Source organism: Vigna unguiculata, chromosome 4 (genome assembly GCF_004118075.2).
Source record: "Vigna unguiculata cultivar IT97K-499-35 chromosome 4, ASM411807v1, whole genome shotgun sequence".
NCBI lineage: Eukaryota > Viridiplantae > Streptophyta > Magnoliopsida > Fabales > Fabaceae > Vigna > Vigna unguiculata.
Window position 1 is genome coordinate 19,657,602 of NC_040282.1, and position 72,089 is coordinate 19,729,690.

General features: G+C 37.6%; 7 protein-coding genes across 7 annotated transcripts; 1 reads left to right on the top strand and 6 right to left on the bottom strand.

Annotated features, from left to right (window-relative positions):
- Positions 1-21,403: 21,403 nt before the first annotated feature.
- On the bottom strand, positions 21,404-22,033 carry LOC114180572 (sporozoite surface protein 2-like). The gene is made up of 2 exons (XM_028066880.1): positions 22,030-22,033; positions 21,404-21,813 (listed from the first exon to the last, which is right to left on the bottom strand). Exons 1-2 carry the CDS (start codon positions 22,031-22,033, stop codon positions 21,404-21,406), a joined length of 414 nt encoding a protein of 137 aa, XP_027922681.1.
- A 730-nt stretch (positions 22,034-22,763) lies between these two features.
- On the bottom strand, positions 22,764-27,563 carry LOC114182006 (proteasome subunit alpha type-3). Its single transcript, XM_028068746.1, has 10 exons — positions 27,337-27,563; positions 27,178-27,217; positions 27,005-27,088; positions 26,160-26,233; positions 25,608-25,694; positions 25,435-25,519; positions 25,273-25,319; positions 24,344-24,409; positions 24,080-24,170; positions 22,764-23,044 (listed from the first exon to the last, which is right to left on the bottom strand). The coding sequence occupies exons 1-10, from the start codon at positions 27,438-27,440 to the stop codon at positions 22,973-22,975; spliced, it is 750 nt and encodes a 249-aa protein (XP_027924547.1). The 5' UTR covers positions 27,441-27,563; the 3' UTR covers positions 22,764-22,972.
- A 15,285-nt stretch (positions 27,564-42,848) lies between these two features.
- On the bottom strand, positions 42,849-43,535 carry LOC114180573. The gene is made up of 2 exons (XM_028066881.1): positions 43,392-43,535; positions 42,849-43,259 (listed from the first exon to the last, which is right to left on the bottom strand). The coding sequence occupies exons 1-2, from the start codon at positions 43,533-43,535 to the stop codon at positions 42,849-42,851; spliced, it is 555 nt and encodes a 184-aa protein (XP_027922682.1).
- Positions 43,536-57,638: 14,103 nt separating this feature from the next.
- On the bottom strand, positions 57,639-58,217 carry LOC114180574. Its single transcript, XM_028066882.1, has 2 exons — positions 58,074-58,217; positions 57,639-57,971 (listed from the first exon to the last, which is right to left on the bottom strand). The coding sequence occupies exons 1-2, from the start codon at positions 58,215-58,217 to the stop codon at positions 57,639-57,641; spliced, it is 477 nt and encodes a 158-aa protein (XP_027922683.1).
- Positions 58,218-59,266: 1,049 nt separating this feature from the next.
- LOC114180575 lies at positions 59,267-59,818 on the bottom strand. The gene is made up of 2 exons (XM_028066883.1): positions 59,559-59,818; positions 59,267-59,465 (listed from the first exon to the last, which is right to left on the bottom strand). The coding sequence occupies exons 1-2, from the start codon at positions 59,816-59,818 to the stop codon at positions 59,267-59,269; spliced, it is 459 nt and encodes a 152-aa protein (XP_027922684.1).
- A 258-nt stretch (positions 59,819-60,076) lies between these two features.
- On the bottom strand, positions 60,077-60,820 carry LOC114180576. The gene is made up of 2 exons (XM_028066884.1): positions 60,375-60,820; positions 60,077-60,278 (listed from the first exon to the last, which is right to left on the bottom strand). Exons 1-2 carry the CDS (start codon positions 60,818-60,820, stop codon positions 60,077-60,079), a joined length of 648 nt encoding a protein of 215 aa, XP_027922685.1.
- Positions 60,821-66,333: 5,513 nt separating this feature from the next.
- LOC114180577 lies at positions 66,334-66,783 on the top strand. The gene has a single exon (XM_028066885.1). It carries the CDS (start codon positions 66,334-66,336, stop codon positions 66,781-66,783), a length of 450 nt encoding a protein of 149 aa, XP_027922686.1.
- The last annotated feature ends 5,306 nt before the right edge of the window (positions 66,784-72,089 follow it).

Sequence of the window (72,089 nt, forward strand, 5' to 3'; positions counted from 1 at the left end):
ATATATACCACCTGAAGACTCTTCAACTCAAAACATTTCTTGGTGCATGCAATCTTGAATAACTAGTTTTTCTTCTTCTTTTTTTTACAGTTGAAGACGTCTTAATAATAGTTTATATTTTGCTGCTCAACAAAGATAACAAAATCAAACTAATAGCATATTTAAAGATGACCCATCTAAATTAAAGGGTGGCTAAGCAAAGTTTTAAGAAAGAAGAAAGTGGAAATTAAGTTGAGGTGGTCTCTCAAATTTGAAAATGATTATTACAGAACCCTTGAAGGTTGAACCATGATGAATGAAATGCATTCTTAAACCACCATAAAAAGGGGATGAGTTAATTAAAGGGGGTGTAACACGACAAAGCTAGGTTGCCCAAAATAATCTTAATTAATATTTACTTCTGTTGTGTGTTTGTTCCATTTCGCAGTGATGATTTAACAGATATAGTAGCATAGGAGGATTTTTGGTGATACTTTGTAGTTGTCATCGACGGTATATATCAACTTCAAAACAAGGGAAGCCAACTTTGAGAATTGGCTTCATTCCAATTTACCCTGCAAAACTATTTATTTAATATCGTACACACTAATAATAATAATAATTAATCCGACAAGCATTCAATCAAATAAACTTTGTGGTTGAACATTGTAAATGTCATGTTAATAAGGTAGAACGTACTATCGTGCGACATGTTGTAAAAGTTAACTTTATTTTGTGCACCAGGTCTTTCACAGAAGCTGTTTATTAAAGGAATCATATAAGAAGGTAACATTGTTTTCATGAATTGTTTTATATTTATATTGTTGCTTGATTCAAAGCAAAATATGTGGCAGAAGAAGAGAGAAATAGACCGTTAAAATGATGGTAGCAGTTCTACATCTATCTATTTTCTCCATGCTTGGTGCGATTGTGGGGAGAAGCGGGAATAGAAGGGTTTGAAATAGCTTTCAAACAGTGAATGCAAACTTCCATTTCCTTCAACTGTCTCTATATGAAAACCATAACACCTTTTCTTTCTCACTCACCTTCCTACGTAACCTAAGCAACCCACATGTTTGATACCCATGTTTGATGTTTCAACAAAATACCAATTTCATGACAGGTGTATCTCTTCTATCATTAATGTTTTGGCATTTATCACACAATGCCCTCCTATACTATTCTTCTCTTCTCCTGCTACACTTGTTTTCCCCTCTTTTCTCTACCAGGAATATTCATCAAAAATACCCACCAATCCAAAACTATTTACATCTCTAGAATTAGAAATATCGAACACCTTGTCTTCATACCTCCTCTTCGTCTTTCCCTAATATAAAAATAACTTCGTCTCAACAATACCTAATTTCCTAATAAGTATGTGTATTTAAGTGTATAAATTACATTTTTGATACTTTAGATTGTGATATTATGTAATTATCAAATAATGAAAAGTTCATTTAAAAAAATGATATAAAAATTAGAAATGGAGAGTAGACAAATGAGATGGATGATTAAGATCGAGTATATACGTAAAGACAAAAAATGAGAATGCATTTTATATGTATACTTAATCCCGACACTGATTTAAGCTAGATGAGACATATCCAACTTACATCAGTAAACTCCAGAATAGTAAAGGATAGAGGCATAAAATATTTTACATTGTTTATTAAATCTATCCAATAAATTTAGAGTATTACCTGGCCTGCTGGCACATTCAGATGAGTAAAGCCCATGTGCACTAATATATAGACCTGATGAAAGTGAAAATATTTAATATTCAGTATACACTCAGATTAAAATCTTACAGTGAGCATATGTGTTTGTGGTGGTTTTGGGGAGGAGAGATGACTAAACAACGCTGGCACTTGTGTGTGTGAGTATATGAGCAGATTCAGACTTACACATTCATAATAATCAATTAAAAGTTGTTCAGGGAAATTGAAAGACTAGTTATTGATTCTCATAATTATTTCAGTAAACGAAAATATCTTGGAAAATAACAATTTTGCACAAGTGATTAATGTTGTCACATGTCAGCTATAGCAAGAAATATGTTGTATATATGTACGTAATATTTGGAAGCATACTTGTACAATCATGTTCAATCTATAATCAACAATATCCACTCTGAAAAATGGTCCAGGTTTTCTAGCCTAAATTTCTACTAGCCTTTGAAAAATAAACAACGGGTGCTAAATAAAATGGTCAAGAGGTTCTTTGATAGTGACTTATACAAGACTAACTATATATAACGGCTAAGAGACTCCACATTTCTACTTTTATTTGATCAAACTCTGGTTCCTACCCAAGAAATCCTCAAGCAACACCAGACCTATTAGTGACTGTACAAGTGTAGGGAACCTCGAAGCACAGTAACATAACAAATATGAAGCTGTGTTTTAAAAACTGGATATCTCTTCATGCGTGGTTCAGACGGGGATCTGCTTTAAGCGAACTGCTAGTGGCATGCTTCCATATCCAACCCCTAAGCAGAAGATCCATTGTACTAGACTGAGAGGTGTTGTGTTGGCAAAGGTTCCCAAGTACTCAACTATTACGATTTGAAAGAAAATAGTGCAACCGAGGACCGCTATGAACACATGATTTTCCCATATGCCTTTAAAAACATCTATTTCCTCCATCTCACGTGAGTTTACCTCATTGAAATACAGGAGACAGCTCAAGGTACCAGTCCCTGTGCTTTATTTCACCAATCATCATTGCCTTTTCAAAATCAGAATCCTTATAAAATATGCACACACACAACATTTTGAAGGTACACATGATGCATATGCACACACACGTTAATGATCTATAAGAGAAAACAATTAAAATTAAGATTAATGAGTATTCACAAAAATTATTCATTTGTTAGAAAGTTTGTCCATAACAGATGTTGAAGAGTAGAGTAAAAAACAAGCTAAAATACTCTTTTAAGTAAATCAACTTTGTAAGTACAAGTAAGCTAACTTACTTTAACATTTTAAGGCATTAACTTCATCACCAAGAAGTAAGCGACCTTTCCTATTGCAAGAAACTTAGTAATAAATTCATAAACATACACTAAGACCACACTCATTTTAGTAATAATCCTAAATTTGAGCCTGGCTCGTGCTACAATTAACCTAATTCAAACAAATTGACCCTAAATTCAAATAAATTAACCAAAACAAGACAAAACCCTAAATTATATTCATGAGAGAATAAACCTAATTTGCCAAACAAGAATTGCACTTGAGTATTGATGTAGACGAAGACGAAGACGCACCTGAAGGCACAATGAAAATCGAGAGATGTTGAGAGGAACGTCGTTGACAGGGATGCACAGAGAAGATGTTGAGATGTTGTTGAGAGGCACAAAAATATGGTGTTGAGATAAGGAGATGCAAGCGTTGGCAAAGGAAGAAGAGATGTTGAGAGGCACAAGAATATGGCAAGCGCTCGCAAACGAAGCAGATGAAGGACAGAACCACGTTTATTCAGAAACCAAACGAGGAGACAAAAACATAAAGGCAGAAGAAGGAGGCAAAACACAAAACAACATTGTTTATTTTTAATTTTAATGTAACTTGGAATGTTTTTTCTTTTTTTCAGTTTATACACTATTTAAATAATTACACTGCCTTTAAATCAAGAAATACATTTTTTGATTATCGTCACCGATAATATAAATAAATTAGATGTTAATTTAATAACTAAAATTAGTTATTATTTTGGTGATTGAATCTGGAGAATTCTATATTTTTTAAAACTAATTTTCATAATTTAACTATTTTATTAACAAAATAATATACTATAAAAGCTTCAAACCTTATAATCAAGTTTTATAAAGAAATTAAGATTATTTTTAAGTTTATACACTTCTAAAAATAGTCTAGTGTGTCTAAATAATAAATAATATTTTTATTATTATTAATTACAAAAAATATAAATAAATTAAAGACTAATTTAATGACTAAAACTAGTTACTAAGTGAGTATTAATAATGACTAAATTAGTAACCTATTTGAATAACTAAAGATTTTTTGTCACTAAATCAGTTGTTAAGTATTGAAAAAAATAATTGGTCACCAATTTAGTTATTAATAATGACTATATTTGTTAGTCGTTAAATTTGGTCACCATTTATTGATAATAGTGACCAATTTAATTACTGATTTTTTGTTATTGATAATTCAGTCACCAAAATAGTCATTAAATAAATAAATATGTTTGGTCACTAATTTAATCACTGACAGTAACTAATATTTTTTGTCACTAAAATTTAGTCACTATCTATTAATTTTTTAATAATTGTGACTGTTTTAGTTATTATTTTTTGTGACTAAGAATCGTGTCATTAAATTGGTCACTAATTTGAAAAAATAAAATTGGTCACTAATTAAGTAATTAATAGTGACTAATAATTTTAGTCATTAAAATTGGTCACCATTTACCCTTTTTCTTGTAGTGTTTAGATAACCGATGATGAATTTATTTTGAAAAAATAATGGCATTAATCTATTTTCTTTATTATTGTTTTTATATTTTCTATTTCTTTCTAGTTTATCTTAATACTCCTATATTTTTATTATTTTATATGACTAACTATTTTGTATAGATTTTATAAGAACTAATTTGTTAAAATTAATTATGTGCTCGTTCGGAGACGACTTTGGGTTACTTCACCCTTTTCTATTTCCTTAACTACTATCTTAGCAATACTGAACTTGCTATAGTTTAGTACTATTAATTTGATCGCGTCAACGACAACGTTATCAACAATTAAGGAGGGATCTCAATGTTTCTTAGTTCTGACTCAACTGTCTGTTGAGAATGGAGGAGGAAATATTGAGACATCTGTAGTAAGGGAGTTCTCTGATGTGTTCCCTGAGGATGTGCCTGGCCTACCCCCTCCTAGGGAGATAGAGTTCTCCATTGATCTGGTGCTAGGAGCAGGGCGAGTATCAATAGCATCCTACAGAATGGCTCCTGCAGAGCTAGTGGAGCTGAAGAAACATATAGAAGAACTCCTAGAGAAACAATTTAATGCTCAGATGCTTTTTTTTCTCCTTCCCTTTTTTTAGAGCATCATCAAGACTCATTGCATCTAGATGTATTTCATCTCTAAAACTAAAAAAATATGAGTAATTTTTTCTTGTAATATCAAGAGTCACAAATTCAAATTTTGTAAGGTTTGATTTGTTTAAAATTTTCTTATAAAATATTGATAATAATCAAAATTTATTTATGAAACTATAAAATTAATATAGACAATAATTAAAATAATCATCATAATAAAAATAATAATAATATAATAATAATAATAATAATAAGTGATGAAGGATTGACCCTAACCAAGGATGAAGGCACATGCTTAAGAAGACTAAGCATGTTTAAAAAGAAAGTTCACTAATCCTTCATCCCTTTCATTTGTGTTTTTTATTTTTGATTCCCTAAGTTGACTTAGTTGAATCAACTTTAGTTGACTTGTTTACCATTGACTAGGTTTGACTTGTTGACTATAGTTGACTTGACTTAAACCAACATGCTAATCTATGTTTATTTGCTTTGTAGGTTAATTAAGAGTAAGAAAGCAATGCTAGGTGGTGCATGGTGATTGGGGAGCATAAATGATGTGGAGGAGAGAGTAAAGCAAATGCATAAAACATAAAGAAAAAGGCATAAAGCAAGTGTACCTATGTACCTTTGGTCTCCTTTGTTTTTAGCACACTTTGGCCACTTTTAGAGACATATGAGACACCTTCTTGGTCTCCTTTAGTGCTAGAACGAAATTGGCCTTGCACACACCATAGTTAACTCTTTTGTCTCTCATTTTGTAACCTTATTTGACCTAGTTTCTAGAAGCTAGGGTTAGGTTTTTGTAGAGACATCCTTAGGTATCTTTTATTTTCTTAGAGGCCCATAAACTCTTCTATTTAAGGGGTGTTCTACCACTTGTACAAGGGTTGAGCATTTTGACGTAAAAACACTCTTGTGTCTCAACCATTTGTGAGAGTTTCCTCTCTAGGGAGTGAATACTTTTAAGCCTTATCTTGCATAGCAAGTGGCGGCACACATCCACTCATCTTCAAGGTTTCCATGGCTTCTAGCCTAGCCTTGTAGTGGCGTGCTTCTCACATTTTTACCATTTCTTTCCTTTCCATTTTATGTTTTCTTCTTCCTTTAATTGTTCTTGGTTTTCTATGATTTATGTGCTTTCCATTTCCTTTTCGTTTTGAATCAATCCATCATCTTCTTCTCTTGAGCTTTGTGAAAGGAACCTTCACATATAGATAGCTTGCTATCTTAATGTCCAGTGGGGATTTCACTTAGCTTTCTTAATCAACTCACACCATATTCAATAATCTTAAAACAAAACAACATAATCCTTCATCAGTAAGACAAATATTGAAACCTGATAAAGTCAAATAACTTTTTATCACAAAAAAAAATAAGAATATAAGACAAATTTGTCAATAAGGAATGGATTAGAAAGAGTCTAGATTGAGGTATGTAGAGCATTGTCTTTAAAGAGAAAACATCTCCACTAACTCAGTTGGATAGCCTTTGTGTTGATAACGCGTGTTATAAAATAAAAGAGAGAAAGAGAATAGAGCGTAGAGACTGATTTTCTGTGTGTCATTTTCAAGGGGAAAAGTCCTTATTTATAGGTACAGAAGACAACTCAAAGGGTACAACTCAAGGGTTACATACTTAATGTAAATAATGTAAACAGAATCAATAGTAGTCAAGCTGAGTAACGGTTAGCGACTTAATGGACAATCCATAAATTTGAAAAAAATATCTATTAAAAAGATAAAATGGTAATATAATTATAATAATTTATAAAGTAATTAAATTTAGATTATAAGTTACTTAAAGGATAAAAATGAGAATGTAATTATATTAGTAGTTTAAAATAATGTTTTCTAAAATGATAAAATTGTAGAAAAAAAAACCATGTTCACAAAAAGAACAAATTATCTTTCATAATATATATATATATATATATATATATATATATATATATATATATATATATATATATATATATATTATTGTATAAAGGGAATTCATCTTTTTTTATACATTTTTTTCAAATTTACCCTTTAAATGTTTTTTTAAAAATTTAACTATTTTTTTATGTAACTTTTTTTAAAATTTAATCATCATAAAATTAAATAAATAAAAATTATCTAAAAAATAAATAAAAACTATCTACAATCAAATTATTAAATTTATTTTTTTATCTTTATAATTATAATTTTGTTATTTTTATCATTATCCTCATACAGATAATTGATGATTTTGAGACTAGATTAACAAATCTTAATACTTATGAATAGATAAATATATTGTAACTTTGTAGATTTGTCTTTAAATAGTGTAGTTGCTTATTTATATTTTAAAATTTATTTATGAGTGTATTTCTTCTAAACGGTATAACTACATGTTTGAGATTGAAATTGTTATTTTATAGGTTGGAATTTTTTTTATTCAAGCATATTAGTGTTGTGTTCGCATGAATAGATTTATTAAATCCGTTGATTTAAAGCGACAGATTGTAATCTTAATTCGTGTTCCAATGCCACAATTTGAGAGTGAATGCGCAGATCGATTTGCGGGATACTATCGTAATCTCATCTCTTCAAAAGTGCAGAGATTTGCAAGGACAAGTGGTCATTTTATTATTATATCCTTATCATGTGCCATCCTCCATTGACGTGCTCGATTTGTGTGTTGGTGGAGTGCGATGGTCCTCAACCTTTGGAGATCAATAGTGGAAGTTCTCTTCATGTGAGGGTAGTGTTATATAAATGTTGTGTGTGTGACTATGCAACCATTTGTGTATGGGTGGGGGGAGGGGGTAGGGAAAATCGGTTCCATAACCGATTCTCGTGTGCTTAACACATGAGAATAATCTACATTTTCTTTCTATACAAGAAGACCCTGGACCAACTAGTATCAGTGAGAAAAGAGAAGGTTAGTTAACCCGATCCTATGGTGTCACTAGTGCAGAATTCTCATTTTACCTCGCCTTATATGCCTCGGTTGGTCAGGAACCGAAGCATATAATGGCGCGGTGGCATTTTTGTAATTTCAGCCAAGTTTTAGGCCTCGGTTCTCCAAATACCCGAAGCCAAAAAGGGGTATATGCCCCGGTTCGCCCAAAACCGATGCCAAATGGTGGTATAGGCCTCGATCCAGTAAGACCCGAAGCCAAAAAGTGGTTGGACGTTGGCTGTTTGGCCTCGGTCCAAGGAGACCCGGTGCCAAAAGGGGGTCTATGGCTTCGGTTCCCCTAACAACCGAAGCCATAGGGTTTATTTAGGGTTCGAATTTCGCGAACCATTCTTCTTCCCCTCTGCAACTCCTTCCCCTCGCTCTCTCTCGCGCACTCTCTCTCTCTCTTCGAAAAAATGGCTTAAGGTTAAGCCTGGAACTGTTCCTGTGTGCCACTTTCTTCCTGGTGGAGCCCGTGACGATGAAGTCGACGACGTCGTCAGGGGAGCAGAGATTGAGCGGCACGGCGGCAAACTGGGTTGTGGCGCCGCTCTGGAGGAAGAGGACAGAATACTCCGGCGGGATCTGGAGGAGGGTGCGAATACTCCGCTCATGTCAGATCCGCCCCAGTTGTAGAGCTCGGATTGGGCACGGAGGAGAACCTTTTCCGGGAGGGTGGCAGGGCCGGCGACAAAGTTGAAGACGCGATCTTGGGCGTGGGTGAGGGGTGGGGGTTGGGTGTGGAGTTGGGTGGCGCATTTGATTGATGTGGGTTTGAAGAAGGTGGGGCGAGGGGAGGAGAGGCGGAAATGGGTGGTGCGGTTTTGGAAGAAAGGTTGTCTTTCTATCAGTGATGACTGCGGGAGATGAAGTGGTGGAGAGTGGATCGACGCCGGAGAATGAAACTGGGAATATGGCACCAGTTTTGAAACAACCGAAGCATAAAAGTGGGTATATGGCTTCGGGTGATAACCGAGGCCAAAAGGGGTACATTTTGGCCTCGCCCCAATATGCCTCGGTTCGAGACCCGAGGCAAAATGTAAAAAATAACCGGGACAAAAAGCCCTTACTGCACTAGTGTGTGTGTGGAGTGTGGAGAATCTCGGTTACGTAATCGGTTCATAATATGAATGTTTAGGAAGATACTTGTTAGATATCACTGTACCTATGTTGCAACAATAATGCAGTTGTCATGACATATAGTGTAATGCTTTGAAAAAAAGAGAATTTGTTTGAGGTAGCTAGCAGAGGGTGAGAATTATGGTGTTCTATCACTTAGAATAGAAGCCCCCATTAGAGTGGGAAAGGTCCACCTATTTGATGCAGAGGTGGTAGGTTCTTTGTAGATGACAAGCAGAAAGGATAATATAAGAGTAATAAAGATGACGAACAGTTGCACCATTTTCATTAAACCCTGCATCTTAGTTCACAATTCGGTTTTTTTTCCAAAATGGTGCAATTTTAATCCCTATTTCCTAAATTGGTGCAGGCTTTTTTTTTTAAATTCCTGACAGAGGTAAGTCGTGCACGACTTCGTCTTGAAGAAGTCGTGCCAAAGTAAGACGAGTTTGATTAAGTTGTGCTGAAGTTGTCCTAAATCACATAGACTTCAATATCTTTCATGAAATCGTCACAAACAGAGACGACTTCACTTAAATTAATTACAAGAATAATCAAAGTCGTGCCATAATGGGACGACTTCATAACAAGGAAAGTCTTGCCATATTGGCACAACTTCAGTATTGGGTTATTAAGAAAGTCTTGCCATAATGGCACGACTTCAGTATTAGGTTATTATGAAAGTCTTGCCATAATGACACGACTTCAATGTTTTGCACTATAAAGGAAGTCTTTCCACAATGGCACGACTTCAGTGTGTTAAGCTATAAAGAAATTCTTACCATAATGGTACAACTTCATTGTTAATCATATGTGAATAAAGAAAAAAAAATAGAAGTTTAATAAAAAAGAGAAAAAATTATTGAATTATGATAATATTAAATTGAATAAAGAAGTTAAAATTTTTATTGTATATACAAGATATACAAAGGTAAAGAAAAAGAAAAGAGTTTTTTAATAACAAATATATGAGATCCAATAATTTTTTAGTTGATATGTATTAAAATAAAAGTGAACAACAAAGTCGGTAAACTGAAGTTACAAGACTGTTCCCCTAATAAGGAAAACCCTAGACCAGCTTAACACTAAACAGGTGAATAGCAAACACACAACTTTCATCGCTACTGATATATAGTTTTTTTAGTTCTTGTGGACACCGTACTCCAAGGTCGCTACACTAATTGATATTGAGGTCTCGCCAAAATATTCCAACTAACCCTTTGAATTTTGATCAGCTTCACAGAGAAGATATGAGAGGTAGAACAGAAAGAAATTGGCCTCAATACCATGCCACATGGATAGCAATGTGGAACGATCGCTATAATTGTCTAATTGAAGGTATTAACTTCACTGGCAATGGCCACTTGCGTGACACCACAACATATATGGAGTGGTACATTAACCATGTTATTTGTTATATTTTGCCTCCGCAATCATCATCCGACGACATGTAAGTCACCTCACTTGAACAATTTATTTGTAAGTTTTTATCATCTTAACTAAATATTTTCATTTTATATTACAGTACGATATGCCACAAGAGTCTACCCAACCTCCACCACACACTCCTTATCAGCATGTTGGGTCTTCTTCATATGTTCCACCATACTTGGATGAGTCACAACCAATGTCTTCACATACTCCATTCCAGCAAGTTCCATACACATACAACATGTTTCTTTAACAACCAGACACTTTTTCTAGTCTTACACAAAATGTCTTTGCAACTTCTTTGTCAACACCTCCATCCGCATATCCCACATCCTTCCAACAATATTATCGGCCTACAATGCCACCACAAATGGTGGAAGATATAAACCAAAGACAACAACATGAAGATAATGATGATGACGATCCAGTTCAGAGCCCTCAAATCAGACCTAGACGACACTGAAGAAGACCTCCTTGTGGCGTAGGCTCTCATAGAAAACTTTCATGCCCTATTATAAGAAACCAAAATCATCATGAAACTTTTAATTACTTATATGCATTATTATTTAACTAATTAATATGACTAAAAATATTTAATTTTTATTCGAACTAAAGTCGTCCCAATATGGTACGACTTCTTCATTATCAATATAACATTGAAGTCTCTCCAATATGGAACGACTTATTCATTAACATTTAATACTAAAGTCTTTCCATATTGGCACGACTTTGCTTAGATTGTTAATTAAAGTCGTCTCAATATGGCACGACTTCTCCACAACATAGAAGTCTCTCCATGTTGGCACGACTTCAGCTTATTTTAATTAAAATCGTCTGATTTTGGCATGACTTCTTCATATTGAAATCGCACCATCTTGGCACGACTTACCCTTCGCCGAAATTTAAAAAAAAAATTGCACCACTTTAGTAAATGCATAAATAAATTACACCATTGTGGGAAAAAAAACCTCACAATTCAATTATTTTAAAAGTTATAATCCTATATGTAAGTTATTAACTATTATGTGACTATTATGGGATTTGAATATATAAAAGTATAAAAGTTTAAAAAGTAAAAATAAAAGAATTATAAAAAAAGCAATAACAATTTTAATTTTTAGAACAAAAAATTCAATAACTTTTTCATTTATTTTTAAAAGCAAAGAAAAAAATTAAACATCTCAACGTATTTTTAACATCAATAATAAATAATAAATAAATATATTTTTTCTCATACAAAATAAATTGTATTAATTTATTTATTCTTTCTATTAATTTTTTATTATTTTATTGAATAACAATTTTTAAAGTTTAATATTTTTAACTTATTCAAAAATTATTTCATATTACATTTATCATTAAGGATAATTTAGTAATTTTAATATTCTATCTATTATAATTTTTCTTTATCTATCATATTGGTCTCATCACTCTAAGTTTTTCACAAATTTTACTCAAAATCCACTTACTTTTACTTCCAAATCTGATAGACTCATCCTCAAGCTAGGTTGGGTGATGAATTCAAATTTTTGCCTTCATTTAATTTTTAAATTTGGGGATTTAATAGAATTTTTGTGTTTAAGGATTGATTTAATTAGGATTTGTGATTATTGGAGTTTTTGAGTACGTAAGGTAAAAATGGCATAAAAATTGATTATAAGCCCAAAATCAGGAAATTCTGGAAAAGAATAATTCAGGAGCTAAATGCACCCCCAATTTTATTTTACACACTTCCCCTACAAGTGGACCACAAAAACCTGTTATGCACCCCTAGTTTCTACTAAGTTACACCCCCTCCTACTACTTAAACTCCACTCAACCAGATTATGCCAAGTGGCAATCCTCACCTTCTAAATTTGTCCAACCACATGATGACATGTGTCATAATCCTCCACTCACCAAATTGACCAATCAGAGCTTGCCACGTCACCATCTTCCAAAATGAAACCCTAACCCTTGTTTTCCTCCTCTCCCACCATCACCATGCCGAAAGCCGTGACAACCACTTTCACGAGTTCCTTCGACCACCACGAACCAGAACAACAACGGAAACCATCTTCGCGAGTTTCTGCAGTAATCACGGAGCCACCATGGCGCCCACCATCGTTCTCCACCACTTTCTTCACACAGCCGCTGCACGCAGTAACACCACGAACCAACGTTGTGGGAGAAGAAGAAGAAACAACAGTGTTTATGCACCTACAACAGCCTTCACGCACCAGTTGTAGTGCTGTTTTCAGCCACCACTGTTGCACCTCGCATCAATATTAACACAGATCTACACTACCAGGGAAGCAACAAGAATGAACCAGAAAAAGCAGCAATACATCAACAACACCTTCATCGTCGCACAGCGAAACAACAACCTTGCACCTTGCGGAAACCATCACTGCAGCGTGCCTCCACACCATGCTTGATGCGAGTCCTCCTTCGCCGAAGCAGCGTTGCTACCACCACGCATCGGCACCGTGCCGGAGTCAATCAGTCGCTGGAATCTGCACAGCAGCAACCGTCATCACGTAGCAGCTTCATTGGAGAAGAGTGTGAGAGTGAAACCCTAATTCTGGAAAGAGAGTGCACTCTGCTATTACACAATCAAACTGGTCAACAGGTCAACTAGTCAAAGCAGCAGTCAACTCTGGTCAAATTCTGGTCAAGATTGTAAAAATGGTTAAACAAGAGGGGCAGAATTGGAAATTGGACAGAAATTAAGTTGCTAATTAATTAAATAAAGATAAAAGATTTTAGCAACCGAACAAATAAAGTCCAAGTCCAATTGAAGCCTATATAAAGAGACCTAAGGGAGCAGAAGAGGGACACTTAGCAACTCTCTTGTTTTGGCAAATACCGTCATCCACCACATCTCTCATTCTTCCTTTTATTTTCTTTCCTTCATCATATTATTATCATGTATTCCATCCAAGCCATGGAGGGCTAAGCTTTTAGGGTTGATTCCACTGTAATTTCTTAACTAGATCCTGAGGTTAGATGAATTTATGTATTTGTTATTTTGATTATTGTTGTGGCTTTTGTTTATCTATGTCCTTTGCTTCTTAATAGAATAAAAATAATGATTTTAAATCTACACGCATGTTAACCACATGAGTTAAAAGGTTTTTAAATTCAATTGAGACTTTACTTTGAAATGGTGACTATGGTGATGGTGGATTCACAGAAGCTTGGTGTTGAGAGAAAATGGCTCTCGATTTTGGTGATTTAATGGTGGGATAAAGGTTTTTGTGAAGTTCTAAGAGAGGTTAGGCCAACTCTAGAGAAATGGTTGCTAGAGGGACCTCTGGAGATGCTCTAGCAAGTGACTAAGAGAAGAAGTATGGCTCAAAAATAATTTTGGCAGCATAACATTATCATTCTCAAAGTGAGAAATACATGGGGGAGACACCTCTATTTATAGAGTAAGGTGTCTCCAAAATGGTTAAAACCCTAGAATGCTAACATGCACATAAACCCTAAAAATGCTATCTTGTTGAAGGAGAGTTTGACATGTGGCAATCCTCACTCTCACAAAACAAACCACTCATGTGTTGCCATGTGAAAAGCTACTTTATGAAAATTCTCTCCAATAAGATAATGACAGATGGCCACTACCTATGTAAGATAACTCTCCATTAAAGAGCTTGCCATGTGGCACAGGTGGGATGCTCTTCCTAAGCTAGTTTGATTAACATAATTAAACATCAAAGAGTTTCTTAAGTAGACGCATATGATGCTCCCTACTTAAGCAAGATTGTTTTTAAAACCCTACACTACTTGACTCTTTATACAAGGCCTAGAAGAAACCTACACTACTTGGCCCTTAATACAAGGCCTAAATATTCATAATCTACTAAAGATACTCCATTGTGACCTAAAAGAAAAGAGTTTTGCTTCACCTTGCAAAGATACTCCATCTCTTCATGAAAGTGCTTGACCATGCTAAGGGGTATGCCATCAAAAACCCTTCAAAGGAACACTATAAATCCATCCAAATTCATTCACATACACCAGTGCAGTAAGGGCTTTTGGCCCCAGTTATTTTTAATATTCTGCCCCGGTTTTAGAACCGAGGCATATTGGGGCGAGACAAAAAGGGGGTGGTTTTTAGCCTCGGGAGTGAACCGAAGCCAAAACACCCATTTTCTACCTCGGTTCTGGTAAACCCAAAGCCGTATAGGGAACTTTTATGTCTCGGTTCTGGTCGAACTGAAGCCATACAATCAAAAAGTATTTAATTAAATTAAAATTTCTAAGACCTCTTGGCCTCGGTTGTGGTCTGAACCGAGGCCATAGACTACTTTTTTGCCTCAGTTATGGTAAGAATCGAGGCCTAATGTACTATTTTTTTAAAATACGTTTTTTATTTTATGGTTATTCCCACATTTAAACCTGCATATTTTTTTCAGAAATCAGCACAGACTAGAACAAAATATTTTATGAAACATCCACAATCCAAATACATTTTGAAAGACAATTGAAAATCATCCATAATCGAAATACTATCCTAATCAATAATATTATACATCTGAATTATAAATTTTGCACATGCTATCCTACCAAACTTTATGGACTTCGCCGGAATTGATGCAGGACTCTTGAATGTCTACAAAATAAGACATTAACTTAAGTTAGTATATAAAAATACAATATAAAAGTATTCGTTTTAATTCAAATATATATTACCGTTTCCCAATTAGTTGTAATACGAGCACGCATAATGGTTGTCATCCATTGCATTATATAATAACCACACTCATATGAGTCGGTTTGTCTATTACACTACATTATATCAACAACATTACAATTAATTAAGGAAGAAAATCAAATCAAACAATTCTAAATATATGGATAGAAATATCAAACCTGGAGGGAACAACATGCAAGACATTTTGCCTTAGCCATTGATCTCCCTAACAACATGTTATGTTCAACAATTGAACTATGATAAAGGGAATAAGTTAGGATACTTTTATATAACATGTCATATTCATAAGATTAACATTGAGGTTCTTATCAATCTATCACTTGTCTAAGATGGTTGGGGGGAGGGCGGTGCAAAGAGCAAAACCACACAACAAGGTTCTCCCTTAAGGAAACCACAAGTAACTACCAATGATGCCTGAGAAGAAATAAATTCATTGTTATGCATTAAAATGACATAATATATTCAGAAGTTAAAAAAAATGACTTACCCAACAACATAAGGGACAAAATAAATTTCTTTTCCGCATTGAAAGCATTTGGTCACATATGCTTGGGTGTCATCAAACTTGTTGCCTTCATGAGTGAGTTGGGGGTCTACAAACCCATATAAATCATTCAGCCCCATAGTTTCAGTGACATCAGACAAATACCTAAACATAAAATTGATTTGATATAAGTAAATAGATAAATATATCAAATAACTATATATAATGACTAAAAGACTTACATCATCCATGAATAATGGTAATATTCAGTTCCTCTTGTCTTCGTGCAAGCTCCAAGACATCTTGGGAATGCAAGTAAAGTGGGATCTCAAGGTCTCTCCAAAAAATGTTAGAATCTCAAGGAACTTGCATCGGCTTATTATCTATGATTTCAGCAAGTTGGAGTAATGCACCAAGAGCATCTTCTAAAGAGAGAGGAATCTTCTTTGGTTGAGGATTTCCCTATATAGATGCAATTTCAGTTAAAATGGAATATAATTTAAATTTGAATATAATAAACATGTAAACTTAAAATTTTAGTATATGGTAGGTTTAAGAGTCTATACTGGGGTCAGAATCAACCAAATTTCTAGGCCAAGCGAGGAAACATTAGAATGCCTGTGCCATAATATATACCAAATCTTTGCTGCTTGGGATCTGCCTTTTGACTATTGACCTACTAATTTAATTATTTTAAAAAACATACACATATTACAAGACCTAAACAGCTAAACCATTAAGTCTTCAATGTATCTCTTGAATCCAAGCATTCTATAAGTCTTTAACATTTTCCATGCATCATTATTAAGTCTTCCATACTTCTTCATAAGTCGTCATCATCATCATCATCATCATCATCAAAACTCCTTATTGAAGGAAGATGTTCATCTTCTTCATTTTGTAAAAATTTCCCCCTTTTTTATGACGATCAAAATTTGTTGAAGACTTATGATATGCCATATTCTTAATCAACAATTTAAGAGAAAAGAGTAGTTAATGCAAAAAAAAAAAAGATAAATAATTTTCTCCCCTTTTTAAAACGCAAGGTATTACAAGACATCAACATAAACATGTCTCCCCCTTTTATATCATAATAAAAAATGAATTTTTTAGACAGCTCCCCCTAAATCAGATAACTTAAGTTTCCCTTTTGATAGAAAAAAATAGTTTAAGAGATAAAACTCCCCTTATATGTAATATTTTCCTGTATTCATAAAAACAAACATTTCAAGAACAAATACTCCCCCTAAATCAAAGAGAAACTCTAAAGTTTAGAGAAAACGAAGATTAAAAAAAAAACTAATTTCTATTTATGAATGACAATAACTTAAATGTTTGAAAAACTCATACAATGTCAAAATTTTGAATTTTTGTATTCAACTACACAAGATAATCGATTATGACAAATGATAATCGCTTATTAGTTCATCAATTTTTCTCAAAAATTTCCAGAACATCAGATAGTCAATTATTTTTCGCAATGATCGATTATTTCATAATGATAATCGATTATGACTTAAAATAATCGATTATTTTCACGACGATTTTTGAAAAACAATAAAAATGGTCATTTTTTAAGTTTAAGACACATTAGTAACATTCAATGTGCCTAAATCTTTTCTCAGTACATAGAACTTACCAGGATACCATTGAAACATTCTTGGTTTTGAAATTAACCTGCAAAATTGAAAAAAAAAATGGTCCCCAAAGACTTATTTGGGTCCTTTAAGGTTAGAGACATGTTACTTTATAATAGGAATCCAAGCATATCTTCCATTATGAACATCAAAATTTTTAATTCTACATATATTTGAAGTGTGCCCCTTTTACATACAATAGAAGCATGTTACATAATTTATATTCCTAGAATTAGTTGTTCCTTTCTCTACCCATACCCTACGGGTTCTTTTACTTTTATTCTTGTGAGCTTGCTTATTTTTATGAAAATACTTTCTCTTAAACATTGGTTTTTCAAAACTTTTATTATTTGTTGCATCTTCAAGTTCTTTTTCAAGAGTGTTAATATCAAACATATAACTTTTGCAAGATGCACACTCAATATTTTCAGTCCCTTTATTTTCTAAAATTGAAATTTTATATTTCAAAATTTCTTCTTCTTCAGGATATTTTTTGAACTTACTTTGTAAATCCTTAAAATCAGGTTTTAATTTTTTATGAGTAGTATCTAATTTACTGGACTTATGAAGTAGTTGTTGAAATGCATCATATAAAGAATCATAATCATCCTTATTACTACAAGAGCTTACCTCATTGTCAGAAGAGTCATGGTCATCAATCAAACACAGATTTGCTTCCTCATCAAATTCACTAGAGTTGGATGATATTGAAGAAGAACTTCAATCGTTACCCTCCCATTTATTTTTCTTGAAAAACTATTTACCCTTCTTCTCTTTACCTTTTTTAACAGTTAGGCAGTATGCTTTTACGTGACCTGTCTCACCACATTCATAGCAATTGAAATTTGAAACAAAATTTTGGTTTTCATTTTTATGCCTTTTATGATGTCCTTTGTTTTTGCTCTTCATAAACTTTGTGAACTTTTTTATCATGAGACTCATGTTCCCATCGTCAGAGTCGTCATCTTTTTTGGGGCTTTTGCTTTTGACAACCTCAGACTTAAAGACAATATTTTTCTTTCTTCCTTGGTCTTCTTCGTTTAATCTGCCTAGTTCAAGCTCGTGCTCCCTTAACTTTCTGAAGAGAGATGCCATGGACATTGTTGCAAGGTTTTTGTGATTTTGTAATGGTTGTCACCTTTGGCTGCCAATTCATGTTCAAAGTTTTAAGAACTTTTATATTTAGCTCACTAGTGTCAAAATTTTTACTTAAACCGGAGAGATGATTGACGATATGAGTGAAATGCTTTTGCACATCATATATTGTTTCTCCTTGTAGCATTTGAAACATCTCGAACTCCTGGATGAGAGAATTTTTCCTTGCTCGTTTAACATCATATGTACCTTCATGTGTTACTCTTAAAATCTCTCACATTTCCTAGGCACTTGTACAAACTCATCAAGAATTAGCGTAGATGATATTATATTTCTAGCCCTAACATCATATTGAGCCCTTCTATTTTCTTTCGTAGTCCATTGCGAAAAGGGCTTAGGTTCCTGGAAATTATTAACAATAATAGTAGAAACAAAAGGACCATTTAAAATAGCATCCCAAATACCTTTATCAATAGACTCAAAAAAGATTTGCATCCTGACTTTTCAGAAAAGATAATTTTCACTAGTAAAAAGTGGAGGTTTGTCAATAGACGCACCCTCTACATAGGTTTGATTTTTCCTAACCATTTTCAAAAATTTTGAAAAATTATCAAACCAAGCTTTGATACCAATTGTTAGAATTCGCGTAGCGGAATGATTCACGTGTGGACAAAATCCAAGAGGGAGGGTGAATTGGGTTCTTAATAAAAATTGTACTTTTAATTTTTTTTCCCTTTTAATATCAAAGATCAATTTAAATTCTTTCATTTATTTTAATAACCACAATAAAATAAAAAAGAGTAGGGAAGAGAAATTGCACAATATATTTATACTGGTTCGGATCAAAAGACCCTACGTCTAGTTGTTAATCTCTAAAAAATGAGATTAACTCAATCACTAAAATAAATCACAAATACAATCACAAATAAGAAAGTTTAGGGTTTAGAAAACACCTCTCTTGAATCACTCAAGAGATGAAGAAACACCTTCCTTGAATCGCACGAGGAATGAACACCTCCTTTGAATCACACAAAGGATGACCAGCTTCTCCTAGCAATAGCACCAGCACTCAATCACTCAAAATCCTACTTGATGAAAGTTATCGCTCTACCCACACTAGGTTTTCCAAAGCCTTCCCATAGAGAGTTCTCAAGTACTCAAACTTCTCTTACTTTTGTCTGTCCAAATGAAAGCCTACCATTTTATTTATAGAAGCCTATTTAGAAGTTAGGCTAAGAATATGAAAAGTTAAGTTACAATTACCATAGATAATCGATTATCATAAGTGATAATCGATTATTCCATAACAGTTTCTGAAAAACATTGTTTCGCGCTGATAATCGATTATCCAGAGCAGTTTCTGAAAAAATAGAGAAATACTTAGGATAATCGATTATCATAAGTTTGTTTTATAAAAATAAAACATTCTCTAAGTGCTCTGCTACTTGGGTTCTTCCTTTTGACTCTTAACCTGCTAATTTAACTATTTTAAATAACATACACATATTACAAGACCTAAACAACTAAACCCTTAAGTCTTTAATGTATCTCTTGAATCCAAGCATTCTTTAAGTCTTCAATATTTTCATGCATCGTTATTAAGTCTACCATACTTCTTCATAAGTCATCATCATCATTAAAACTCCTTATTAAAGGAAGTCCATCTTTTTTTGTCACCACAAAAACATATTAAGATGAATTGTCATTTTATGAAAAAAATTAAAACATGAAAACATCACCACTAAATTTATTAACTTTATTAAGTTAATAAATAATTAACAACCAAAAGAACCCATGATCAATTATATTTACACTAAATTAAGAACATTTGACTTATACTTCAACTTGAGAAAGAATATTATAATTATAAAAATAAAAGCTAGTCAAATATTTAAATTAGCCTTAATCAATTTTTAAGTCCTTAATAAATTTTGAAGTTTTCAATTAAATTTCTATTAAATTTTTGTGGTTTATTAAATCCTTAAAAATTCAAAAAAATTCAATTAATGTTACCTTGTGTTTTGGATGGAGCATTTCAACAATGCTTAGAAATTGAAATGCTTTGTATTTGAATGGCTTGTAATTAAATTCCATTCATTTTTTAAATAACTTGTTTGGATAAAGAAATTAAAATACCTTACATTTCAATTTCTTGTTTGGAAAAAAAATTGAATTTATTGTGAGATAAAATTTAATTTTAACAATATTTATGTTACGCTTAATTATGTTTTGAGTTCATGATAAATTTGGAAACATGCTCGACAACCCAGATGGGTCGGGCAGACCCAAAAACGCAATTGGATTGGTTAGACCCGATGACCCACCCGAGTTGGACCGACTGGGAAGCCCAAACAGGCTGGGTGACCCGATGATATAGAGGCCTGATGACTCATACTGCATGATTGTGCTGTTAAGTTCGTCAATATGGCCCGGTCCAACCAGTCTAGATCATTGGCCTAATGCTCCAAACGGGTTCGACGACCTGAACGGGCCCGACGACCTGGACGGACTAAAGACCTGGACGGGCCTGACGAGCTGGACAAGCCTGACAATCCGTACGGGGCCGAATACTCAGACGGGTCCGAATACCCAGACGGGTTCGACGACCCGGACGAGCCCGTACACCCAGATGAGGCTGAAGACCCGGACGGGTCCGAATACCCGGACGAGTTTGATGATCCGGACGAGCCCGTACACCCAGACGAGCCCGAAGACCCGGACGGGTCCAACGACTAGGATGGGCCAGAGGATCCGAACGAGCCTGACGACTTAGATGGGCCCGACGACTTGGACACGTCCGACGACCCGGACAGGCCCAATGACCTAGACGGGCCCAGGGCTCGAACGGGCCCGACAACTCGTACGAGCCCTTTCAAACTGTCGAGCCCGTCCGGATAGTCTGGCTCGTACGAGTTGTCGGGCCCGTTTGGATCATTGAGATCGTCCGTGTCATCGGGCCTGTCCAACGACCTAGACGGGCCCATTCGGGTCATCGGGCCCGTCTAGGTTGTCAGGCCTATCCGCATCGTCCCGCACTTTCGGGTCATCGGGCACGTCCGAGTCGTCGTGCTCGTCTGGGTCGTCGGGCCCAATGATTTTGAAGGGTCCGTCTGGGTCGTCAGGCTCTTTTGGGTCGTCAAGCCCGTCCATGTTGTCAGGCTCGTCTGGGTTGTCTGACTCGTCTAGGTCGTCAGACTCGTCTGGGTCATCGAGCCCATCTAGATCGTCGGGCCTGTTTGGGTCGTCAGACCTGTTTGGGTCATCGGGCTCGTTTGGGTTGTCGGGCCCGTCCGGTTCGTCAGGGTCGTTGGGTCCGTCCGGGTCATCGGGCACGTTCGGGTCGTCGGACACGTCCGAGTCATCGTGTCCGTCTGTATCATCTAGAATGTGAGGTTGAGTGAGAAGAATTTCAAATTCTACCTATTTTGAGGGTATTTGAATTTCTACTAATTTAGCTAATTGAAATCTCTCAAAAAAATGCTTGCGTTTGAAATACTTTTTAATTTCTCTATCCAAATAAAACTTTTCATTACAAAGAAATCTAAATTCTTCAAAAAAAGAAAATTGCTTTATTAAATTACTCTATCCAAACACACTCATAGATTTTCTGTTAACTAGGTAACGTGACTATTAAGTAAAGAATGTGGTTATCATCTTACTTTTTTCATGTAACTTTATAATTTTATAATTTTGTACTCTTTTAACTTTAATAAGAATATTTGACCACCTCTTTGTCACTAAAGAACAGGAAAAGAAGTTTCAATAAAGATTGGAGACCTTCAACGACATTGTCTCACGGGTTAACTACAAGAGAAATAGTACATGGACAATGTATTTCTCTTTAACATTCACAACCTCTAAAATGTTGTAACATTCCCCACTTTGCGGCACAGAAAATCCTATGAATAAATTAACCCAAGTTTCAAGCTTTGCAAACCTTACAAAATAATCGTATCCGTAAGCATCCACCAATAAAAAATCCGAGAGAAATAGTTACTATGTACTACCCACATAGGAATTGCTATCAGCACAACATTTTGTACTGTTATAAATCTCTTATCTATACCGCGCGATCTTTTTATTTGTTATTAGAAGATATCAAGTCTCCTCTATTTATTATCTATTTATTATGTTAACTTCTTTTTCTCAAAATAAATAAAATACTCATTGTCTTAAAATAAAAATACACACCATTTCATTTGAATTTCATCTTGAGTGTTTCATCTGGAGTGTAACAATTAACGAGACCCATAAAAGACAATTATCTTAACGAAAGAAATGCATTAAAATCGATGGTTCTAATCCTACGAAGGAATAAAGACATCAGAAATTATTGGCTACATAAACTACAATCATTGATAAAATTCAACACTTTGAACTTCAAACCTCAAATCATCCAAAAACACGAAATCAAGGGCATTAAATCATCAGGAAGCATACAAAATCCAACTAGTGAAGCCTTTGCATTTCCTATAGATGTTCCAAATGCTCAATTACAAAGTTACGTAATACAACTTTGGAATAAATATGTCTAGTCTATTAATCTGCATCCATTTCTTCAAGAGCTGCTTTGGCGGCTGCTTTAGCCTCTTCTAGAAGATCGTCTGGGACCTGAACAGTAACAACAACAATAATCAACTTTCTAACTCAAAGGATAGCTTCTTTTGCAAGAATGAGTGAACACACTAATTCCTTTCTAGATGTAGAGACCACTAAACTGGGTTTTCTTTCTCCCAAGTTTTCACCATTTACATGACTAGGAATCGAAACCTAGGCAACGTGGTAATAGAACTCAACTGTGTTGGACCTGGTTGGCAAAGATTTCCAAGGGAACTCGTTAAAATAAATTCAGGTCATTTTATGGATGAGATGAATTCCTTATCAAAAGAGAGACAAGCAATTGGAGGAAAAAAACTGTCCAGTGATATTTTAGTTATCACCCAAGAGGATCCAAAGGGCAAGGATGCCCAGAGGTTTAGCATTCTCCACTTCACAGGGAGGAAGAATTTGCAAACAGAAGTCAAAAAATAAGCAACCAAAAGTGCAGAAAAGAAATCCATGTCCTGAGCCATAGAAAATTCTGCTATGAAGCAGGGACGGTCCAGAAACATTCCATGGATAAATGTCATGAGTCAAACCAAAATCATGTAAAAAGGAGCGCATGCACACATACATTAAGCTACAGTATCTAAATACCAGCCATGCTGGACTAAAGATGCTTTATACTGTGGTAATCTTTTTACCCCCACACAAATAGTTAAACACCTAAGAAATCCACCTTGAATGCAATACCATGGGAGTTCAAAATAGCACAGGAAGTCTTTGCAGTAAACTGAACTCGTACTTCCTACAACAAATATAATTTAAATGCCAGCCCTAGGTAGCAACTTCTTCAATGCTCTCCCCTTACCTTGACAGGCCAATATTTCCATTTCCTGTAACTTACCTTCAAAAACATTTTTCTTCATTCTTTTTATCATCAGCTAGAAAATATAGCTTAAAAAAGAATAAACTGGATGATAAAGAAAAAGAAATAAATGTAAAAACTACAACTAGTCCCCAACCAAATGAAGCATATTTGTCATTGTTATAAACTGACACAAATTGCCTGCATATAGAAGTAACTGAAAGCACACCCAAACATACCTTTACATGTTGTCGATTTGAATCATCACATACCCAGCTCATTTCTAGTTCAAAATCTTTGTCCTTTGCCTCATCATGAACTCCATATATACTGTTTGACACAATTATTATTATTATTCATACTCTGATCAAAATTAGCAACAGTTCGTATGTAATGAGAAACAACAAAGCATTCAAATAAAAAATTAGGAAAGTCCACATTCAAGAATATAAAATAAAGCAACTACAGATACTGTAGCCAATAATCATAACCATTCCACTTACATCTTAGCCACTTCAATAACCCCTTGTCGACAAGTCATATCAGCAAGCTTCAACTTCTCAATCTCTCTGCCAAGAAAGTAACAAGACTGTTTAATATCATATTGGGTACACATCTAATATATCAAGATCTCATTTGAGTCACATTTGTCCAAGTCCACCAGTTCTAGGCCGTTCTTTGGTTCAAACAAACCAAACACTGAACTGGTACAGTGGTTTCCTCGTTGAACTGGCGGTCCAGTCTGTTGTTCCAAGTTTGGCAACCAAATAACCAGGTCAGAGTTATCGTTAAATTTGGTCAAGAATCCAGTAATTTCTTTTTCTTGTCCAAATCAATATGGCACAAGGAATACAACAGAGTGCAAGTAAGGTATTTCAAATTGGGGTAAAAGGCTAAATGATTCTGGAGTGGATTCTGAATTACATAGTGTGTTTGGTCTGGCGGCAATTGGACGTGTAATTGATTTCAGAAATAAAATTCACGTCAAATTAATTAAAAGTTTCACGTCATTGAGAAGCAAATCGTCCAAGAATCGATTTGAACGTTTTGAACGTGATACGCTAAAGCTTCCATGATTTTGTCTATTCATTGCAAGTAATTAGAAGCATATATCAAAATGAAAACAAGTGGCAAAAATGAACACATTATCATTTGGTTTTCTGACAACTACCCCACAAACTTGATACACTCACTCAGTAAGAGATGTTTCTACAAGATCTAACGCTCTCTTGCTTCACCTTCAGTAGCTTATAGCCATAATTCACAAACCAAGATCCCACATCACTCAATAGTTACTAGAAAGCATGAAATATATTTTACTAGAAAATAAATATCAAGAGAAAGTTAAGGATGCAAAGAAAAGTGCATAAGATACCGCCCCTAGCAAAGAAAGTAAAAACAAAAACATAATTACTACAAAATATACACTTACGTTTTAGCAGCCTGCCTGCCCTTCCCAATTGCAGCACCAAAATATCTCTGGAACAAATACCAAAAACACAAATCAATACAATAATGGCACACATGGAACATCTAAGAACAAATAGCAATAACTTGAGCAATTATCGTTTCAAAAAACAATATGTAGATTTACATAGGAAACACCGGAAGGTTCAACCATATACAACTGGGGCCCATCCCTGTCATAACCTCCAAGTATGACACCGCATCCAAAAGGTCTGCATCACCATAACATATCTATTATTAATATCAAATACAACAAAATACAGATTTGAGTTCACTACAAGAGATGTGATCTGATTGAACCTGAGCCACCAATATAGAGTACAAAGGTGCACATAACTAGCCACACGGTCAGCGAGTTCCTTAACAGGAATTGGTTCACCATAAACGCTGAAAAGATATACAAGCTAGAATGAAAAGTTTTCCTCTCAAAAGATGAAAACAAACATATAAACCACACAGTTAAGAGATACTTAGTCATGGTAAACAGTATATATAGACCACTTACTTTTCATGGAAGTTGCAGGCTCACTTTTTTTTTGTCGGGGAAAGGGCAAGAGTTTATTAAGTTTAACTTGAAAATTTAAAACAAGTCATATTATACCGGGCTTCAATTGGTCTATCTGAACTGAGCTGGTGAAATTTTCTAGGTAAAACTTTTTTTCCTTCAGGAAAATATGGCTTAATGAAACGAACTTAGAAATAAAAAATAAAAGGCTTTTCCAAGGTGTCAAATTAGTCCATGATAGTAGCAATAAAAAAAAAAATAGGTACTCATCATACATTTAGATAAATAAAAGGGGTGAGGAGAGGAAGCAACTTCAGATGTATATGTTGCAAGAGAATGAAGCAAACCTGTCATAGTTAGTTGCTTCAGACTTGGCCCGGGCAACAATTTGCCTGCCATCAGCTGCTAATCCTGCTACAGCCTAAAATTGGAAGAAGATTACGGCCCACATAAAAAGATTGTGACACGTGGCACCATACTATGACTACTTAAGTAATGCTTTAACTTGATTACAGTATAATGCTTGCTTTAGGAGGTGACACCATACGCACACAATAATTTGTTCTGAACTGTATTTTATCTATAACATCATGATTTCATGGCTTCTCTAATATCCATCTCCAATAAACAAATAAGAAAAATTCCTGAAACATCGTTACTGTTTAATTTTTGGTTAGTAATAATCTATGATTTACTATGCTCCCCAAGGCATAAAATAAATGCATCAGAATTCCCATAAACCAAAAACAAATTGTGCTTCCAATTAAGGTATTAAGGTACTGACTATATATAAAATGACAGTGCTCATACTTCTTCACTTTCTTTCACTCTTAACCTTCATCACAAAAACCAAAGTTTTAAATTAGCGGTCAAAGCTGCAGCTAAGGTTTTACTATGAACTTGATATTGCAGAAAACCGTAGACAAATGAAGCTGATGCAACCCCAGAGACCACAAAAAAAATCCTTGACATTGCAGATGCAATTGCATCACAGAACATTTTTAAAAGCCCCAGCTCACGACTTCATCAGTAGCATTTCAAGAGTCACTCTCAAGCTTGCAAACAAATACAAGTCAAACCACGACTCTCTTAAGCAAATGTCTTTGTGGTTATCATAAAATAAAAACAAAAATCAGAAGAATCAAGCAACAAATAAAGTAAAATACCAGGCAAGTGGTCATAGACAAATTACCATCCCAGAGTGACGATGAACCGAGTGTATTCTTCTGTTTGAACCCGGAAGCATCATTTTCGACGGAATAAGCTTCTCTACACCCTAAACCCAAAAGTTCAAATCAAGAAAAGATTAAAAAATAAATAACTATAAAAACCCTAAATGTAGCAGAAATTTTAAGAAAAACCTACCAACACAACTCCGTCTTTGCATTTGATCCCAATAACAGTTCTGAAACAAAGTTTCAAATCTAAGATCAGCAGCAAAGACACAATTATAAAACCAGAATCATAACTATTAACATAACTTGTTTTAATTTGAAAAGCATGAACTGAAGAAAGAAAAGGTACCCGCTGTTGTCGACGGCTTTGGCAGCGTACTCGATCTGGAAAACGCGGCCATCAGGGGAGAACGTGGTGACCGATAGATCGTAACCGGTTCCGATGCTACTCATCTTTTTCAAGCTCTGGCTTTTCTTTTTCGTTCTTCTGTGATTCTCAGTGCTGCGCACCCCAGAGGAACGAACCAACGAATATAAAGGGGTCTTAACTTGTTCGGGAGTTTACCTTGGTGACTGAATTACATATTACATATATAAAAATTATAAAAATAAAGGATAAAAATAAATATTAAGTTATATGTTTGGTTTCGATTTTCACTTTAAAATATTAATTTAGTCATTCTAATTTTTTATATCAATTTAATTTATATTTTAAAAAATTTGATACAATCAAGTCTTTTTATATGTTGTATAATAATAATGTTCCTGAATTTTTTGAATTTTTTTAAATTTTTTTTTATTTTTTGAATTTTTTTCAAATTTTTTAAAAAAATTAAAAATTATAAAGGGGTCTTAACTTGCTGGGGAGTTTACCTGAGTGACTGAATTACATATTACATATATAAAAATTACAAAAATAAAGGATAAAAATAAAGGTTAAATTATATGTTTGGTTTCGATTTTCACAGTAAAATATTAATTTAGTCTTTCTATTTTTTTATCTCAATTTAATTTATATTTTGGAATTTGATGTAATCAAGTTCTTTCTATTAGTGGTATAGTAACGGCATTAAATGAGATGTCATGTGTCAGTTTCTGAATTTTTTTAATTTTTTTTATCTTTTTAAAATTTAAAAAAAAATTTCCACGTGTCAAACTAACATCGTGCTACCTAGCAGTGATAGTGCCACGTGTACTATTATGTCAGGTGTCATCTTTTCAATATGTCCTTGTATTTTAATTTTTGTCTCAATTTAATTCCATTTTTTGTAAAAATTGTGCAATTTCGTCCTCTTCCAAATTGAGACAAAAAATAACTTTTATATAAATGTTATACAAATACTTTTATTAAATTTGATTTTTTTTATTCAAATGGATATTTTTATTATATATTTTTAACAAAACTAAGTTTATTTAAATTTGTTTCACATTCAATTTTACTTAAAATTGTTTTCAAATTTTAAATTTATTTGTTTTTTATTGTTACATAAACTAGTTAATTTTTTTAAATTATATAATTGTTATTTTTACACCAACTAAAATATTTGTATAGAAATTATTGAATTTTACACATTTTAAAAATATGCAATTATTTAAAATATAAATTCAAATAAAAAACAATATTAAAGTATGATGTGATAAAATATCAATATAATTTATGATTTTTTTTTGTTATTAGCATTATTTTCTATTAACAACTTTAAAACAATTTTAAATAAAGTTTAATATAAAATATAAATTTAAATAAACTTAATCTTGTTAAAAATATTTATTCGAAATATTAGTTTTGGTAGAAATATTTGTGTACATTTACATAGAGATTAAATTTGGTTTAAATTTGGAGAGGAACAAAATTTCTCAATTTTTACAAAAATTAGGACTAAATTGAGACAAAAATTTAAATACTGAGACTAAATTGAGAATAGGAAAATGACACCTGGCTTAATAGTGACACGTGACACTGTCACTGCCACATGGCACGATGTTAGCTTGACACATGGCAAATTTTTAATTTTTTTAAAAATTCAAAAAATTCAAAAAGTCCAGGAACTAACATGTGGCACCTCATTTAACGTTGTTACTGGGGATGGCAACGGGGTGGGGCAGGGACGGGTTTCACTATCCCATATCCATCCCTGTAAAAATAATTCATTCTCATCCCCATCCCCAAACCCAACGGGTATCAAAAGTTTTAACCCATCCCCATCCCCACAGGGTGTAACATCCTGTTTTAATAGTTTTTAAACTACCAAACAAAACATTATATTATGATAATTCAAAGTAGATGATAGGAATAGGCTGATATAAAGTATCAATACAGTCATCCAGAAATAACCATACATGCACTATCTATAATCACAGCCTACACTAAGAAAGGGTTACAAAACACCCGACGTCTAAGCAAAACATGGAGTAAATACTACTGCTGGAATCGCTTATGCCATAAATCAACTCCTATCCAGGAGGGGTGTGTCTTCACCTGCACTTTTATCTACTCACACCAATTGTAGGCGATCATTGCAAAAGAGAAAAGACACAAAAAGAACAAACATATGCAAAAAGGGTAAGCTAACTTAATTAAGAGAAATCATACAACTCATTAAATAGACATCAATCAAGGGCTTATCACATTTATCAGAATTATTCAAGCCACCACAACCACATCACATATACATGACTCTAGACTCAATATCCGGATTATGTAAGAGACATTGGAGCTCTTGGTGGCTTATACCTGTGACGGTTCCCAAACTCTGTAGAGTTTGGGCACAAGGGGTTATCACCCAACCACTCCCAGGGTAAGTCCCCTTCACGTCTATGACTGATCGGGTTCATAGATTAGGACCTCCTGCTACTCCTCCCGACATAATCCATTATACTCTACATGAGTCTTAATGGTTATTGGAGCGTGAGGATACCTCCAAAACTAAGTCCTTATGTCCTTACATTCACTAAAACCTTCCTTTTAGAATTTCCCTTGAAATCCTAATTTAACCACATCTTCTCATAATCCAATTATGATGAGATGCCTCTAACCAAGGGACCTACACCAAGGGCCATGGCTAGGAGGATACAAGAGGAATGGGCCTCCAATGCACATACAAGGCCCAAGATGAACTTCACATGGGCCAAGAAAGATGTGAAGACCTAGCCTAAGACTCTTTGTTTGTAAATATTAGAATAGGGTTTATTTTTGGGCCTTGTATTTTGGGCTTTGTAGAATAGGGTTTTGTTTGGGTCATGTATTGGGCCTTGGAGGGTTTTTGGGCCTCAAAGAGAATTGGACCAAAGAAGAGTTGGGCTTGAAATTGGACCAAAGAAGAGTTGGGCTTGAAATTGGCCCAACAAGAGGGAGAACGCATTTCAAGAGGATCTAGATCCTTCTTGCTCAAAGCTTGGTCACCAAGCTTCTCTTATGCGCCTAGAAGCAAGTTCCTTGTGACTTGCTTAGGTGGCAAGTCACACTTGCCTCATGCTATCTTTTTGGCTCCAAATACCACATTCTAGATCCATTTTTCTAGACCACTTGGCTATCTTTTTCTACTATAAATAGAGAGCTTAGGAGACCTTGTATTTTCATTCATGAATATAGTAGAGAAACTCTGTTGAGATGACTCCATACTCCTCTCTTTTTGTGAGTCAACTTAGGCTAGAGTTCTCCTTCTTGAATTCCTCTAGCCCCCTTCCTTGAGTGTTGGCCTAACCTCACTTTAGAGCTTCTCTAAACACCATTGCCGCATCACTTCTCCTCTCATCTGCTAGCTTCCACACCTTTATCCTTCTCCATGGAAGCCTCATCAATTCTGCATGGCTTCTCCTTGGCTTCCTTACTCTTGAAGATGGACTTATCATTACTTCCTTTGGTTGTCTTGTTGTTTTTCTTCTTTTCACCTCATTGGTTATATGGTTCTTATCATTGTTCCTTTGGAACCATTCGGCTATTGTGCCTAAGAGCTCAACCATGGTGAATTTGTGTGCCTTTTACATTTTTGTTTGAGTCTTGTTCATTTTCTATTTCATCTATTTGAGTCATTTTAATTTTCTCATCCATATGTTTTGTCTAGAGTAATGTGTAGTTCAATTATGTCTTAAATTCCTTTATTTAGCTTTCCATTCTGCTGTTGTTTTGTTGCTGTATTGCTACTATTTTGCTGCTATTTTTGGTTCATAAATACACCTTCTCTTCTCCCTTGGAGCCCTGGAAATGAACCTTCACATCTAGATAACCTTTGTTATCTTAATGTCTAGTGGGAATTTTCCTTGTGCTTGCTTAATCACCTAAGTTTCATTTTCGTTTCTAGTGTGCTTTGTGTGCTTTTAATTTTCGCATTTGAGTTCATACTTGTTAATTAATTCTTGGCAAGTTCTTTAGAGTTAATTTCCATTGTGTTTCCTTGAGTTTCATCATATTCTTCTTTTGATTCCTTTAAGGTTCCTTCTATTTTGTTTCTATTAAAATGCAAATGATCAAGCATAGTGTGGTGGTGATTCTGATTTGTGGTGGAAACTAGCTGCTGTAAGAGCTATAAAAAAAGAAAGAAAAAGAGCACAAAAAGAGTACAAGCAAGTGCCAAAAATAATCAAAAGAAAAGATCAAAAGAAAGTGGCAAAAGAAGTACATCCTAGGAGATGGAAACCAAAGTGAAACTCCAAGCTACAAGTGAAGTTCACAAAGGAGAAAATTCAAAACAAACACTTGAGTGAGACAAAAGAAGAAAGAAAAGAGTGGAGTGAAACACTTGAAGACTTTTAAATTTTGCGCAAATTTGTGATTGTATTCATTTGAGTCGTATTTGTTCAAGTTTTCTTTCTTGTATCTCTTTGGACTAACTAAGTGTCTTGGGGGAGCCTTTGGTGTTCTCTCATCTCTTAATTAGAACCTTCTTAAATAGTAAAAGCGCTTGTAGACGGTGAATGTGTCTTGCAACATCAAGCCTCACCAAAGTAGGCCGCATAGTTAGACTCCAAATTTTTTTTGTTTTTGTTGCTTAATTGTTAGTGTGTGTCTAATTCTATTTTAGAAGTTTTGTGCAACATTCTTTAAATTACTTTGGCAAGGAAAGACTTGGTAAATAAGCAATCCAAGTGATTCACCTCTCTTTCCTGGAAGATAATTCAAGAAGTTTGCTATTTACTTCTTTAGAATTTCTTAGTTAGCTTTTAGTAATCATGGCTAGTCAACCCTCCCTACATAGTGTAAGTGATTATGAGGATTCAATTCATAGTTTAAAACATGTTTCTCAACAACTCAAATCACTTGAACTATGGAGACAACAAGAGGCAATTTACAAGGTAAAGATCAATTGGAAAGAGATGGCCAAATTGCTCTCTTGGAGGAACAAATCAAAGCTTTAAAGAAAAGAGATGAGAAAATCCAAAATAAGCTAAAAAGTAGGAGTAATTCTAGCAAAGGGTCTAGAAGTGGAGCTTCAATATATGGGGAAGAGGAAGGATTAAGATTAGGAGAATATTATCAACAACCTTCCCACATTAAGAGACAAAGAAAAGACCTTACTCCTAGAGAAGTTAAAGTAGACTTGCCTCACTTTCAAGACAAGGATGTTGTTGAAGCTTATTTGGATTGGGAGATGAAGGTTGAGCAACTCTTTTCTTGCCATCAAGTTAGTGAAGAAAGGAAAGTGCCTCTAGCTACCCTAAGCTTTCAAGGGTATGCTATGTATTGGTGGACTTCTATAGTCCAAGAGAGGCTAAGAAGTAATTGACCTTCAATTGAATATTGGAATGATCTTAAGTCAACCCTTAGGAGGAGACACATTCCCTCCTACTACAATAGGGAGCTCATGAACAAGCTCCAAAGACTCTTTAACATCCCTAAAAGATATTACTTAAATAAATAATTAAGTATATAAAAAGAAGCTGGAACGTCACAACTTCATTAATATCCGCCGCGGAAGTAAAACAAAAATTTAATGTTCAACGCGACAATCATTGTTGGCAAAAGCAATACAAGTCTAAATGTTGAAGCAAGATTTTGATGATGATAAAAGAAGCCTGAAAGCCATCTGGAAGTCAATATAAAGAACATGTGTTGTTGTGTTTAAAGCTATCTTGAAAAGTGTAATTAGATTTGTTAGAATCAATATTGTACAAGAAAATTCTGGTATTTCTCGAAAAATCAAAGTGATAGTCGATTATCACTTAGGATAATCAATTATCTTGAGTTGAACCACTTTTTTCAAGAAAGCACTGGAATAATCGATTATCACATCTGATAATCGATTATCTGTTCAAAAATTTGTTTTTCATAAAACACACTAGAATAATCGATTATCACTAGTGATAATTGATTATCCTGGTCAGTTGGGCGCGACTGTTCAGCTTTTTGACCTAATTTCTGGAACCCCTATTTAAGGAACATCAGAGTTACTTTCACTTACCTTTTTGAGAAGCTAGAGTGCTAGTGTTGTGATTGCAAGAGAGTTCTCTGAGTGTTCTCAAAAGAAGCTTTGAAAAACCTAGTGTGGGTAGAGCGATAACTTTTCCTGAGAGGTGTTATAGGAGATTGAGTGCTACTGCTGTTGCTAGGAAAGCTAAGGTCAAGGTTCTCTGTGTGATTCAGAGAAAGGTGTTCATCTCTTGTGTGATCAAGAGATGTGTTTTCTTTCCTTATACTTTTACTATCTGATTGTAATATGTTATTTATTAGTGATTTAGTTAATCTTGTTTTTAAGAGATTAACAACTGGACGTAGGGTCTTTTGATCCGAACCAATATAAATACTTGTGTTCAATCTTCTTCTCCATCTCTTTATTTCATCTATTATTGTGTTTAAAGAAATTAATATTTGATTTAATCGATAAATTTTGGAAAAATTTTAAAGTATTAATTTTATTACTTAAAACCAATTCACCCCCTTCTTGATTTCTGTCCAAACACTTAAACATTTCGCTGCACGATACCAATAATTGGTATCAGAGCTTGCTTTGATAGTTATTCAAATTTTTTCGAAAATGGTGGGACAAAATCAAACCTTTGCTGAGGGTGCGTCTATCAATAGACCTCCTCTATTTACTGGTGAAAACTATCCTTTCTGGAAAGTTAGGATGCAAATTTTTCTGGAATCTGTTGATAGAGGTATTTGGGATGCTGTGGTAAATGGTCCATTTGTTCCGGTTAATATTGTAAATGATGTGCAGGAACCAAAGCCATTCTCGCAATGGACAACAGACGAAAATAGACGAGCTCAGTATGATGTAAAAGCTAGAAATATAATTTCATATGCTTTAACCCTATATGAGTTTTACAGGATCTCAGTCTGCACCAGTGCACAAGATATGTGGGAAATATTGCGTGTGACCCATGAAGGAACAGACGATGTGAAAAGGACACGCAAGAACTCCTTGATCTAAGAATACAAAATGTTTCGGATGCAACAAGGAGAAACTATCTACGATGTGCAGAAACGATTCACACATATCGTCAATCATTTCACAAGTCTAGGTAAAACTTTTGACACTGATGAATTAAATATAAAAATTCTTAAATCCTTGAACAGGACTTGGCAGCCGAAGGTGACAACCATCACAGAGTCACAAAATCTTGCGACAATGACGATGGTGGCTCTATTTGGAAAATTGGGAGAACATGAGCTCTAACTGGGCAGACTAAATGAAGAAGAAGATATTGGAAGAAAGAAAAACATAGCCTTCAAAACTGAAGTGGTTAAAGGCAAAAAGCAAAAGGAAGAAGAAGATTCAAATGACGATGAAAATCTTAGTCTTATGATTAAGAAGTTTACAAAATTCATGAAGGCCAAAGGTAAAAATCAATTCAAAAACAACAAGAAGGATAATCAAGGATCATCCTCAAATTTCAAATGCTACGGATGTGGAGAATCTGGACACCTCACAAGGCTGATTGCCTAAATTCAAAGATAAGTGAAGAAAAGAAGGGCAGAAAATTCTTTAAAAAGAAGGCATACATAACATGGGAAGATAATGCCTCAAGCTCATCAAATTCTAGCGATTCTGAAAATGAAGAAGCAAATCTATGTTTGATGGCTAATCACGGTGATTCTGACAGTGAGATGACTTCTAAATCCAGAAGATCAATGTGGTATCTTGACAATGGTTGTTCAAGACACATGACTGGAGACAAAAAGAAGTTTAAGAACTTTAAAAGAAAGGAACAAGGATTTGTCACTTATGGGGATAACAACAAGGGAAAAATACTTGGAACGAGTGATGTAGGTGGAGGAAATACTTTGGAGATCAAAGATGTATTGTATGTGGAAGGACTTTGTCACTTATGGGGATAACAACAAGGGAAAAATACTTGGAACGAGTGATGTAGGTGGAGGAAATACTTTGGAGATCAAAGATGTATTGTATGTGGAAGGACTAAAACACAATCTTCTCAGTATAAGCCAATTATGCGATAAAGGACTCAAAGTAATATTTGAGAGTGACTACTGCACTATTCATCAAAAGGACTCCAAAGAAGTAACCTTGAAAGGTATGAGACACAATAACATTTACTTGATTGATCTTGATAATGCATCGTCTAGTGATATAACTTGTTTGGTTGTTAAAGAAGAAAATCCTTGGTTGTGACATAAATGAGCTGCTCATATTCACATGCAACAATTAAAGAAATTAATTTCTAAAGAATTAGTAATTGGATTGCCAAAGATAAAGTTTGAAAAAGATAAACTATATGCTGCATGTCAAAAAGGAAAACAGGTAAAATCTTCATTTCATTCAAGAAATGTGATTTCTACATCAAAGCCTTTAGAACTTTTGCATATGGATTTGTTTGGTCCTTCAAGGACAAAAAGTTTTGGAGGAAATTATTATGCTCTTGTTATTGTTGATGATTACTCAAGATATACATGAACCTTCTTTCTCACACTAAAAAGTGAGGCATTTAAAGCTTTTAAGAAATTTGCAAAAGTAGTTCAAAATGAAAAAGATTTGAAAATTAAAGTTTTAAGAAGTGATCATGGTGGAGAATTTCAAAATGAATTGTTTGAAAACTTTTGTGAAGAAAACGGAATTATGCATAATTTTTCTGCACCTAGAACTCCTCAACAAAATGAAGTTGTAGAAAGGAAAAATAGATCCTTAGAAGAATTAGCTCGCACAATGTTGAACGAATATGATGTGCCTAAATATTTTTGGGCTGATGCTGTGAGCACATCATGTTATGTATTAAATAGAATGCTCATTAGACCAATTTTAAAAATTACCCCCTATGAATTGTTTAAAGGAAGAAAGCCTAATGTAGCACATTTAAAAATATTTGGATGCAAATGCTTTATTCTAAATAACGGAAAAGAAAATTTGGGTAAATTTAATTCTAAAGCCGATGAAGCTATTTTCTTAGGATATTCATTAACTAGTAAAGCCTACAAAATTTTCAATAGAAGAATCTTGAATGTGGAAGAATCTGTGCATGTTGTTTTTGATGAAATTGTGGACCTTGAGGAGAACCCTCTTGAGTCAAATAAAACAAATGCAGGTGATGAAGAATATTTTAAAGAAGCTCTTGATGAGATGTATCTAAATGAAAATCCATTGACTGAACCCGAAGATCTTGCCAAAAGCTGGAAATCACCTAGAGGATTGTCTTTGGAAAATGTCATTGGAGATATATCAAAGGGAGTAGTTACTAGAAATATGTCAAATTTCTGTATGACTGTTGCTTTTGTTTCACAGATAGAACCCAAAAGTGTAGAAGAAGCTCTTCAAGATGATCAATGGTGTATAGCAATGCAAGAAGAGCTGAATCAATTTGAAAGGAATGAAGTTTGGGAACTCATTCCTAGGGATGATTCACACCAAGTCATAAGAACAAAATGGGTGTTCAGAAACAAGCTAGATGAAGATGGAAACATCACTAAAAACAAAGCCAGACTTGTAGCAAAGGGATACAGACAAGAAGAAGGTATAGACTATGATGAGACATATGCTCTAGTTGCCAGGTTAGAAGCTATACGTTTACTTCTTGCCTATGCTTCTCTCATGAAATTTAAACTATATCAGATGGATGTCAAAAGTGCTTTCCTAAATGGATTTATAAAAGAAAATGTGTATGTTGAACAACCACCTGGCTTTGAAGACTATAAGTTTCCTAATCACATTTATAAATTAAAGAAAGCATTGTATGGATTAAAACAAGCACCTAGATCTTGGTATGAACGATTAAGTACATTTTTGTTAGAAAATGATTTTGAAAGAGGTAAAATTGATTTAACTCTGTTTATTAAAAGAGTAAATGAGCATATTTTGCTAGTTCAGATTTATGTAGATGACATAATATTTGGGTCTACTGATAGTTCACTATGTAAAGGCTTTGCAAGCATAATACAGGGAGAATTTGAAATGTCAATGATGGGAGAATTGACATTCTTTTTGGGTTTACAAATTAAGCAAATGGAAAATGAAACTTTCATTTCTCAATCTAAATACTATAAAGAAGTACTTAAGAAATTTTGAATGGATACTGCTAAGGAAGCAAGTACTCCTATTGGAACCTCCTACTACTTAGACAAAGATGAATCAGGAATAGAGGTAAATTAGACTATGTTTAGAGGCATGATAGGTTCTTTGTTGTATCTTACTGCAAGTAGGCCTAACATTATGCAATATGTATGTGTGTGTGCTCGTTTTCAAGCCAATCCAAAAGAATCACATCTTACTGCTATGAAAAGAATTTTAAAATATTTAAAAGGAACTACATGTTTTGGACTTTGGTATCCTTCAGGAGCATCTCCTAATTTGATAGGCTATTCAGATGCTGATTATGGTGGTTGTAAAATAGATAGAAAAGGTACCAATGGTACTTGTCACCTCTTAGGAAGTTCATTAGTCTCTTGGCACTCTAAGAAACAAGCTTGTGTGGCTTTGTCAACTATAGAGGCTGAATACATAGCAGTTGGAAACTGTTATGCTCAAATTCTTTGGATGAAACAACAATTAGAAGACTATCATATCTTTCTAAATCATATACCTCTGAAATGTGATAATACCAGTGCTATTAACTTAACCAAAAATCCCATAATGCACTCTAGGACAAAGCACATTGAAATAAGGGATATTTCCTAAGAGATCACATAAATAAAGGGAATTGTGAGATAGAATACGTAGATACAAAACATCAATTAGCTGATATTTTTACCAAACCTTTAGCTAAAGATAGATTTTATGAACTAAGAAGAGACTTAGGCATATTAGAGATCTCTTAAATTGCCAAAAACTCAATTTCCTTAAAAATCCGAAAAATAGCGTCAATAATCGATTATAAGTGTCAATAATCGATTATTAGCCACCCTTAAAAATCCCAAAACATTCTGGAATAATCGATTATTTGGGGCAATAATCGATTATCTTTAATTCTGAGCCAAAAATGAAAAACTCTTTGGAATAATCGATTATCACTTAGGATAATCGATTATCAGCTTGTCAGGATTCATATTTTACCCAGTTCTTGAACCAATAATCGATTATCACCTTCTGATAATCGATTATTACACGTCGTTGGACCAAATAAATTCAAAAACTAGCCGTTGCAACGACTAGATTTGCATTAAATTGCGTGTATATGGCCGTTGGAGACCCTTCTCTATATATATATATATCAGCCATTTTGGTCCCCAGAACACTCTTTTCTCACCTTCCACACTCAAGAACCTATCATTTTCTCAAAATTCTCAAAAACTCTCAAAGCTTCCCTCTCTTTTACCTCAACAATGGTTGAACCCTCTCGTCGGAAGATTCCTACCCGCAGGAGGACTACATCTCGTGCCTCTCAACCCTCAATTGCACCTAAGACTGCCTCCATTGAAGGATGAATTTCAGATGAAGATAGAAGATCTGAATTCATCACATTATGGAAAGACAAGCCCCTTATCACTCCGAAATTTATCCAGTCTCAATGGTTTGTCAATCACCATTTCACCATTCCTACTTTTCTTTCTGAACAAGGGGTAAAATTCTTCACCGAGATGCAAGGCACCTACTACCCCGATTTGGTACGAGCCTTCTACTTCAATTACAAATTCAGAGATGGCGTGGGTTTTACAAAGGTGAAAGGTGTTGACATTATTCTGGATGATGATATTTGGGAAAATGTTGCTCAATTTCCTATTCATGATGGCACATCTCCAATCCTCACTGCTGGCATTGAAGGGTTCAACAAAATATTCGCTTATAGATCCTTTATGCGACGACCGAATCAAGAAATAGGTCGCCAATTGTTAGCAGGACCTCTCAAACTTGATGAGCGTCTACTTCACTATCTTATTGTTTGGATTTTATGTCCACGTGGTACAAATCACGCACAGTGCAGTGAAGCAGATCTTATGATCATCTATGCTATGCTCAACCACATTCCTACCATTGGCCAAGCATAATTCTTGACACCATGCTCAAAGCCAAGAGATTGCCTTAATATCCACTCCCATATTCCTTGCTCATCTCTCGTATTTGTGAGTACAAAGGAGTAAATGTCTCTGATGAACAATCTCATAAAACCACTAAGGCAAACAAAATTGCGGAAAACTCCTTGAAGCAGATGAAATTTATTCCTTTTGGGAATACCTACATTCACAAGGATGATATGCCTTCCTCAGACAATGAAGAAGAAGAGAATCCTCCCACTGCTCCTATTCCTCCTGTTGCACAAATATTGGATCATCCAGTAGTGTTGGTGGCTCATCCTCTTCTTTAGAGGATCACATTTTAAACCTAAACCAAAGACTTGAAGAATTCTTTCTTCTCTCCACTCACCGACATGAAGAAGTCACTGGCCTTAATTAGAGGACTAGATTCTAGGATTTGTAATTTAGAACATAAGTTTGATAAATATGATAAGGTGATGACATGAGTCAAGACTTTTATAGGTCTACATCATAGTTATTTTTTATTGCTATTGTAATATGTTTTCCAGTTTTATTATTTCTTAATAAAAGTCTATTTTTTGTTATTCTTTACCATTGTCTAATTGAGGGGGAGCTTCTCTATTAAAACTTTTTTCATATGATCAAAACAGGGGGAGAAAAAGTTTAAAAGTTTAAACCAAACAGTGCTACTAACAAATCTACTTGTAAGATATTTTGATTGCAGATACTTTAAACATATTGTTTTGATCATCATCAAAAATGGAGAGATTGCTGGCAAAAGCAATACAAGTCTAAATGTTGAAGCAAGATTTTGATGATGATAAAAGAAGTCTGAAAGCCATTTGGAAGTCAATATGAAGAAGATGTGTTGTTGTGTTTAAAGCTATCTTGAAAAGTGTAATTAGATTTGTTAGAATCAATATTGTACAAGAAAATTCTGGTATTTCTCGAAAAATCAAAGTGATAATCGATTATCACTTAGGATAATCGATTATCCTAAGTTGAACCAATTTTTTCAAGAAAGCACTGGAATAATCGATTATCACCTCTGATAATCGATTATCTGTTCAAAAATTTGTTTTTCATAAAACGCACTGGAATAATCGATTATCACTAGTGATAATCGATTATCCTGGTCAGTTGGACGCGACTGTTGAGCTTTTTGACCTAATTTCTGGAACCCCTATTTAAGGAACATCAGAGTTACTTCTCACTTACCTTTTTGAGAAGCTAGAGTGCTAGTGCTGTGACTACAAGAGAGTTCTCTGAGTGTTCTCAAAAGAAGCTTTAAAAAACCTAGTGTGGGTAGAGCGATAACTTTTCCTGAGAGGTGTTCTAGGAGATTGAGTGCTGCTGCTATTGCTAGGAAAGCTAAGGTCAAGGTTCTCTGTGTGATTCAGAGAAAGGTGTTCATCTCTTGTGTGATCAAGAGAGGTGTTTTCTTTCCTTATACTTTTACTATCTGATTGTAATCTGTTATTTGTTAATGATTTAGTTAATCTCGTTTTTAAGAGATTAACAACTGGACGTAGGGTCTTTTGATCCGAACCAGTATAAATACTTGTGTTCAATCTTCTTCTCTATCTCTTTATTTCATCTATTATTGTGTTTAAAGAAATTAATATTTGATTTAATCGATAAATTTTGGAAAAATTTTAAAGTATTAATTTTATTACTTAAAACCAATTCACCCCCCTCTTGGTTTCTGTCCAAATGCTTAAATATTTCGCTGCGCGATACCAACAATCATCTGATAACAATAAATAATTCCAAAGCTTTTACAAGTTCCAAATAAAACTTTTAAACATAGAAAATCCCTAGCTCTAATTCCCAGCTAGTCCCCCTCTCCATCTCAAGTGTTAACAGCATTACTTGTATCATCAACTGCTCCCGTGTAAAATTACACGATCATCGGCATACACAAACAGAAAGGGTGAGCTCAAAAATATATATAAAAATCACAGAAATTAAATAATAGAAAACACCCAATCTTATTATCATGATTACATCTTGGTTACATTCTCAACACGCCTCAATGTTGTTCAACTACTAACATACAACAAGGTTAGTCATGGACTCAGGATTCCTGATGCTCACACGAACTTGCCTGCTCGTGGTCCTGCTTCTACGAACCTCCCCGCTCGTAGTCCTACTCTACAGACCTAGCCGCTCGTAGTCCTACTCTACGGACCTAGCCGCCCGTAGTCCAACACATGTGATTCACAAGCTACGTAACTCCCCGCACGCAACATCTCTCAATTATGAGCATGAAACATATGAACCTACCTCGCTCGTATCCCTACAGGAGAGTAATCGAGTATGAACCTCCCCGCTCATACCATCACATGTTAATCACCATCCATGAACCTACCCGTTCATGGCACAGCATCTCCTGATCCATGTTTCATCAAAGTATACAATAATGCACATAGACTACACTAAACTCGCTTGGACTAGAAGCCTTAACTTAAGCAACCAAGCCTGTCTCGCTCAAGCTAAGATTTCTCGCCTAAGCTAGCATGCAAACAGGTTTCACGTGCTGAAATAACATGACCTAAAAACTGCACTTCTTCTAACCAGAACTCACATTTAGACAACTTACCATAGAGCTGATGTTCTCTAAGTACTGCCAATAACACTCTGAGATGATCTGCGTGTTCCTCCTTGTTCTTGGAGTAGATAAGAATATCATCTATGAACACCACCACAAACTTGTCCTAATAGGGCTGAAACATCCTATTCATATAGTCCATAAAGATCGTTGGAGCATTAGTCACTCCAAATGGCATTACTACATACTCGTAATGTCCATACCTTGACCTGAATGTTGTCTTCTGAACGTCTTCCGGTTTGACCAAGATGTGATGGTATCCCAACCTCAAGTCAATTTTGGAAAACACAGCTGCTCCTCTTAATTGATCAAGCAAGTCATCAATCCTCAAAAGTGGGTACTTGTTCTTTATTGTCAGTTTATTCAACTGCCGATAGTCTACACATAACCGAGAACTCCCATCCTTCTTTTTCACTAGTAACACAGGGGCTCCCCACGACGATGCACTAGGTTTGATAAACTTCTTCTCTAGCAGATCCTCGGTCTGCTTTTTCAGTTCTACCAATTCTGCTGGTGCCATTCTATACGGAGCCGCCGACACTGGACTCGCCCTAGGGATTAGATCAATAGAGAAATCTATATCCCTGCTAGGTGGCAACTCGGGTATTTCATTGGGAAAAACATCGGCATACTCGTCAACTACCGGTATACTTCTGATCTGTTCCTCTGAGCTTTTCTTTTCTCTATGAGCCACTATCATGTAGCAGGTAGCTACTTCTTCAATCTCATTTGAAGCTTTGTGAGTGGAGATCAACTCAAACCCTTCCGATTCTGGGAACACCACTCTGCGTCGTCCGTAATCAATGACAATATGATTACTTGACAACCAATCCATCCCCAGTATCACGTCCAGTCCCTCCATAGGCAAGCATACTAGGTTCACCTTGAATCACCTGCCCTCTACCTCTATCGAGCATCTAACACAGGCAGAATTAGTTGAAACCTGTCCAGATGCTGGTGTTGAGACTATTAACTCGCATCCCAGATCACGAGTCGACAATCCCAAATTCTTCACGCAGTCATGAGATATAAAGGAGTGCGAAGCTCCTGAATTAAACAACACTAACACCCGGTTACCCAACAATAAGCAAAAGTCGAGTATAAGACTACTTGACTGAGTGGCCTCTGTGCTGGTCAAAGCAAAGACTCGGCCTGCTGCTCTAGGCCTGTCTGACGAAGATGATGGAGGTCGTGCTCCCGTGGTAGTCTTCTTATTAGGACACCGACTGGCAAAGTACCCCGGCTGATCACACGCATAGCACTTGCGAGTGCTAGCACTGTTTCCCCCACTACCTGCAGGCTGTGTACAATTTCTCCTCAGGTGCTCTCCTCCACAATTATAGCATCGCAACTTCTGTGAGGATGATGACGGTCGGCTATAGGGCTTCTTCTATTGTCTGCCCTCAGGACAATTCTTCTGGGATCTGTTAACTCTGTTGGGTCCCATCTCCAACTGCTCCACACTCTTGGCCTGCTCGACCAAGACAGGAATCTTCTTGACCCTCAACGGTACAATGAAGCGCCTCAGTTCATGCCTTAGGCCACCTTCAAATTTCCTGCAACGCCACTCCTCCATCACAGTCTGGGAGTAAAACCTCACCAAGTACTCAAATCGATCCACAGAGGCCTACACTAACATCGACCCTTATTGCAGGGTAAGGAACTCAGCTTCGCGCTCATGCCTAGCGCTGTCGGGGAAATACTTCTCCAGAAACCTCTTCCTGAAGTTAACCCAATTCACCTCCTCTTCGCAGGTCTGCATCTCTTGCTGCATAGTGCATGACTCGGGCCAATCCGGGTTAATTTTATCAACTTGATTCAGAACTTGAAAGGAACTTGCGTAAATCACGTAGGAGACTTGAACTTAGGTGTTCTACTAAAGGAGCACCATCATCATCTGAACCTACCACTGAAAGTGTACCACTAGAATCACCACCGGTGATTAACATATCTTCTGATCCATCACCTGAACCAGAAATTCAAGAAGATAGAATGGAAGAAAGAACAATAAGAGAATTGGCTTCACCGGATGCAGCAATTACACAAAACATGTGCATCCAATATCCAGATGGAGAATGTGAGCTTAAGTCTGGGTTAATCCATCTTTTACCCAAATTCCATGGATTAGCAAGAGAAGACCCGTACCATCATTTGAAGGAATTTCATGTTGTTTGTTCATCCATGAGACCTACAACAGTGACAGAGGAACATATCAAGCTTAAGGCTTTTCCATTCTCATTGCAAGATGCCGCTAAGAATTAGTTATACTGCCTTCCACCAGGATCCATCAATACCTGGGAGACTCTGAAAAGATTATTTCTGGAAAAGTTTTTTCCAGCATCTAGAGTTGCTGCTATTCGCAAAGATATTTATGGGATAAGGCAACAAGAAAGAGAAAGTCTTCACGAGTATTGGGAGAGATTCAAAAAGTTGTGTGCTTCCTGTCCTCATCACCAAATAAACGAGCATCTCCTCATTCAATACTTTTATGAGGGATTGAGTATCATGGATAGACAAATGATAGATGCTGCAAGTGGAGGGTCATTGGTGGACAAAACGCCAACAAATGCAAGACAATTGATTGAAACTATGGCGTCGAACCATCAACAATTTTCCACAAGGAGTAATTCTATAACTCTATTGAAGGGAACCCATGGAGTAGAAGCTTCATATGTTGCAGATCACAAGAAATTAGAAGGGAAGTTGGATGACTTAGCAGCCATGGTAAGGACCTTGACAGACTTACAGAAAAAGCCTATCCCTTCTACTTTATGTGGAATTTGTGCTTCTATTAATCATCCTACAGAGGCTTGTTCTATGTTAAAAGAGACAGGGACGTTAGATAATGAACAACCTCAGGCATATGCTGCAAACATCTATGGCAATAATAGACCACCTCGGCAGCAATACAACCATGATTTGTCCTCCAACAAGTACAACCCAGATTGGAAGGAATATCCCAGCCAGAAATGGGGAAATCAACAGCCTCAACACCAACAAGTTTATGTTCCACCTCAACAGAGGCAACAACCACATCCAGCGGCAACCTCTGGTGATTCAAACATGGAGGCAATGATGAAAATGATGGCTGACATGATGAAGGGACAAATCAATGAGTTGAAACAGACGATGGAAGCAACCAATCAAAATTTGCAGAACCAGATTGGACAAATGGCAAATGAGTTAAATCAGATGAAGTCTCAACAAGGCTCAAGCAATTTGCCTGCACAAACTGTAATTAACCCGCGAAATGTAAGTGCTATTACTTTAAGATCGGGTAAGCAAATACAAGGTCTTGGGGATGCCCAAGAAGATGAAGATAAGGACAATGAAGTTGTACCTAATGATGAAAGAGGAAGATCAGATGAAACAACACAAGCAACATCTGAGATGCCTGCACCCAGTGATAACTCCAGTTTGGTATCCCCTAATACTTCCTCTGAAAATCCTTCTCCTTATTCTCCTCCTCCTCCTCCCTATCCAAACCGTTTGAAACCAAAAACTAAAAAGATGGAGGAGTTAGACAAAGAAATCCTGAATACCTTCAAGAAAGTGGAGATAAACATTCCTTTGTTGGATGCTGTGAGACAAATTCCTAAATACGCCAAGTTTCTCAAAGAATTATGTACACATAAAAGGCGTATTATGGACAAAGAGGTAGTGAACATGGGAAGAAACGTTTCTAGCTTAATTAAGAAGCCTGCAGTTAGAATGCCGCAAAAGTGTAAGGATCCAGGTATGTTTTCTGTTCCCTGCATTATAGGTAGTACTAAGTTTGACAATGCTATGTTAGATTTAGGAGCTTCTATTAATGTAATGCCTTTATCTGTTTTTACTTCACTTCATCTTGGACCTCTTAAGTCTACTGGTGTGGTCATTCAATTGGCCAACCGTAGCACAGTTAACCCTGCAGGTGTGCTAGAAGATGTGCTTGTCCGTGTGGACAAGTTAATTTTTCCTGCAGATTTCTACATCTTGGATATGAAGGATGATGAAGGAATGAGTTCAACCACAATCATCTTGGGAAGACCATTCATGATGACAGCACGTACCAAGATAGACGTGCATGCAGGATCCTTGACTATGGAGATAGGAGATGAGAAGGTGCAGTTCAACGTGCATTTTATCTGGTTTTTCTTCTTCTTTGGATTTTTCTTTTTCGAATGTTTCGGGCTCAATTTTAGACGAAAGAGAAAATTTTAAAACAGGTGATGTTGAGGACGCGGTGTCACTATTTGATACCTCTGTGGCGTCCAAGTGTGATGCTGAGGTGGCTGAAATTACCTTAGGCAGTAAAATGTTGCCATCTGTGGAACAGCCACCCACTTTGGAGTTGAAACCTTTACCATCTCATTTGAAATATGTTTATCTTGAGAGGGATGGGAAACTCCCTGTTATTATATCTGCCTTGCTTACTAATGAGCAGGAACAAAAGCTATTGCAGGTTATCAAAGATCACAAGCGAGCAATAGGCTGGACTTTGGCAGATATTCTTGGTATTAGTCCTTCTTTCTGCATGCACAGAATACTCTTGGAGGAGGATGCTAAGCCAGTGAGGCAACCTCAGAGGAGACTGAATCCTCAACTGATGGAGGTTGTGAAGAAAGAAGTCACCAAGTTGCTACAAGCAGGTATTATATATCCCATTTCTGACAGCACTTGGGTGAGTCCTGTACATGTGGTCCCCAAGAAATCTGGGATCACCGTGGTCAAGAATGAGAAGAACGAGTTGATTCCTACTCGTATTCAGAATAGCTGGAGGGTCTGTATTGATTATAGAAGACTAAACCAGGCCACCAGGAAGGACCACTTTCCTTTACCATTCATGGACCAGATGTTAGATCGATTGGCAGGTAAGTCTCATTACTATTTTCTTGATGGATTCTTTGGGTATTTTCAGATTTGTATTGCCCCAGAGGATCAACATAAGACTACTTTTACTTGTCCATTCGGTACATATGCTTATAGGAAAATGCCATTTGGCCTTTGCAATGCTCCTGGAACATTTCAGCGATGTATGATGAGTATTTTTACAGATTTGTTGGAGCATTGTATTGAGGTTTTTATGGATGATTTTAGTGTATATGGTTCATCTTTTGATCATTGCTTGTCTAATCTTGCTAGAGTCTTGGAGAGATGTGAAGAAACTAACCTTGTTCTAAATTTTGAAAAATGTCATTTTATGGTGGAACAAGGTATAGTTTTAGGTCACGTTGTTTCCAAGAATGGTATATCTGTAGATCCTGCTAAAATTGATATTATTTCACAATTGCCTTACCCCTCTTCTGTGAAAGAGGTTCGATCTTTTCTTGGACATGCAGGATTTTACAGGAGGTTTATCAAAGACTTCAGCAAGATAGCCAACCCTCTCTCCAACTTGTTGCAAAAGGATGTAGTATTTGACTTTGGAGAGAGGTGCAAAGATGCATTTGATACATTGAAAAAGGCGCTTACCACCACTCCTATCATCCAGCCACCTGATTGGACATTACCATTCGAGTTGATGTGTGATGCATCAAACTTTGCAGTAGGAGCGGTGCTTGCACAAAAAGATGGGAAGCTATCACATGTGATATATTATGCTTCCAGAACATTGGATACAGCGCAGGCTAACTACACCACGACTGAGAAGGAATTATTGGCTGTTGTGTTTGCCTTGGACAAATTCAGACCGTACATACTTGGTTCCAAGGTAATTGTTTATACTGATCATGCAGCATTAAAATTCCTTCTGAAGAAAGCAGATTCGAAACCAAGGTTGATCAGATGGATGCTACTGCTCCAAGAGTTTGACATTGAGATTCTAGACAGAAGTGGAGCACATAACTTGGTAGCTGATCATCTTAGCAGGATTAAAAATGGAGAAGATAACATTCCTATTAAGGATGACTTTCCTGATGAAGTCCTCCTAGCATTGACTGCTGTGAAAGGTATGTTTCCTGAACCTTGGTTTGCTGACATTGTTAATTATTTTGGTTGTTTCTGCTATTCCTCCTTCCTTCTCCAAATATGAAAGAATCAAGCTAAAAAGTGAGGCAAAGTACTATATCTGGGAAGACCCAATTTTATGGCGCATTGGTAGTGACCAAGTCATAAGGAGGTGTGTTCCAGATATCGAGATACCTCATGTGCTTGAGTTCTGTCATTCATCTCCTTTTGGTGGACATTATGGCACACAAAGAACAGGTAGAAAGGTGTTGGATTGTGGATTATATTGGCCTACTATCTTTAAAGATGCACAGAGGGTATATGAAAATTGTGAGCAGTGCCAAAGGGCAGCCAGATCCATTACAAGAAGGGATGAAATGCCTCAACAACCCATGCTATATTGTGAGGTATTTGATATTTGGGGTATTGATTTTATGGGTCCTTTTCCTCCTTCTTTTGGGTTTTCTTATATTTTGCTTGCTGTAGACTATGTCTCCAAATGGGTGGAAGCCATAGCTACAAGGACTAATGATTCTCGAGTTGTTATGAGTTTTGTCAGGTCTAACATTTTCTGCAGATTTGGGATACCACGAGCCATCATCAGTGACCAGGGGACTCATTTCTGTAATAGGCTACTTGAGAACATGTTGAAGAAGTATGGGGTGACACATCGCATTGCTACACCATATCACCCCCAAACCAATGGACAAGCAGAGATCTCTAACAGAGAGATTAAAAAGATACTAGAGAAAGTAGTGAAGCCTAGTCGAAAGGATTGGGCAACAAGATTGGATGATGCACTTTGGGCACACAGGACAGCCTACAAAACACCTATAGGTATGTCACCTTTCAGGGTGGTTTTTGGAAAGGCTTGTCATCTACCTGTGGAGATTGAACATCGGGCCTATTGGGCCGTGAAAGCATGCAACTTGGATTTGGAAGAAGCAGGAAATGAGCGAAAGCTTCAGTTGCAAGAACTAGAGGAGATTAGGCTTGCAGCCTATGAAAATTCAAAGTTCTACAAAGAGAAAACCAAGAAGTTCCATGACCAAAAGCTTGTGGCTAGAAAGGATTTCAAGGTAGGCCAGAAGGTGTTACTATACAAATCCAAGCTTGGTCACATGAGTGGTAAGTTGCGTTCTTCTTGGGAAGGACCATACATTGTTACAGAAGTCTTCCCTTATGGAGCAGTGGAGATCAAGGAAGAATCTTCAGCAAGAACTTTTAAAGTTAATGGGCATCGTCTTCGGATATTCAATGAAAATCAAGATATGCTGAATAAGACGATGGATGGGATGAACTTGACTTCTCCCTCATACCTTCCACCTTGAGGAGGTAAGTACACTTCATACTTTTTCTTTGCATTTTATACATATTGAATACATTGAGGACAATGCATGGATAAAGTGTGGGGGTGTGGGGAGATTTTCCCCCTTTTCTGTTTTTGTTTTCTATTTGTTTTGTTTTTCCTTTTCTAATTTTGTTTTCTGTTTGTTTTTATTAAAAAAAAAAGGTTTCTGTTTTCAATAAAACATATTGACATTGGATTTTTGGATTTGATTTACTAATTGGAACGGTCATAATTCTGGGAAAATAAGAGTCATGTGTTATGAATGGATTGTTTTTGTGATTTACTTGACTGAGTTGATTTGAGAGTTTCTGGAATAAATCTTTTGTGAAAGAGTTTTTGACCTTGTGAGTTTTGAGCTTTATTGTAAGGATGAACTACCGTGTGTCATTCCTATTTTTCTTGTGTGATTTGCTCATGTCTTGTTGATACTCAAATGTTTAGCTTGATTCTGTTGTTTTGCATCTTAGGTGAACATGCATGATTTGATATGACTGAGGCATTTCTTGTTTTTAGCTACTTGGCCAAATAAGCTAACCATAACATTGATCCATTGGTAGCCCTTGAGCTTAAACTTCTTTTTCTTGTTTTGAGCATATTGCTAAACCTTAAAAAGAAAAAGACCATGTTTTTCCTTACCTTAGGAGAAAGAAGGAGCTAGTGGATTATGTTGAGATTGGTTGAGGAATAAAGTGTGGGGGTGAGTATTTCCCCCACAAAGTTATAAAAATGGCAAAAAGGAAAATAATTGTTGACGACAGAGTGTTGAAATGAAAAGTGATTGCTGTTTGAAAAAGAGCAACAAAGGACAAAAAAGAGAAAAAAGAGAGAAGTAAGGATTGTTTTTGAAACTATGCTCCATAACTCTTTCTTCCCTACTATTTCAAAAACACACAAATCCTAAAGTTTTTCCTACCTTTGCCTTGGCCTCATTATAACCTATGAAAAGTCCTCATGATTTTTGAATGCATGTTTTCTGAAAGTGTGAATATTAGAGTCTTGCTAAGCATTGAGAGTGTTAACTTGCATGGATATTTTGAGTGAAAACACAAGCCAAAACACTTGAGCGAATCTTGGTGAGAAAATATATATTTAACTTGAGTGTTTCTCTTTCATATTTGATTATCTTGTAAACTCAAAAGATTAACTCATGTGTGAAAAACAGAATTTTATCCATTTGTTTGTGCATGACAACATGATTTCTAGAAGTTTGATCTGTTTCCATTGGTATTCATTTCTTTAATCCACTGAAAATATGGGATAAAAGACCTCAGAAAAAAGTTTTGAAATTGTTCAATTTTGCCAGGAGTGCAAAAGGATAAGTGTGGGTGTGTGATGAGTTCAAATTTTTGCCCTCATTTAATATTTAAATTTGGGGATTTAATTGAATTTTCTGTGCTTAAAGATTGATTTAATTAGGATTTGTGATTATTGGATTTATTGAGTAAGTTTGGTAAAAGTGGCGTAAAAATTGATTTTAGTTGCATAAAATATTATTGGATATTCTAACGTTTGTTAATGCAGCTGGAATTTATTTTTGGTCAATTAATAGTGTGATTTTAAAATATTCAAAGTTACAAAATAAGTCCAAAATCAAGAAATTCTGAAAAAGAATAAATCAGGAGCTAAATGCACCCCCAGATTTTATTTGCACACTCCTCCCTCAAGTGGACCACAAAAACCTGTTCTGCACCCCCAGTTTCCACTAAGTTGCACCCCTCCTACCATTTAAACTCCACTCAACCAGATCATGCCATGTGGCAATCCCCACCTCTTAAAATTAGCCAACCAGAACAAGCCACGTGTCATAATCCTACCCTCACCAAATTAACCAATCAGATCTTGCCACGTCATCATCTCCTCCATCTCACACATGAAACCCTAACCCTAGTTTCCCTTCCACCCTCCACGGCAGCCGCCGCCACCAACCTCGCCGGCCACCACCAATCTACAGCAGCGGCGGCGCCACCATCTTCTTCTCGCGTCCAACAGCAGCCTTCCGCACCATCTTCGTCAGCCACCATTAGCACCACCACGCAGCTGCAGCAGTGCCGCCACTGTTTCGCCACCATCTTCCTCCATCAAAGCGCGAGTTCGTCTTCTTCCGGCCACCACGTTCAACCACTGAACTCCCGCAGCCACGACGAACCATCCAGCGGTGCCACTCGCGATCATCTTCTCTGCAGCGCATCCTCATCGTCGCAGTTCCGTCACCACTGCAGACCTGCAACCACCGCGAGCACACCGCCAGCGCGACCTGCGCAGTTCTGTCAGCATCCAACCTCCACCATCTCCGCTCCGTCGCGCGAACCTGCGCAGCGCACACGAACCACCACCGCGAGTTCTTCTTCCCACGAGCGCGTCAGCCACCGCTGCAGCAACACCACCGCGTCGCGCCACCACGCCGGAAAAACGGCAGCAGCCGCCGTCAGCCGCGCAGCCAAGGAAGAAACATGGGGCAGAAACCCTAATTCTGGAAAGTGCACTCTGCGCCACGTGTCAGCCTCTGATTGCACAGTCAAATTGGTCAAATTTGGTCAACTGGTCAACTCTGGTCAACTGTCAAAGTCAGCAGTCAACACTGGTCAAAACTGCAAATATGGTTAAATGAGAGGGGCAGAATTGGAAATTTGACAACAATTAAGTTGCTAATTAATTAAATAAAAATAAAAGATTTTAGCAACTGACAGATAAAGCCCAAAGTCCAGTTGAAGCCTATATAAAGAGACTTAAGGGAGCAGAAGGGACTGACATTTTTTTTACAACTTACAGCTTAGACACTTAGAACTCTCTGGTTTTGGCAGATACCATCTCCACCACATCTCTCATTCTTTCTTTTATTTTCTTTCCTTCATATCATCATGTATTCCATCAAAGCCATGGAGGGCTAAGCTTTTAGGGTTGATTCCACTGTAATTTCTTAAATGGATTCTGAGGTTAGATGAATTTATATGTTTTGTTATTTTGATTATTGTTGTGGTTTTTGTTTATCTATGTCCTTTGCTTCTTAATCGAATAGAAAATAATGATTTTAAATCTACATGCATGCTAATCATATGAATTAAAAGGTTTTTAAATTAAATTGAGACTTTACTTTGATTTTGTTTAGAAACTTTCATTTGATTAGATAAGTTTTTGTCAATAATTGAGACTTTAATTTGATTAGAGGTAATTACTTTAACTAAAATTAGTCAAGACTTTACTTTGATTAATTAAGTTTTCTATTTGGTAAAGAAACAAAGGAATAGACATGATTAGGCATAGTAAAATTAATTGAGACTGTACTTTGATTAAATTTACTATGGACAATCTAAACAATTCTCACTTTTAATTGAGACTGTACTTTGACTAAAAGTGAGGATGCCAACAAATGAATTGAGTCTTTACATTGATTTATTTGTAAATCAACAACAATAATTAATTTAACAATAATCTCTAGATAACCAATGAAGAATCTTATTTAGAAAAAGCAGTGGAATTGACCTATTTACTATTACTGTGTTTACAATCTTCCGTGTCATTTTCTTTGTATATCAAAACCCCCCTATTTTTATAGTTGCTAGTTTAAATTGCATTTTTGAGAATCAAATATTTGAGATCAATTCCGTATTCGTTGTGAGACGACTCAGGGTTATCTTAACCCTAACTATTTTCTTCACTACAAACTGGCAATACTGAAGTTGCTAAAGTAGTGGTAATTTGATCGCCCAACGACAACGATATCAATTTTGTCTTAGGACTCCCAAGAACACAAAGGGGTTTTGATTCCATTTTTGTGGTGGTAGATCGTTTTAGCAAAATGACACACTTTATACCCTGCCACAAAGTGGATGATGCTAGCAACATTGCTAGGCTTTTCTTTAGAGATGTGGGTAAGCTTCATGGTATACCCCGCTCCATAGTTTCTGATAGAGATACTAAGTTCCTTAGCCATTTTTGGAAAACTCTTTGGTCAAGGCTATGAACTAAACTTAATTTCTCTACTTCATGTCACCCACAAACTGATGGGCAAACTGAAGTTGTTAATAGATCTATGTCTACTATTCTAAGGGCAATTTTGAAAGGAAACCACACATCTTGGGATGAATACCTTCCCCATATTGAGTTTGCCTACAATAGAGTAGTTCATAGGACTACTAAGATCTCTCCATTTGAAGCTGTTTATGCCTTTAATCCTCTCACTCCTATGGATTTGTTACCACTTCCTACATCTTTTGATTTCATTCATAAAGAAGGGGTGGCAAAATCTAATTTTGTTAAGAAAATGCATGAGAGGATTAAAAGACAAATCCAGCAACAAAGAGAGGTATGCTAAGTACAACAATAAGGGGAAGAGGGAAATGATTTTTGACGAAGGGGATTGGGTGTGTGATGAATATCACCTTATAGGGCTTTTCAGCTTGGGCCAATTGCCTGACCCATTTAGTTTTTCTTTGTCATTAAATAAATAATCATTTTGGGCCTTATACTTTTATTAGGCCATTCTTTTGTGCTATCTTTAATTGTCTTGATTCTTTTTATGGCTAGTAGAATACAAGAGGAATGGGCCTTAAATGCGCATGCAAGGCCTAAGATGAACTTCACATGGGCCAAGGAAGATGTGAAGACCTAGCCTAGGACACTTTGCTTGTAAATACTAGAATAGGATTTTATTTTGGGCTTTGTATTTTAGGCCTAGTAGAATAGGGTTTTCTTTGGGCCATGTATTTGGCTTTAGAGGAAATTGGACTTTAGAAGTAATTTTGGACCAAAAAGGGGAATTGGGTCAAATGGGCCAAGAGTAGTGTGTCTACTCTAGAAAAGCCTAGAAGCTTCTCAAACTTGCTCTCCAAGGATGAGAGTTAGCTTCCCATGGCAAGACAAGTGTGACTTGCTTAGGTGGCAAGTCACACCTCCCACATGCTCCTTTTTGGCTCCAAAATTCAACTTTCTAGACTCATTTTTCCCTCCACTTTTTGGAGACTCCTTGGTCTCATTTTAGCCTATAAATAGAGAGTTTAGGACCCTTGTATTTTCATTCATGAATATAGTAGAGAAATTCTGTTGAGATGACTCCAGACTCCTCTCTTTTTATGAATCAACTTAGGCTAGAGTTCTCCTTCTTGGTTTCCTCTAGCCCCCTTCCTTGAGTGTTGGCCCAACCTCACTTGAGAGCTTCTCCAAACACCATTACCGCATCGTTTCTCCCTTCATCTTCTAGCTTCCACACCTTCATCCTTCTCCATGGAAGCCTCATCAATTCCGCATGGCTTCTCCTTGGCTTCTTTACTCTTGAAGATGGACTCATCAGTGTGGATACACCTCAGAAAAGATAGACTTCCTAAGAAAAGGAAGTCTAACTTAGCCCTAGAGGTGATGGCCCCTTTAAAGTGCTGAAAAGAGTCAATGATAATGCATATAGGCTAGAGTTGCCTGAGGAATATGATGTACATGCCACCTTTAATGTTGCTGATTTAATACCTTTTGTAGGTGGTACAAATGACGAGGTAGAAATTATAGATTTGAGGACAAATCCTTCTCAAGAGGGAGGGGATGAAGAGATGCCTCTAACCAAGGGACCTACAACAAGAGTCATGGCTAGGAGGATACAAGGGGAATGGGCCTCCAATGCACATACAAGGCCCAAGATGAACTTCACATGGGCCAAGGAAGATGTGAAGACCTAGCCTAGGACTCTTTGTTTGTAAATATTAGAATAGGGTTTTTTTGGGGCCTTGTATTTTGGACTTTATAGAATAGGGTTTTGTTTGGGCCATGTATTGGGCCTTGGAGGGTTTTTGGGCCTTGAAGAGAATTGGACCAAAGAAGAGTTGGGCTTGAAATTAGCCCAACAAGAGGGAGAGCGCATTTCAAGAGGATCTAGATCCTTCTTGCTCAAAGCTTGGTCACCAAGCTTCTCTTATGCGCCTAGAAGCAAGTTCCTTGTGACTTGCTTAGGTGACAAGTCACACTTGCCTCATGCTCTCTTTTTGGCTCCAAATACCACATTCTAGATCCATTTTTCTATACCACTTGGCTATCTTTTTCTACTATAAATAGAGAGCTTAGGACCCTTGCACTTTCATTCATGAATATAGTAGAGAAACTCTGTTGAGATGACTTCAAACACCTCTCTTTTTGTGAATCAACTTAGGATAAAGTTCTCTTTCTTGGTTTCCTCTAGCCCCCTTCCTTAAGTGTTGGCCCAACCTCACTTGAGAGCTTCTCCAAACACCATTGCCACATCATTTCTCCTCTCATCTTCTAGCATCCGCACCTTCATCCTTTTCCATGGAAGCCTCATCAATTTCGCATGGCTTCTCCTTGGCTTCCTTACTCTTGAAGATGGACTCATCCAATTCCATGCAATTTCACCATATATCAATGTATATATATATATATATATATTTTACCAGTCACATAAATCCAAGCATAGCATGAACAAATATCACATTGTTTCATTTAATAACGCTTCATTCACTTAAATCAGAGAAAATAAACACAACTCTGTAGTGGTACTCGCTCAAGCTAGAGGATCTCGCTTAAGCTAGAGGGTTATCTCGCTTAGGCGAGTCACTCTCGCCTGAGCGAGGCCCTAAACATAAAGCAACTCCAAAACTGAGCGAACTCTCGCTCAGGCTAAGTTGTTTCACTTATACAAGAGTGACTCTCGCTCAAGTGAGACCAGCTCGCTTAGGCGAGCGCTCGCGCAGTGGCAAGGGTACATTTCTCGCCTGAGCGAGCTCATCAGAATTCCAATCTATTTCACATGCAAAGCTACGTAATTCTTACCAGAATCCTAATTCAACACCAATAATTAATCCAAACCTCAATCAAACACAAAATCATGCAATCCAAGTACTCAAGGACAATTTCTATACGAAAATTTAGCAAAGAGGTTAGCTTCCCTTACCTCAATGATCACCACTAGCAAAAATGATTTCCCATAGTGAGGCACCTAAATTTGCAACTCAGGAAATTGGAATTACAAGTTCACACTGTAAGAATGAGACCTTAATTTGGTTTAGCAAGAATGAAGTTCCCAAAATTCGAAATTGAAAAGAATTGGGGGACAAAATCTGTCTTACGCGGATGGAAAGGAGGCTTAGCTAGGGAGGATAGTACTGTGCTGATTTTTCTGACTTGCTTGCTGCAACAGGAAGGAAAGATAGGTCAGAATGGAGGTTGTAGTCCTCTGGTTTGAGAAAGTGAGGGAGATTAGTGAAGAGAGAAGAGGAAGGATGTTGAGCCTGGGAGTGGTTTTGTGTATGGAATGAGAAGAGAAGGGGAAAAATAAAAGGGGGTATCACATTCTGCCCAACTACAAAAATTTTTGACCCAAAAATTTGAGACTTACCAGAGAACAGGTGTGGATATGACTTTCTCACTTCTTCTAATTTCCAAGTGGAATCACCCGTTCTCTTGTCCTAGATGACTTGCACTAGATTGATGGACTTCCCCCTGAACTATCTTGCCTGGATATCACCAAGACCAACAGGCTGAACCTCCACTGAAAGATCTCCTCTAATCTGCAAGTCTTCCACCTCAAGCACATGAGAGGGGTTAGGCACATACTTTCTTAACTATGAAACGTGAAACACCGAGTGGAGGTTGGCCAATTGAGGAGGCAGGGCGATCTCATAAGCCACTGGTCCAATTCTTCTCAGAATCTGATAGGGGCCAATGAACTTAGGAGACAACTTCCTCGAGCGAATTGCCCTTCCCACACCAGTAGTCGGGGTAATTCTCAAGAAGACATGGTCCCCAGGTGCAAACTCCAAGGGTCTTCTCCGCTGATCAGCATAAGATTTCTATCTACTCCGGAATGCTTTCATTCTTTCTTGTATGAGCTTGACCTTCTCAGTAGTCTGCCTCAGCAGCTCTGGTCCCACCACCACTGATTCCCTATTCTAGTACCAACACAATGGTGTCCTGCATCTCTTGCCATAGGGGGCCTCATATGGCGCCATGCCAATGCTTGCATGAAAGCTGTTATTATATGTAAACTCCACCAAAGGCAAGACCTCATCCCAAGCACCTAGATGATCAAGCACGCACGTTCGCAAGAGATCCTCAAGAGACTGGATTGTCCTCTCGGACTGACCATCAGTTTGGGGGTGATAAGCTGAGCTCATAGTCAATCTACTACCCAAGGCACCCTGCAGCGTCTGCCAGAAAGGAGGTGAATCATGAATCTCTATTAGAGACTATGCTTGACGACACTCCATGCAACCTCACGATCTCACTGATATACAACTACGCCAGCTTCGCCATGGACATCCTCAGATTCACTGCTAAAAAGTGGGCACTCTTGGTCAGACAGTCTACTATAACCCATATGGCATCGTGGCTCCTCACGGTCTGTGGCAAATGGGTAACAAAATTCATAGCGATGCTATCCCATTTCCACTCTGGTATCTCCAACTACTGTAGCATCCCTCCAGGTCTCTGATGCTCTGTCTTAGCCTTCTCACAGGTCAAGCACGACGACACATACCGAGCAACATCCTGTTTCATGCTCAACCACCAGAAAGACTCCTTCAGATCATGATACATTTTAGTCATGTCTGGGTGCATTCTAAAATGGCTTTTGTGTCCTTTCTCAAGAATCATACCTTTCACCTCTAAGTCTTTAGGTATGCAAACCCTGTCTCTGAACCTTAACACCCAATCACCTCCTATCATGAAGTCTTTGGCTTTCTCGGTGCCAAGCAATGCCACTATCCTCTGCAGCTTGGGGTCAGATAGTTGCCTTTCCTTTATGAGGACAAGGAAATCACTAAACACGGTTAGATGACTGCATCTAATGACACCCTCATCTAAAACCACCTATAACCGTATGTCTCTAAACTATTCCACCAAGTCTAACTCCTTGACCATCATATGAGATGCGTGAATTGCTTTTCTACTTAAGCCGTCAACCACCACATTCGCCTTTCCCCGATGATACAACAACTCGAAGTCAAAGTCTTTCAAGAACTCCATCCATTGTCTCTGTCTCATGTTTAACTCTTTCTGGTCAAACATGTACTTCAGGCTCTTATGGTCGCTGAAAACTTGGAATTGTGCACCATATAGATAGTGTCTCTAGATCTTCAGTGCAAACACCACAACTGCTAACTCCAAGTTGTGTGTGGGGGTAGTTCTTCTCATGATTCTTCAACTACCTTGAGGCGTATGCAACCACTCTTTGATCTTGCATCAGAACACATCCCAATCCCTTATGGGAGGCATCATAGTAAACCTCAAAGGGTCTACTGGTATCAGGAATCACCAACACTGGGGCGCTAGTCAACTTTTGCTTCAAATATAGGAAGCTCTCTTCACACTGGTCGGTCCAAGCAAAAGATTGATCCTTACAAGTTAGCTATGTCAAGGGTGCCGCTATCTTAGAGAATCCCTCAATGAACATCCTATAGTAGCCAGCCAGTCCCACAAAGCTTTTTATCTCAGTCACTAACTTAGGACGCTCCCACTTTAACACAGCTTCCACCTTAGATAGATCCACAAATATGCCTTGAGTTGAGATCATATGCCCTAAGAACTAGACTGAGGTCATCTAGAACTCACACTTTGACAGCTTCGCATACAACTACTTCCCCCTCAAGATGCTCAAAATTGTTTTCAAATGCTTTGCATACTCTTCATGAGTTCGAGAGTATATCAAGATGTCGTCGATGAAAACCACCATGAACTTGTTTAGGAATGGCCTGGAGATTCTGTTCATGTAGTCCATGAACAAGGCGGGGTGTTAGTCACACCAAAAGGCATTACTACATACTCATAATGCTTGTATTTGGACCTAAAAACAGTCTTCTGCACATCATTAGACTTGACTCAATATGATGGTATCTTGATCTCAAATCAATCTTGGAAAACACTACAACACCGTGTAACTGATCCATCAAGTCATCTATCCTTGGCAGGGGGTACTTGTTTTTTATGGTTAACTTATTCAGCTGCCTGTAATCCATACAGAGCCTAGAACTGTCGTCTTTCTTTTTAACCAGTAACATTGGTGCTCCCTAGGGTGACACGCTCAGTCTGATAAACTATTTTTCTAGCAGCTCTTCGATCTGTTTCTTCAGCTCAACTAGTTCAACAAGAGCCATTCGGTAGGGTGTTATAGACACTGGCCCTGCTTCCGACACCAGATCAATGGAGAACTCTATCTCCCCAGAAGGGGGTAAGCCAGGCACGTCCTCAAGGAACACATATGAGAAGTCCCTTACCACAAGTGTTTCAATATTTCTGCCTCCAGTCTCAATAGATAGTTGAGTCAGAATTAAGAAACATTGAGATCCTTCCTTCATTGCTTTATCCACTTGCTATGAGGACATCAACAGATCTTCATCTTCCAAGTTAGGAAACAACACTTTTTTCTCGTTGCAATCAATGAGAATGCGATTGGCAGATAGCCAATCCATTCCCAAGATTATATCTAACCCATCTAGAGGTAAACAGATAAGGTTTACCCTATACTTGTGTCCCTCAACCTCAATCAAACACCTAGTACACACTATTGAGGTTCTAACTAACCTAGAAGAAATCACACAAGACTCGATGATGAGACTACCTGATCCGGCCGCCTCTACACCCGTCATGGCGTTCACCCGAACAGCCACCTAAGGTCTTGCACCTCCTCTGATCTGATGTGGCTGAGGCTGTGCTAGAGGCCTTGACACTGTACTCCTACCAGCGGGGTAATCCTTGATGAAGTGGCCCTCCTGGCCACATCTAGGACATGTCCTCCTGCCAACAAGTTGGGGGCAAGCGCTCTTTAGATGGGGCCCTCCATAATGAAAACATTGTGGCCTAGAAGGCTGAGATTACTGCGGCTGATGTGAGAACCTCCTAGGCCCCTAAGGCTGAGGCTTAGGGTATGGCTTCCTCCTATCGTCATGTTTGCTCGTAGACCCAGATGGTCCTCCCACCTTCTGTTGAGATCGCTGTTGAGCTTCAACCTCAACCTTAAGCTTCTCTATCACTCTTTCATTCTCCACCAAGGAAGGGAATTCCTTGATAGAGAGTTGAGCCACCATGAGTTTGAGATCACCTCTCAGCCTATTCTTGAATTTCTTACACTGTCAGTCCTCAGGCATCTTCAAGGTGTGAAATCTGCCTAGGTGTTTAAACTTTTCAACATATTCTGACACTGACATGTCTCCTTGCATCAGTTGCAAGAACTCAACCTCCTTTGCATACCTCACACTATCTAGGAAGTACTCAGCATATAACTTTTTCTTAAATAGCTCCCAAGTGATGGGTTCCCTGTTATCTTCCAACATCATCTTCATACTGGACCACCAATGCACGGCCTCTCCAGCAAGAAAGTACTCAGTGTATGCTAATCTGTTATGTACAGGGCATCTCTTTGCATCATAGATTCGTTCCATATCATGCATCCACTGATAAGCTCCATCCGGGCTAGTCTTGCCATTAAAACGGGATGGATGATGCTGTAGGAAATCCTTCAAACTCCATTCTTGCACTCGTGGTAGTGGAGCTTGGGAAGAACCGGCTGTTGAACGATTTTCTCTTAGCTTATGCAAGGCTTCCAAGTGCCTCTGCTGAGTCGCCTTTACTGCTAGTCTTGCAGACTTCATCTGTTGCAAGGCTAGGTTTTATTGATTCACCATGTTAGCATTTTAGTGTTGCATGGCTGCAATCATTGCCTCAATTGCTCCCACCAAATGAGGATTATCTGGGTTTGAAAGAGGAGGAGGAGGAGGCATAAGTGTCATAGCTCTGACCACACAAAGAAAGGAACCATTAGTTTAGCTAACAAATACAACAACTATGCCAAGACACTACGAGAAACACACAATAGAAACTAAGCAAGCTCACACCTACAAATCCTAAAGGAACCACTGCTCTAATACAAAAAATGTAGCATCCCGTTTTAATAGTTTTTAAACTACCAAACGAAACATTATATTATGATAATTCAAAGAAGATGGTAGGAATAGGCTGATATAAAGTATCAATACAGTCATCCAAAAATAACCATACATGCACTGTATATAATCACAACCTACACTAAGAAAGGGTTACAAAACACCCGACGTCTAAGCCAAACATGGAGTAAATACTACTGTTGGAATCGCTCATGCCACAAATCAACTCCTATCCAAGAGGGGTAGGTCTTCACATGCACTTTTATCTGCTCACACCAATTGTAGGCGATCATTGCAAAAGAGAAAAGACACAAAAAGAACAAACATATGCAAGAAGGGTAAGCTAACTTAATTAAGAGAAATCTTGCAACTCATTAAATAGACATCAATCAAGGGCTTATCACATTTATCAAAATTATTCAAGCCACCACAACCACAACACATATACATGACTCTAGACTCAATATCCAGATTATGTAAGAGACATTGGAGCTCTTGGTGGCTTCACCTGTGATGTTTCCAAAACCTGCTGAGTTTGGGCATAAGGGGTTATCACCCAACCACTCTTAGGGTAAGTCCCTTTCGCGTCTATGACTGATCGAGTCCATACACTAGGACCTCCTACTACTCCTCTCGACATAGTCCATTATACTCTACATGAGTCTTAATGGTTATTGGAGTGTGAGGATACCACCAAAACTGAGTCCTTATGTCCTTACATTCACTAGGACCTTCCTTTTAGAATTGCCCTTGAAATCCTAATTTAACCACATCTTCTCATAATCCAATTCCATGCAATTTCACCATATATATGTATATATATTTTACCAATCGCAATAATCCAAGCATAGCATGAACAAATATCACATTGTTTCATTTAATAATGCTTCATTCACTTAAATCAGAGAAAATAAACACAACTCTGCAGTGGTACTCGCTCAAGTTAGAGGATCTCACCTAAGCTAGAGGGTTATCTCGCTTAGGCGGATCATTCTCGCCTAAGCGAGGCCCCAAACAGAGAGCAACTCCAAAATTGAGCGAATTCTCGCTCAGGTTAAGCTGTTTCGCTTAGATGAGAGCGACTCTCGCTCAAGCAAGACCAGCTCGCCTAGGTGAGAGCTCGTGCATTGACAGGGGTACATTTTTGATAATTTCGCTCAGGCGAGACCTACTTGCCTGGGCGAGCTCATCAGAATTCCAATCCATTTCACATGCAAAGCTACGTAATTCTTACTAGAATCCCAATTCAACACCAATAATTAATCCAAACCTAGTCAAACACAAAATCATGCAATCCAAGTACTCAAGGACAATTTCTATACGAAAATTTAGCAAAGAGGTTAGCTTCCCTTAGCTCAATGATCACCACTAGCAAAGATGATTTCCCATAGTGAGGCACCTAAATTCGCAACTCAGGAAACTGGAATTACAGGTTCACACAGTAAGAATGAGACCTTAATTTGGTTTGGCAAGAATGAAGCTCCCAAAATTCGAAATTGAAGAGAATTAGGGGATGTAAGATCCACAAAATTTAATTAATTAAATAAATAAATAATTAATAAAAGCGGAAAGGTAGTTATTTATGATATTAAATTCTAATGGGTATGACGTGGAAAAGTACTAGCTCAAATGGTTGAGAGTACTTTGATTGTGTGGGAGGACTTGGGTTTGAGTCCTATGTATGCCAATTGTGTGTGTTTTTGTTATTATTGTTTTAATGATATGTTGGGCCACATTTCGTATGAGATAATGCTTGAATTGTGTGTGTTAGCAAGAAACATAAGTTGGCCTGGTGGTTTAGCTTTGATTTGACATTGGAAAGGTCATGGGTTCGAACCTTGGTATTTCAAATTTTAACTCTTTTTGTTAAAAGATTAGTTGTGGGCTGAATAGGAAAGGGTGGTGAAGACCTAGCAGAAAGGGGGTAGCTAAAGGGCTGAGAAATAATCAAGTAATGGCCCTTGAATAGCAATAAAACCAAAAATTTAATCACATTCTCGTTTTTTTTTTCATTAACCAAGTATTAAGACTTATAAAAGGCAACTTTTGAGAAGAAAATAAGGTTTGGAAGGCTATTTTTCTGAGAGCTTTAGAGGGAGGACGAAATTTGAGAGTAAAAAGAGAATTGGGAGTGAAGTAGAGAGGAGAAACATAAGTGGTGATACGGTCAGTCCTTGGAGATCAAAGGAATCTTTCAATTTCAAGTTTTAAGCGGGGAAATTTCAGGTTAGGGGAGCTGAACCCGAAATTGCATGCCTTTGATAATTTTGCATGATTTTTATGTGTATATGCTATAGATTTTGCACTGTATCTGAGATGAATTGGGGTTTGGGGTGTTTAGGTACTGTTTTATACGAATTCATACCTAATTATGTGATTATAATGAGATAATGTACTGTGTAAGGGTAATTGTGCAAAACTTTGGTTGTTGGAGTCTCCATTATGTCAACATTGTGTTCATATGTGCATGCATTATTTTCCAAATGAATGACATGATTTGGCATGAGTTTTTGGGCATGGTTACTACTGGTTGCGTGCTTAAACAGGGAGCCATTCTACAATTCTCGCTCAAGCGAGCGAGGCTCGCCTAGGTGAGATTGGCAGAGACAAAATCCTTGTGTTACGCGATCATCTCGCGCAGGCGAGGGAGTCTGGTCCTGAGCTACAGGTTATCTCGCTTAGGCGAGTGTGCCTCGCTCAGGCGAGGATACGAGCACGTTGAAGGGTGCTAGTGGGGACATCTCGCTCAGGCGAGAGTCTCTCGCCTAGGCAAGATTTCGAGGGTGGTTTGTGCTATTTGGTTGAACTCGTCGCTTGGACGAGATGATTTAGGATTCTGGGCGAGCGAGGGTCTTACCCAAGCGAGGGTGAGCTCATTTAAGAGAGAGTACGTGTACTGCAGAGCTTCTAGAGGCTCGCCCAAACTAGTGGATCTAGCTTAAGCGAGATAGGCTGGACTGGCGTAACAAAGGCTTTTGGCCTAAGTGAGCAATGGTGTTATTGAGCGTTCAAGGCCTGAGTTATTGTTGTAATGATGGAAGGGGATAGAAATTGTAAGGCATGGTTTATAAGGCTTCTAAGGTAATCCTAATGGTGAGCTTGCTGGTGTTCCATGGGTTGTAGCCCAGAACGTATCCTTGGATTCGGGCCCAAAACGTTACGTACTCTGTTCGTACTTGGGAACTCCACCTGGCGTTACGGTGTGTGATCCATAGCATGGTTTCAGCAAGTGCTCTATCGGTTGTGGCGGATAGGTGTGGCAGCAAGGCACATTGAGATACTTAAGAGAAGATGTAGACCAATGCTAACATGGTGGTGGGAATGTGAAAGGACTGGAACGAGTTTCCTTGATGTACTTTTACTATACATGGTGGTGGCCATGTGGGAGGGGGGGTTAAAGGTAACGAGTCTTTCCCAAGGTGCATCGGTGTACATAGTGGTGGCCATGTGATGGAAATGGAGTAATGTTTTGTGGAAAATGAAGGGATCTTATAAATGGTTATGGCCATGCGGTATAAAGGGAGAGATTGTTTTATTGATATATTCTTTTATCTGTTAGCTCACCCTATCTGCCTGTGTTTGGCGATGATCGTGTACGCGGTACACGTGAGCAGGTGATGATGCAGGTGGAGCTGGTGAGGCTTAACTGCGGAGAGGGGATGATCATGGGACTTTTATTACTATGTTTTCTTAGTTTTGGATTTTTAAATGATATGTAAACTTTTGAGAGACTCTGGAACATTATTTCACTTTATAAGCTATGAGACGATGTTTTATTATACAATGATAAAAGTTTTAAATTTCCCTGTGTTTTGGGAAATGAGGTATTTTTAATTATTGTGTAATTAATTCTTTATTTTATTTTATTAAATTCGTAATATCTTGACGGGATGTTACATTTGGTATCAGAGCTTTGTTTTCAAAATGATTTTTTGGGGTCTGTGGGGAGTGAGCTTACCTTGTGTGCTTGTGAGATCATTTTGACCATTGTTTGTTATCTAACTTTTAGTATGAAGTCTTAACCAAAGTTGTTTGATGTGAACAGTTATGTGTGGCGTGCTCAAGCTATGGCAAATAGGAGGAGGAGGAATAATGTTGGGGCTGATGAGATCGCGCAGGCAATACATCGGATGGTAGATGCGATGCAGCCCATTGCAACGCAACCTCGAGCCGTGGTAGCACCCACACGCCCGGTGTCGATGAAGGACTTTATGAGACATAAACCGTCAAAATTTGCGGGAAATCTTTTCTAGATGAAGCCGATGCTTGGCTTAAAGATTGTGAGAAAATTTACCGGGTGATCGATTGCACAGATGCTCAGAAGCTTTCATTCGTCTCTTTCCTTTTGATAGCTGACGCGAAATACTGGTGGGCAGGCATGCAGCAGCTCATGCAGACCCGGGATGAGGAGGTTACCTAGACGTCTTTCAAGGCGAGATTTTTGGAGAAGTATTTTCCAGACAGTGCCAGGCACGAGAGAGAGGCGGAGTTCCTCACATTCCAGCAGGGGAACCTGACTGTGCAGGCATACACAGACAAGTTTGAGTATTTGGCCAGGTTCTACTCGCCTACTGTTACTGAGGAGTGGAGATGCCGAAAATATGAGGGCAGGTTGAAACACGAGCTACGCCCTTTTGATTGTACCTCTCCGGATCAGGGAGTTCCTAGTCTTGGTGGAGCAGGCCAAGGCTATAGAGCAGCTGGAAATGGGGCCCAACAAAGGGGCTCGACCTCAAAAGACTACCTCTGATTCACGGCAGCAGAAGAAGCCGTATGATAGGCCACAGAGTTCGGCTAAGAAACTCTAGTGCTACAAATGTGGTTGGGAGCATTTTCGGAGGGATTGTCCAAAACCCTCAGGTAGTTCTAGTGGTGGTGGTGGTAGCACTAGCAAGTGCTACTTTTGTGATCATACAGGCCATTTTGCACGACACTGCCCGAATAAGAAACCAGCTGGAGGTGCACTAGTAAAGAAACCAGTCGGGGATCGACCTAGAGCCCCTGGTCATGTATTCGCCTTGACGACTACCGAGGCCGCCCAGTCAGGTAACCTAGTATAGACTACTTGTTTTTTGTTTGATCACGAGGTTGTTGTGTTGTATGACTCAGGAGCTACCCATTCATTCGTATCCAATGAATGCGTGAGGAGGCTTGGTCTAGTGATGTGAGAGCTGGCGTGCAAGTTAATAGTTGCGACACTAGCGTCTGGAGAGGTATCCACCATGTCTGTTTGTGTGGGATGCCCTATGGATGTGGCAGGCCGCAGGTTCATGGTGAATCTCATCTGCTTACCAATGGAAGGGTTAGATGTGATTCTGGGTATGGATTGGTTGGCCAACAACCATATGGTGATCGATTGCGGGCAACGCAGGGTGGTGTTTCCAAATGCAGAAGGACTGGAATTGATCTCATCCAACCAAGCAGAGAAGGAGATTGAAGCGGGAGCTACATGTTTTATGATAGTAGCTCAAACGGAGAAGAAGAGTACCGCTAAAAAGATTAGTCTGATTCCTGTGGTAGATGAATACGCGGATGTCTTCCTTGACGAAATCCCAGAATTGGCACCAAGAAGGGATGTTGATTTCACCATTGATCTCATCCCTAGGGCTGGCCTAGTATCTATGGCACCATATCAGATGGCACCAACTGAGTTTGCAGAGTTGAAGAAGTAGATTGAGGATCTGCTTGAGAAGAACTTTATGCGGCCGAGTGCATCACCATGGGGGCACCGATATTACTTGTGAAAAAGAAGGATGGCAGTTCCAGGTTGTGTGTTGACTACCGACAGCTGAATAAGTTAACAATTAAGAATAAGTACCCACTGCCGAGGATTGATGATCTGCTGGATCAGTTAAGGGGAGCATGTGTGTTCTCTAAGATTGACTTGAGGTCTGGATACCATCAGATCTCGCTACGGCCACTATGAGTATGTGGTGATGTCGTTTGGGGTGACGAATGCGCCTGCTATATTTATGGACTACATGAATAGGATATTTTGGTCGTATCTGGATCAATTTGTCGTTGTATTCATCGACGACATACTGATATATTCTGAGAGTAAAGAAGAACACGCGGATCATCTGCGAGTGGTATTGGAGGTGCTCAGAGAGCATAAGCTTTATGGGAAGTTATCGAAGTGTGAGTTTTGGCTTGATGAGGTGCAGTTCTTGGGTCATGTAATCTCAGCCCAATTAATTGCAGTAGATCCAGCGAAGATCGAAACAGTGGTGAAGTGGGAAAGGCCACAAACTGTGACTGAGGTGAGGAGTTTCTTGGGCATGATAGGTTATTACAGGCGTTTTGTGGAAGGGTTCTCCAATATGGTGAATCCATGGACTCAACTCACCAGGAAGGACCAGCCTTTCTCTTGGACAGACGAGTGTGAGGTCTGTTTTGAGGATATGAAAAGGAGGTTGACCACTGCACCTATCTTAGTTATTCTAGACACAACCATAGGGTTTGAGGTATACTGTGATTCTTCATACCAGGGTCTGGGGTGTGTATTGATGCAGGAGAAACGACCTGTTGCTTATGCATCTCGCCAGCTGAAGGTACACGAGAAGAACTACCCTACACATGACTTAGAATTGGTTGCGATAGTTTTTGCTCTCAAGACGCGGAGGCACTACTTGTATGGTTCACAGTTTCAAGTGTTCAGTGATCATAAAAGTTTGAAGTACTTATTTAATCAAAAAGAGCTGAATATAAGACAAAGGCGTTGGATGGAGTACTTAAAAGACTATGATTTTTAGCTTCTATACCATCCAAGTAAAGCTAATGTAGTTGCTGACGCTTTGAGTCGGAATAGAGTTCATATGTCTGCTGTGATGATGAAGGAGTTGGAGCTTATAGAGAAACTGTGAGATATGAACTTGAATCTGTTGACATGAGAAGCCAAGGTGGTTTGCTTCTTGAAGATTTGATGAAGATTGAATGAAGCTCTTTTGAACTATCTTGAAGCCATAAACATTGGAATGAAGCCTACATTGATGAAGGAAAGGAGATTTGATGATATCCATGGTGATCAAGGCTGAAACATGTGCTCTCCATGTAGTTACATTATTAAGAAAGTGTACTTGTAGTTTGTAATTCATGTTGTAGATCTTAAAGCATTAATTAGATGTAGTTTGGTCTTTGGTGTGTTTTTAATCTGTTGAATGGTTTTTCAACAGGTTAAAATGTCTCTTTTAATCTGTTGAATGGCTTTTTAACAAGTTAAAAGGTTAGCTACAGTAGTCTTAAACTGCAACAAATTCAATCAGTTGATTTAGTTTTTAATCGACTGATTTCACTTAAGTTAAGTGAAATCAACCGATTGATTTGAAAATCAACCTGTTGAATTTCGTAATAGTTTGACTATAAAAGTTGTGATTTTCGAAAGAGAGGTAAGTTGATCATTTTATAGCACGAATTGGTTCTGGAAACTTGTGGAAACACTCTCCATCGTGATCATAGGTGTTGCAGTTGTTGAAGATTGATCTTGGATCAATTCTTGAAGCTTTTGGCTTGGTTTGAAGCTTGGAGAAAGTGGTTTGTGGTAGGCAAGATTGTGCTACCACTGAGGTTTGATCTTTCTCAAGCTTTGTGTGTGTGCCTGGTGGTTTTCCAGGTCTGCAAGAGGATTCTTACTGTGCTGGTGTGATTCTTGTGTGATTCAAGAGTCTTTTGTGATGTTTTTGCATATTTTGGAAGGGTGGAGTCTTTCTAAAACTTTTGAAATGGTGCAAAGTCAAGCTCAGGTTCTCTTGACAAACTGGATGTAGCTCAGGTTTGAGTGAACCAGTATAAAAATTTGTGGTGTCCTCTCTTCTCCAACCTTTCTCTCTTGCATTTTCATTTTAAAGTTTCAAGAACTTGTGCTTTAATCATCTTTTTCATGTTATTGCATGTTTTCATAGCATCTGAAGCATTGAACATGTTTGTATAATCATTTGGAACTGATCTTGATCATTCTTGAGCATTGTTTCTGGTTTAAAATTCAAATTCATATTTCTGCATTTTTCCAGTATTTTAGTCGACTGGTTTTCAGTTTCAATCGATTGATTATACCAGAAGAAAATTTGTTTAGTAAAATCAATCTGTTAACTCGGTTTTTGATCGATTGAAAGTGTATAGATTAGTACTATTTGCATCCTAACTTGGTGATCTATTTGATTCAATTAAAGGAGGTTTTTAGCTTGCAAAAATAGCCTAAAGTTTTAACTAGCCAATTCAACCCCCCCTTCTTGGCTTTTCAACCATTTCAAAACTAACAGAATCTATACATAGGTGTTGATCATATACGGTGCAGGATGTTGCAAATCACTAATGAGTTCTTAAATGAGGTCAGGGAGGAACAGGGTAAAGATCAAGAACTGCAGCAGATTGTGAGTGAGTTAGGCACCGAAAAGAGAAAAGACTTCGGGATGGGTAGAGATGGGATCCTGAGATTCAAAGAGAGGGTGTGTGTCCTCGCAGTCGGGTGTTAAGGAAGATGCTCTTGGATGAAGGGCATAAGAGTCGTCTTAGCATACATCTAGGTATGACTAAAATGTATAAGGACTTGAAAGCGACCTTCTGGTGGACGGGTATGAAGACTAATGTGGCCGACTATGTCGCTTCTTGTTTAGTATGCCAGAAGGAGAAAATTGAGCACCAGAGGCCGGGTGGTACGTTTTCATGGATTTTGTCACGCACTTGCCACGGTTTGTGAGAGGACATGACTCGATCTAGGTTATTGTAGACAGATTGACGAAGTGTGCTCACTTCCTGCCAATCAATCAGAAAATGTCATTGGATAAGCTAGCGGAGTTATATGTCAGGGAGATCGTTAGACTTCATGGTGTGCCAGCGAGTATTGTGTCAGATAGGGATTCGAGGTTCACCTCCAGGTTTTGGCAGTCATTGCAGAATGCCTTAGGCACGCAGTTGAGAATGAGCTTGGCATATCATCCTCAAACTAATGGGCAGTCTGAGAGAACCATACAGTCACTGGAGGATCTGTTGAGGACATGTGTGTTAGATCACTTGGGTACGTGGAGTGACATGTTGCCATTGGTGGAATTCATGTACAATAATAGCTACCATTCCAGCATTGGGATGGCACCATACGAGGCATTATATGGTCGGAGGTGCAAGATTCTGCTGTGTTGGCAGCAGGATGGGGAGTTAGTGGTGCTTGGGCCAGAATTCTTGCAGCAAACCACTAAGAAAGTAAGGGTGATACAGGAGCGTATGCGTGCGACGCAGAGTCGGCAAAAGTCTTATGCAGATAAGAGGAGGAGGCCACTTGAGTTTGAGGCTGGCGACCATGTGTTCCTCAGGGTTACACCAATAGCAGGCATTGGGAGAGCCCTGAAATCGAGGAAGTTGACTCCTCGGTTCATTGGTCCGTATCAGATTACGAGGAGGATCGGACCCGCCGCGTACGAGATTGCCTTGCCACCACACTTGGCAAATATGCACAACGTCTTCCATGTCTCACAACTGAGGAAGTACGTGGCAGATCCTAATCATATGCTGGAGCAGGATGATGTCCAGGTGCGCGAGGATCTGACTATGGGAGTTGGACCAGTGAGAATCTTGGATTCTCAAGTAAAGCAGCTTAGAGGGAAGGAGATCAGAATGGTGAAGGTGCTATGGGATGAGGCAACTCAGGAAATGACATGGGAGATGGAGGATGTCATGAGGAGGTCTTACCTTCATCTTTTCACTGGTAAGTTCTCTTTTTCGAGGACGAAATTTTTTTAAGGAGGGGATAATGTAAGATCCGCGAAATTTAATTAATTAAATAAATAATTAATTAATAAAAGCGGGAAGGTAGTTATTTATGATATTAAATTCTAATCGGTATGACGTGGAAAAGTACTAGCTCAAATGGTTGAGAGTACTTTGATTGTGTGAGAGAACTTGGGTTCGAGTCCTATGTATGCCAATTGTGTGTGTTTTTGTTATTATTGTTTTAATGATATGTTGGGCCACATTTCGTTGAGATAATGCTTGAATTGTGTGTGTTAGCAAGAAACATAAGTTGGCCTGGTGGTTTAACTTTGATTTGACATTGGGAAGGTCATGGGTTCGAACCTTGGTAAGTCAAATTTAACTCTTTTTGTTAAAAGATTAGTTGTGGGCTGAATAGGAAAGGGTGGTGAAGACCTAGGGGAAAGGTATCTGAGATGAATTGGGGTTTGGGAAGTTTTAAGCGGGGAAAGGTATCTGCTGGTTGCGTGCGTAAATAGGGAGCCATTCTACAATTCTCGCTCAGGCGAGCCAGGTTCGCCTAGGCAAGATTGGTAGAGACAAAATCCTTATGTTACGCGATCATCTCGTGCAGGCGAGGGAGTCTGGTCCTGAGCGACAGGTTATCTCGCTTAGGCGAGTGTGCCTCGCTCAGGCGAGGATACGAGCATGTTGAAGGGTGCTAGTGGGGACATCTCGCTCAGGCGAGAGTCTCTCGCCTAGGCGAGATTTCGAGGGTGGTTTGTGTTGTTTGGTTGAACTCGTAGCTTGGACGATATGATTTAGGATTCTGGGCGAGCGAGGGTCTCGCCCAAGTGAGGGTGAGCTCGCTTAAGCGAGAGTATGTGTATTGTAGAGCTTCTAGAGGCTCGCCCAAGCTAGTGGATCTAGCTTAAGCGAGATAGGCTGGACTGGCGGAACAAAGGCTTTTGGCCTAAGTGAGCAAGGGTGTTATTGAGCGTTCAAGGCCTGAGTTATTGTTGTATTCATGGAAGGGGATAGAAATTGTAAGGCGTGGTCTATAAGGCTTCTAAGGTAATCCTAATAGTGAGTTTGCTGGTGTTCCATGGGTTGTGCCCCGGAACATATCCTTGGGTTGTGGCCCAGGGTAGGGGTTAAGCGCGTGGCATTCTATGGGTTGTGGCCTGGAATGACTTCCCTTAAGTTATGGCTTGAGATAGCAGATGAACACGAGGAACCTTGAGTTGTGGCTCAGGTTGGCGAGTGTGCCAGTGTGAGTGTGCTAGTTGTGGCCAATACG

Bases quoted from the DNA above. Each gene is read 5' to 3' on its own strand.
- LOC114182006 (XM_028068746.1), bottom strand. From the start codon at position 27,440: ATGAGTAGCATCGGAACCGGTTACGATCTATCGGTCACCACGTTCTCC. The intron at 25,695-26,159 runs GTTTGCTTCATT...ATATCTTTTCAG, and splicing joins GAAGCAACTAACTATGACAG to CGTTTATGGTGAACCAATTC. The intron at 24,171-24,343 runs GTAAGTGGAATG...TGTGTCAAACAG, and splicing joins GTTATTGAAGTGGCTAAGAT to TATATATGGAGTTCATGATG.
- LOC114180573 (XM_028066881.1), bottom strand. From the start codon at position 43,535: ATGGAGGAGTGGCGTTGCAGGAAATTTGAAGGTGGCCTAAGGCATGAA. The intron at 43,260-43,391 runs GTTAACAGATCC...AATTGTACACAG, and splicing joins TGGAGATGGGACCCAACAGA to CCTGCAGGTAGTGGGGGAAA.
- LOC114180574 (XM_028066882.1), bottom strand. From the start codon at position 58,217: ATGAGACAGAGACAATGGATGGAGTTCTTGAAAGACTTTGACTTCGAG. The intron at 57,972-58,073 runs GTGGAATAGTTT...GTCCTCATAAAG, and splicing joins TGGTCAAGGAGTTAGACTTG to GAAAGGCAACTATCTGACCC.
- LOC114180575 (XM_028066883.1), bottom strand. From the start codon at position 59,818: ATGACGGGTGTAGAGGCGGCCGGATCAGGTAGTCTCATCATCGAGTCT. The intron at 59,466-59,558 runs GTTGATGTCCTC...GACTGGAGGCAG, and splicing joins AACTTGGAAGATGAAGATCT to AAATATTGAAACACTTGTGG.
- LOC114180576 (XM_028066884.1), bottom strand. From the start codon at position 60,820: ATGAAGTCTGCAAGACTAGCAGTAAAGGCGACTCAGCAGAGGCACTTG. The intron at 60,279-60,374 runs GTCAGTGTCAGA...ATTCAAGAATAG, and splicing joins CAACTGATGCAAGGAGACAT to GCTGAGAGGTGATCTCAAAC.
- LOC114180577 (XM_028066885.1), top strand. From the start codon at position 66,334: ATGTCTGTTTGTGTGGGATGCCCTATGGATGTGGCAGGCCGCAGGTTC.